Source organism: Carettochelys insculpta, chromosome 31 (assembly GCF_033958435.1).
Source record: "Carettochelys insculpta isolate YL-2023 chromosome 31, ASM3395843v1, whole genome shotgun sequence".
NCBI lineage: Eukaryota > Metazoa > Chordata > Testudines > Carettochelyidae > Carettochelys > Carettochelys insculpta.
The window spans coordinates 13,974,807-14,030,802 of NC_134167.1; the positions used below are offsets into that span (position 1 = coordinate 13,974,807).

The 55,996-nt window shown below is 63.3% G+C and overlaps 4 protein-coding genes and 1 long non-coding RNA gene across 8 annotated transcripts; 3 read left to right on the forward strand and 2 right to left on the reverse strand.

Moving 5' to 3' along the window:
* Positions 1 to 1,035: 1,035 nt before the first annotated feature.
* On the reverse strand, positions 1,036 to 9,502 carry PURB (purine rich element binding protein B). The gene has a single exon (XM_074981712.1). The coding sequence runs from the start codon at positions 9,500 to 9,502 to the stop codon at positions 8,558 to 8,560; it is 945 nt and encodes a 314-aa protein (XP_074837813.1). The 3' UTR covers positions 1,036 to 8,557.
* An 821-nt stretch (positions 9,503 to 10,323) lies between these two features.
* On the forward strand, positions 10,324 to 13,333 carry LOC142004386 (uncharacterized). Of its 3 annotated transcripts, none has more exons than XR_012642991.1 (3): positions 10,324 to 10,678; positions 11,642 to 12,159; positions 13,197 to 13,333. It is a non-coding gene; the product is annotated as an uncharacterized LOC142004386 (long non-coding RNA). The 3 variants fall into 3 exon arrangements; XR_012642990.1 differs by having other exon boundaries at positions 13,194 to 13,328; XR_012642989.1 differs by having other exon boundaries at positions 11,642 to 11,811; positions 13,194 to 13,325.
* On the reverse strand, positions 13,280 to 45,047 carry LOC142004378 (E3 ubiquitin-protein ligase MARCHF5-like). 2 transcript variants are annotated; one of them, XM_074982000.1, is made up of 6 exons: positions 44,379 to 45,047; positions 40,751 to 40,953; positions 40,511 to 40,641; positions 38,873 to 39,047; positions 38,470 to 38,639; positions 13,280 to 13,413 (listed from the first exon to the last, which is right to left on the reverse strand). In XM_074982000.1, exons 1-6 carry the CDS (start codon positions 44,390 to 44,392, stop codon positions 13,354 to 13,356), a joined length of 753 nt encoding a protein of 250 aa, XP_074838101.1. In that variant the 5' UTR covers positions 44,393 to 45,047; the 3' UTR covers positions 13,280 to 13,353. The 2 variants fall into 2 exon arrangements, with proteins under 2 accessions (XP_074838101.1, XP_074838100.1); XM_074981999.1 differs by lacking the exon at positions 13,280 to 13,413 and adding an exon at positions 36,668 to 38,231 and having other exon boundaries at positions 44,379 to 45,042.
* LOC142004381 (neuropeptide Y receptor type 4-2-like) lies at positions 22,975 to 30,080 on the forward strand. The gene is made up of 2 exons (XM_074982005.1): positions 22,975 to 23,094; positions 25,827 to 30,080. Exon 2 carries the CDS (start codon positions 25,872 to 25,874, stop codon positions 26,973 to 26,975), a length of 1,104 nt encoding a protein of 367 aa, XP_074838106.1. The 5' UTR covers positions 22,975 to 23,094; positions 25,827 to 25,871; the 3' UTR covers positions 26,976 to 30,080.
* A 562-nt stretch (positions 45,048 to 45,609) lies between the features above and the next one.
* On the forward strand, positions 45,610 to 55,437 carry ACTR1B (actin related protein 1B). Its single transcript, XM_074981992.1, has 11 exons — positions 45,610 to 45,760; positions 49,244 to 49,308; positions 50,076 to 50,151; positions 50,622 to 50,747; positions 51,304 to 51,428; positions 51,760 to 51,976; positions 52,220 to 52,312; positions 52,691 to 52,865; positions 53,696 to 53,757; positions 54,064 to 54,104; positions 54,417 to 55,437. The coding sequence occupies exons 1-11, from the start codon at positions 45,713 to 45,715 to the stop codon at positions 54,517 to 54,519; spliced, it is 1,131 nt and encodes a 376-aa protein (XP_074838093.1). The 5' UTR covers positions 45,610 to 45,712; the 3' UTR covers positions 54,520 to 55,437.
* The last annotated feature ends 559 nt before the right edge of the window (positions 55,438 to 55,996 follow it).

Below are 55,996 nucleotides of genomic sequence, written 5' to 3' on the forward strand. Positions count from 1 at the left end.
AGGCTTTCGCCAGGGGCCCTCACTGCAAAATTGAGCCGACATGAAGCCCGGGGAGGGCGAAGCCACAGCGGTCTGTGCTCAAGCCACCTTCTCACTGAACCAGAAGCAGCTTCTGGGGGGCACTGCCAGCTTTCCTGGGGAGCTTGGCAAATCCGGAGGGAGTTGGGACACATTGAAGGTCCCACTCAGTCCCCAGGACCAGCAGGCTGTCCGCTTCTCACCTTTGGCCACCTGGGGGCAAAGCTCTGCGTGGGGACCCAAAGCCTGGAGACTCCCCTGGCTTGTTCAAGGCGGGGGCAGATCCCCGCTCTGGAAGAGGGTTCTTAGCTGGAGAGAATTGTATCCATTGTACATTTCGCCAAACAAAGCTCCCTTGGAAGGATTCATCTGTCGCCCCCACTACGGCCCCAGCCAGGAACATCTGTTACGACTGCCTAAGTTACGGTAACCGAGCTCTGGCGCTACTGCAGGACACTGTCGACCAGGGCCTCTCCACCTGTTCGCCACCGTGGGCTGCAGCCACACAATACAAGCACGACTGGGATGGCCCTGAGCTCACACAGGCCCTGGCCGGATGCTGACCGAGACCTGGCGGGGAGAAACACTTCCAAGGGGAGAAACAGGTTCTTTCACCAAGCAGAGGATGGCAGAACAGTGCCCAGACTGGACACTACAGCCGGACAAATTCAGAGCGGAACAAAGGCAGAAGTTTTGACTTGCTCAGTGAGGGGGGATTAATAATTGGACCCAGCTCTCTAAGGTGTCACAGGACTGCTTGTTTGTGAAGTTACAGACTAGCACGCCCTCCAGCTACGGCGCTCAGGCCAAGGGTAACCGCGTGGCACTCCCAGGTCTGATGTGCTAGTCCGACAAGTTGTCACCTCTCTGGAAAAAAAAAATGGCTGGATTTTTCATAAGCTGCAAATGCCCCCAGTTTCCTCCAGGTCTCCGGCAACGGCCACCTTTCAACCCAGTACCCGCGGCAGCCGCAAAGCAGATTCTCTCCCCCAAATCACGCAGACGACAGCAGGTCCGTTTCATTCACTTTTCCGCATACTTTATTTGTTACAAACATACAATTTTTTAAATATAGACTGTAAAACTCCATTTGCAAAAATCTGCTACTGTAACGGAGCGCTCCCTAGCATGAGGCTTTTACATTGTTGGATTTCAATCAGTTTTGCTAGTTAGCTAGTGGTAAATCCAGGACCTGCCATTACTTCGTCACCAGCACGTAGCCCCTGGCTATTCCTGTTGCTCTTTCAAAGCAGCCTGCTAGCCTCTCAAAAGGAAATCAGAATCGAGCTTTAACCAACAGGCAGCAAGACAAAACCAGGCAGCTCGGACTCTGGTGTTGGAATAGTTTTCAGCGTTTGCTTGACAGGTGAGAAAGGAATAATTCTTATCGGTTTGCTGCACTTTCATGTTTCCGTTTGCTTGAACTGCGCCATGCAGCCATGTGTGTTTTGCCATTTAAAGTGCATCTTTTCTTTTTTTATTAAAAAAATAAACAAGAGGAATAAACTTTATTCTTTAATCAAGGTACTTAAAAGTGAACTTTTTTGGTCTCTCAGCAGATATTTCTGACATCAGTCCTATTTTCTACAAATTCGTTTCTAGCGGATATATATATTTATAGGGGCACTTTACAGAAGATCTACCTTTGCGTTTGCTATGAGCAGAGAACAGGTTTTATAAATACATACACATGTACACGACGGCTCTATGTATACAATATACAGACATGTGTATATTTACATATGGGTCAATTACATCCAATATGAGCATCTGTCACTTGTATGAAAACTCATGAACATTGTCTCAAATTAAGCTGGCTGCCCATTTGCAACAGGTGGACGTTCAGCCCAACAAACGGTCTCCCTCCGTCGCCGGCAGCGGCCTGCACCGCTGCAGCTGCTGTCTGGAGGCGGAAATACTGACCGGCGGCTGCAGAGAGACAAGAAAGCGATGGCTCAATGGACACAGGAAGCCATGTGCTGAGCTGAGGACGGAGGAGCTGCTGGCTGGCTGGGACTCCCACTGCCGCCCGCGCAAGCGGGTCGCAGGGCTGTATCTTGGGAGCATGGACACAAAGCTGATTTCTTCCTTGCCTCCTTAACTTTGCAGCCAGCGCCACTCCGGTCAGCCCAGCAGCGTGAACGAACACCGGCACATTTTGCAGCCATGCCGTCGGGGTGAGCCCAGCCGGTCCGGCACATTCTCAGGAGGGGCTCCCTGCCCAGCCTGACGCGGGACCCCGTTTACGCTGGGGCCACAGCCAAAAGTGACAGCAGCAGAACAGCCCGGCGTCCAGCCCAGAGCACCACACACTAGCACGCATCCTATTACCAACAAGCCAGGAGAGCAGGCTGATGTCTCACCAAAGTTAATTAGTGTCAAACTGATGACCCCTTCTCCCCCGCCCCCCACCCCCCACAAGCTGATATGGCACTGTTGTTCATGTTCCCTTATCACCCCAGACCGGCCGCCTGGACTCCATGATGCAGCTTTTTCTAAACCAGTGTGACCGCTGCTCGAATCCAGCTGTTCCAGTAAGGAAGGGCAGGGGATAGGGAGAAGCTTCACACACTAAGCTCTGTTCTTGCGACTCCTGCATACATTCGAAGGCGGCTTTGCCAGAACAGATGGGTTTTTCACCACAGCAGCACTGAGCAGGAAATTCAACATTTGGCCTTGGAAAGTCTTAAGAGGTTAGTAGGATGAGCCAGAGCTGCTGCAGGAAATTAAGCCCTCTCTGCAAATTTCAACTCCCTCTCTCTGCCTTGCCAGACGCACAGCAGCAGTAACTGAGGAACCACCCGCCTCGCAGCCTGCAGCAGCTTTGAAAAGGCAGAGCACCTACCGCTCCCCTGGGGGCTGCTTTACTTTTTGGATACAGTACGTAGGAGTTTAAGGCTAGATAGCAGCATATTAGGAGTTGCGCGTGGCAAGTGCTCCTTCCCTGGACCTGCCAATGCAATAGCCTGGTGAGAGTTTCGGTTTTTTTAAACAGACTTCAGCTCCCTCAAGCGCCAGGGTGAAAAAGGAGAAGGTGAAGGGGTGGGAGTAACTCCAAAGACGAGAGCGCCAAAACTGAAGTCCTCCTGGCATTACCAGAGAACCACAGCACACGAGTTTCTTTATCAATCAATGTGCCTCTGGTACCCAGCCTTTCCGCTGGCTCTACCTGGCAGTGGAAGGCAACTGAGCCATTAAAAGTGGGGCAGGTTGCGTACTGCAAAAGGGCGACAAACCACTCCGATCCCGTCAGCCAGAAACTGGTTTGCTCCTCTTTCACTCGCTCGGGCTGTGTCAGAACCGGTAAAGAATTTGGAGCTGTTCGTAAGAAAAGAAGGGGGAAGAGTTTCTCTTGTATTTTCGATTTGGGCAAGGGGATTCAATCAAAATTCCTCAAGAGATTCTGAGCAGGGAAGAAAGCAAGCTGGGTACTGTTCCACGTTCTGACTGAAACACGACGGCGTGGTATTAAGCCATTCGCACTGAACAGGTAAGAAAACCAAAGCTAAGTGCCAGTGGCAAAATAATTCCTACCACACGGGTAAGAGGTAGTAATTAGTGACCACATTCAGATGCTCTCACTCTAGCTTCTGCTACCAAACCTCTTTGGATTGCAAAACGTGCAAGCGGGCTGAGGTTTCAAGCACTCCAAGGCTGGCTGGCCAGACAGACTACCACACACAAAGCAAACCAGCATCCGTCACAGCACTTTTTTGGTATTTTCTCGCGTCGGCTGAAACCGGAAAGCGCAGGCGTGAGATCTGTCGCACCCTGACAAGACGGACTGGGCTTCTGTTCTTCTTTTACCGCAGCTATATCCTCCCCTCTCCCCCATCCGCCCCAAACTCACTAAACAAAACGGATCATTCCAGCAGTGTGCAGATTAAGATGACAAAAGAGGGTCTTGGATAAGTTTCAAGCACATCGTTCGGTACTGTGCCTTTGCTAACACAGAATTCTCCTAGACATTCCAGAGTACGTGGGCATCTATCTATGATGAGAGGATCTGGAATCAGAGTTATCAGAACATTAGCTGGGAAAGAGGGCGGAAGGGACAGCATGGTTTACCTGGCGGAATGAGCAACACTAACTCTTGAACTGGTATACACACACCATACAGAAACTGCCACATCTGTTTCGATATGCACCTGACTAAAGAAATGAGCACCTGAATGCAGAAGAAAGACGAAACAGAGTGCAGTAAGTTGAGGCTCTGCAGTCTACAACTTAGATTACCTACGCTGTAAGTTTGCAGAAATAGTCCGAAACCGCTCTGTACTTTTAAAGCCTCATTTACCGGGAGGGGGACAACCTGTAATACTGTCCCTTTCAAAATACTAAATGTGTCTGTAGCAAACTGCATGTGGTAAAACACTAAGATTGTTCACCTGCTTTAGAAGAGGCATATCAGGATAACCTTTACTACCTAGAACTCACAACAATTTTGCAGCCAAAAAAGTGCCATTTTTATATAAGGAAACCTCTACATTCTTTTCTCCTCCACCCCCGATTAGAAGCAAGGCCACATTGTCTTTCAATGAATATCTGCTGAGAGATTAATTGTGCACCAGATAAAGTACCACACTAATTCAGTTAAAACTTGTTAGAAGACGGCCTGTGCATATACCATGCACGGAACAGTTTTCCGCCAAAAAATTGAAAACACAAAAAATTCAAGAAACTGCCACTCTCTCAAGAGCAAAGTAGTTTGTGAGTTATCAGTCACTTATCAGCAATTATGGTGTAGATCGCATTCTACACTCATTTCCGATGGGAAGAGATCCCATTTTAGCAAGTCTTCGGCTATGAATCTCGGAAGTGTGCAGTCGGCGACGGGCCGCTCAATATGAGGGGATTTATCCTAACCAGCCTCTTGTGCCCCTTACCCCGAACACTTCAAAAGCAGACAGAACTGCGTGGGTTTTGGGAGGGAAAATGAAGCATCAGCTCAAACCTCTTCCTTAACAAGACCTGGGTACATGACAAAAGGACTCCTGGATAACCGACAGTACCTCCTGCTCCCAAAGGCAGCCCTGGCTGCAGCAGCAGGAATCCTTTCGCAGCAGACAGCTCTGGAACAGATCGCTGGCCCGGAGCTGGCAGCGGGCTGAAGCCACGGGCGGCTATACCTGTATGCCTCGAGTATTTACATTTGAAAGGTTGGAGCGATACAAGATTTACACGTCGTTCTGTACAGCAGATGCTCTGACGCAGTTGCATTCCGGAACGGCTATTCCAGGGGCAACAGAAATCTGGAAGTTCCAAACGATCAAGAAATCTCCTTTCCGGGGGCGGGGGGGAGGTGTTCTCCCTTTCTTCCTAAACCATTCAAGTCCGTGGGGATTTTTTCTTAAAAGAAGCGCCCCATCCCTTCTGGGTGCAGACAGCACCCTCCCAGACCAAGCGGTAACACCAAGAATGGGTTGCGCTTTCCCCCATTTGGTCTTTTACCTCCAGGGGACTTGCTTGGGGATCAGAGTTAACTACGTTTGATTGTCTCTCAAATAGGGCCTGCCTGGAGCAGGTGGATACACTGCTCAGATTCACACGTGCCAATCGCATGCCGCCAGATTCCACAGGAGTATGATGGTTCTGAATGGCCAAACAATTGAGATGTTACAAATTCGTGTCAGAGCCACGCAATGTCAGGTAGACAGCGTGTCTTTTAAGAAGTCGTGGACTGGGAGGGCTTTTTCGAGCCCCAGAAGAAATCAATCCACTTAATGTACAATCCAATAGGCGTTTGAGAGATTCTCTTTGCATTTCACAAGAAATATTTAGAGTTAGGCCCAAGTACAATAGAAAACTAAAAATCTCTGCAGAAATTCTGCAGCTCTGAGGCAAATTCCCTTCCTGCCTCACCGACCCTGAGTTCCAGATTCCAGTTGCCCCCACCCCCAACAACAGGGAATGCTTCCCTCAGCGAACCATTACGCTCAGCGCGGCCTAGTGCCACTACAACTGGGCTTCACCTTCCTGCAGCAGGAAGACCGGCCATGACCCCGCGGTAGGAAGAGAGAATCCGTAACAGCAGTTAAGACTTATCAACCCACCTTGCATGACAGTGAAGCTGAGTACAGGCAGGTTAACAGTTTTGAATGTAAAATTTTGTCTGGGAACATGCTGCATTTTTACCATACCTAAAATGTTTGCTGGAAGGCCAAAATGAGCTGTACAGGAGTTTTGTACAGAGATACATTACTCAACTGGTCTGGTGACTACAGGATGTTTCTGGTTGCCAAAGCTGGTGTCTTATATGGCAGTGTTCTTGGCATACATGGTATATGCTGCCGTCCACTTCCACATACTTCCTAGACAGCTAATAATAGCTTATGTAGCCACTGGCAAGGGGCAGCCGCGGCCCTGTAGCTACCACGCAAGTAAAAAGGTAAGGCTAGGTACTGCCATTCAGCCAAAAGAGAAAACCCTCCAGAAAAGGAGAGATACTGCACCTTTGCAAAAAGTGAACTGGCTCACTGCTGCTGAGCAACAAAACAAGTTGTTGGTCTACACAGAAATTGTACATTGTTTTAAAATGAGTGGAAAAAGAACATTACTATATACCAAATGTCTGCAGCCTTCAATTTTCATTACTGCCTCCGATTGCTAATTAGTTAGGCAGAGTTTTCCACACCCCTAAGTGCTGTGACATCTCAGCCCTTCTGTCGGCTAAAAACAGTGAAAATTTGTTCTCCGCAGCAAAGAACTGAACATATTTGAACAAAATTACATAGGTAAATACAGCAGGACATTATTGAAAACAGCTGCCTTCGAGTACAAAATACAGTACAAGTATACGGATGTAATTAAAACATCAAGAAAAAACTATTGCTCCCGGTACAGTTTAGGAAACCCCGGTTCTTTGCAACGGAGAAGAATGTTAAAAAAAATCTCTAAAAAATCAGTGTTAAAAAGACCTACCATGGACAACTGGAGAGAAGAATTAGTTTTTAAAAGGGACGACAATACATGTCTGTGGCTGAAACAAGCTTGTGGTTAATGTTCTGATAACTGATATTTTTTATAGCTGTCTGAAAAGCTATTGAAAAAAAAATCCGACCCAATCTCCCCCCACAACCACAACTGCATGGAAAAAAATGCCTTTTTGCAGGTTCCTTATTTTCCAATAAATACAAAACAAAGATAGTACAGGTAGAATAATACCAAAGTAAGGTAATAAGGGTATGCAATAAATTAAAAAGGCAGCTCAAATAAAGGACAGGCATGCACAGTTTAAAAAAAAAAAAGAAAAAATGAAAGACTCCATGATAAGATGCCACCCAGGTAATACCTGAAACTTTGGAACGAACAGAAAACTTTCCATTCAGTTCCAAGTTACTAGTATACAAGGAGGTGTCTAGAAATACCTTTCTGGAGGGGGAAGGTTGACTCAATTAGCTAAAAAAATAATTTTAAGAGTGAAAAATCTTTAACACACAGAAGAGGTTCTCCCTGGAAAGAGCCCCAACTTAATTCTGGAATGACAGCTGGACGAACTGGCAGTAGCCACTCTATGGTGAAATTTCAAGGTGGTAAAAAAATGCTGCTAGGGTATATTTATAGTCACAGAGCTCGTTTCTTTTCTTTCTGCTCCTTGTCAGCGATAGATGTGAAGCTCCCACTGGTTGTGTGCTGCTCTGGACAATCCATCCGTGCATTTTCGCCAACTCCGCTGTTAACACAATGTGAGGTACTGAGGAAACAGAGTTCTCTTCTTAAAAATTCTTGTGAAAGAAGAAGTGATGGACTTCTGGACCTGAGGTTCTCGGTGTTTAGATTCATAGTCGAACGTGTCCACTGATTTCTACTGAAAATGAATGAAGCCTTCAGTTCGCTCATGTCTCACTTTGTGCCAGTCATTCCTTTGCAGACTAGACTAGACTTGTAGCCACTTGTTGCTGTTCTCAACCAAGTTATGGTTTAAAGATTTCAAAACCCAGCAAAGGGGCTGGATTCACTCACTCACTGGGCCGCCCCGCGGGAGCCGCACTGAGTCGGCTCTCACTGCTTCCTACTACTAGAGCCATTGCTTTTTGGAAAGAAGGGGAAGAACTTTAGCGAGCAGCAGCCAATCCACTCAGCTTGCCTTGTGCTTTATGCCTGTTCGCCTTTAACCTACCTCTTTGCAACCCCCGGGGTTTAAACCCAAACCCAAACCCAAACCAGAGAGTGTCCTCGAATCTTGGGAACCTGCCGCCAGCTCTAAGTGGCTCGTTTCCCGCTCAGGCGCCGGAGCTTGGCCCTCTGCACCCCACAAACCAACTCTGCCAAGGAAAGGCCGGAAGGGAGGGTGGTCCAGAAGCAGGCGCGCCCCAGGCTGCCGGGGGGTGCCGCTCCCCACCCTCTCCCGCTGCAACCCGGGCAGCCTCTCCCTTCTCTCCAAGCGCTCGGCGGGGGCGGCCGGGCTGCTGGTGTCCGTGGCGGGGCTGGTGGCGGGGGAGAGAGGCGGGACCATCGAGGAAGGGGGCCGGGGTGCGGTCGGTGTCTGCGGTGAAGCTGGATCCCCCCCCCCCTCTCCTCCCCGCCCGGTGGGGGAGGCTCAGTCGTCGTCCACGTCGTCGCCGTCGGAGTCGTCGCCGGCCCCGCTGCCGCTGCCCGGGCCGGGCGGGCCGGCGCGGCGCTCGTAGAGCTTGTCCCGCTGGCGCTCCTGGATGTCGCGCATCTCGTCGGCGTAGCGGCAGAAGGCGCCGCCGAACTTGGCCCAGGCCTTGTAGGGGACGGTGATGGCGTTGCGGTAGGACGGCTTCACCTCGCTGACGCGCAGGAAGACCCCGTACTTGTTGCAGCCCACGTCGAAGAAGAACCGCTTGGAGTCCACCGTGATGGAGGTGCCCTCGGGCAGCTCCCCGCCCAGCCCGCCCGGCCCGCCGCCGCCGCCGCCGCCGCCGCCCGCCTCCTCCTCCTCGCCGCCGTAGTCGTCGATGAGCTTGGCCAGCGCGTCGCGGAACTCGATGAGGCCCTGGGCCGGCAGCGCGATGGTCTGGCCGCTCTGCAGGCCGGGCGCCCCGCCGGGGAAGCCGGGCCCCGGGCCGCGGCTGAGCGTCTGGCGGATGCGCAGGAAGCGCCCGCGCTGGTTCTCCTTCAGGTCCAGGTAGTACTTGCGGTTCTCCCGCACCAGGAACTCGCTCTTCAGCGCCCGGCGCGGGCCGGGCTCCTCGGCGCCGCCCGCCGCCAGCTGCTCGGGGCTGCTGGGCCCCAGCTGCGCGTAGTGCTCGATGAAGTCGCCCAGGTAGTCGCGGAACTCGGCGGCCACGGCCATGGAGAGCGTGAGGCGGCTCTTGGCGCCGCCCGCGCCCACCTCGGCGATCTTGAGGAAGCGGCCCTTGGCGTTCTGCTTCACGTCCAGGTAGAAGCGCTTGTTCTGGATGTCCAGCCGCTTGGAGGCCAGTTCCTGCGTCTCCTGCTCCGGGCCCGGCCCGCGCGGGCCGCCGCCGCCGCCGCCGCTCCCCCCGCCGCGCTCGCTGCCGCTGTCCCCGTCCGCCATCTTCTCCCCGCCGCCGCCGTCCCGTCCCGTCCCGTCCGCCCGTGCGTGCCTGCGTGCGCGCGCACCGCCGCTTCCGGCGCCGGCCGGCCTGCCTGCCTGCGGGCGCGCGCACGGCGCCGGAAGCCGCTCCCTGCCGCGGCCGGGCGGGCGGCCGGGCGGGCACGCGCCAGGCCCCGCCCCCGCCCGGGTGACGTCTTCGCGCTCGCGCTCCGCCCCCTCGCTTAGCTCGCAGCCTGGCCACGCCCCAACGGCGGGCAGCCCCTCCCCACCACGGCCCCCTCCCCCGCCTCAGCCGCAGCTCCTGCCCCTCCCCACCACAGCCCCCCCCACACCACAGCCCCCTACCCCCAGCCTTCCCCTGCCTCAGCCCCTCCCCACACCACAGCCCCCTCCCCACTGCTGTTCCTCCCTCACCACAGCCCCCCAGCCCTCCCCACACCACAGCCCCCTACCCCCAGCCTTCCCCTGCCTCAGCCCCTCCCCACACCACAGCCCCCTCCCCACTGCTGTTCCTCCCTCACCACAGCCCCCCAGCCCTCCCCACACCACAGCCCCCTCCCCACTGCTGTTCCTCCCCCACCACAGCCCCCCCAGCCCTCCCCACACCACAGCCCCCTCCCCAGTACAGCCCCCTACCCCCAGCCTTCCCCTGCCTCAGCCCCTCCCCACCACAGCCCCCTACCCCCAGCCTTCCCCTGCCTCAGCCCCTCCCCCACCACAGCCCCCTCCCCCCAGCCTTCCCCTGCCCCAGGTCCTCCCCCCCACAGCCCCCTCCCCCCAGCCTCCCCCCTGCCCTGCCCTGCCCCTCCCCCACCACAGCCCCCCTTCCCCATAGCTCTTGCCCCTCACTCTATTCAGCCCCCCTGCTGGCACCGCTCCTGCCGAGGCAATAGCCTCACCTCCCTTTCCCTGCCCTCTCCTCCTTAGGGGCACAGCGAAGGGCAGTGACTGGCCCCAACCCAGCAAACATCTGCAGCGCGTCTAGACAGAGCCCAGCCGACCCAGGGCAGCTCAGCTCAGCTCATCTCCCGGCAGCCCCTTGGGGCTATCAGCAGTGGCATCCTGTCCCCTCGCAGAGCGGGGGGCCTGAGACCAGGCGCAGGGACGCAGCTGGTCCTGCTTGCAGTCCGCAGAGCCGGGCATTCGGCCACTCGAGCCCCAGGTGGGCAGTGCCAGGTAAAGAGAGGGGCTTTCGAGCCTCCAGCCATTCCTGATGGGGGAAGACGGCTCCATGCGCTGCCATTCCTCCCCCTGCGGGCTGGAGCCCTGTTGCCGCAAGCTCTGTCCCCGCAGCTCCCATTGGTGGGAATCACAGCCAATGGGAGCGGAGGGGGCGGGGTCCGCAGGCAAGCAAGCCTCTCAGAGCCACCTGTTCCCCCACCTCCACCAAAGGAGCGCTCCCTCAGGTGAGTGCCCCACACCCCAACCCCTGGCCTTGAGCTCTGTCTTGCACCCTAATTACTGCAGCCCCTGCGCCCCCTCCTGCACTCTAAACCAGTGGTATCCAAACAAAATGTCCCCCAGGCAGGCGGCCCCCCAACCCGGTGCCCCTCCCTGGCACCGGTGCCCCAAGCTGTGCCGTGCAAGCTGCCCCACCCTGAGCCGAGCTGAGCTGTGCCTAGCCACCAAGTGGTGGGGCGTGAACATGAAGGGACAGAAGGCGCTCCACGTGTGTGGCTCTGAGCCCCTTTGCCACACCACGGTGTCCAGTTTGCCACAGGTGGCAAACAGACAGTGCGTTGGACACCTCGGCTCTAAATTCTGTGGCCCCAGCCTGGAGCCCCCTCCAACAGCCCCAATACCTCATCCCCAGCACTCCAACTCTGCCGCAGCCTCTCCCGGCTCCCACACGTTGCAGCCCTCACCAAGAGGCCCTACAAGATCTAATAGCCCCCAGAGGAGTTATTCCGACCCCGTCGATGGGCCCTGAAACAAAACAGCTGGCTTGCCAGCAGCCTCTGGCCTCGCCGGGGGAAGTCATGCAGGCGGCAGGGACCCCTCGCTGCACACAGTCCATGAGAGGTGTTACCTCTGGCCAGAAGTTGTCTAATTCCTTCATAGGCCCGGTGAGCAGTGATTTAGGCTTTGTCTACACTACAACATAAGGTCGGTTTTGAGGCACTTAGTTCTATTTTACAGTGTGACCGTCTTCACTGCAAATACCAGTAGGTCGATTTTAAGGGGCGCCACCGTCGACTTCCTCACCCCGCCCTCCCAGGCAGCGGAACGTCAAGTTCGACTTTAAAAGGTCGAATGAATGCTAGTGGGGAAACAGCTTTCCTTTCAATGGATTTTATTGGACTCCAGAAGTATCCCACAATGCCCCACAGGTGTCTGTTCTGGGCGCTTTCATCTCCATGGCTCTCCAGGTGCGCAGGAAGTAGGTAACAGGAAGCCCAGGAGTTTGAATTCATTTTCTTTCTGGCCAGTGTGAACAGCAGAGCTCAGGAGTGATCACATCAAGCCATCGTGAGTTCTCAGGGTCCTACTTCTGATCGGAGTTGTCAGGGTTGCAAAAGAGCCCCAGGGTGTGCCCATCAGGAGATCCGGGATCTCATTTCTGTGTGGGGTGACGACTCTGTGCTGAGCAGACTGTGAACCAGCAAGAGGAATGCTGACATTTATGGGAAGGTTTTCCAGGGCACGATGGAGAAAAGGTACCCCAGGGATGCTAAACATGCCGGGTCAAAATCAAGGCGCTCAGGCAGGTGTATCAGAATATGAAGGAAGCCCACGGGTGATCTGGGACAGCTCCCAAAACGTGCCAATTTTACAAACAGCTCAGTGCAATTCTTGGGAGGGCCCCAACCACCCGCCCCAAGGGTCCTCAAGAGACTGTGCTCAGCTCTCCGGTGAGAGCCGAAAGGGTAGGAGGAGGTGGACTCCACCAGTCACCAGATACCCAGCCAGGAGCTCTGCCTCCCCCTGGAGCCTGTCCCCTCATCGGCACCTGATGCTCAGGAGTCCAGCAGGGCTCGAGGGGGCTCTTCTGGGGAGTGTGGTTTCTAAACTGGTATGAGCGGGTTGCGGGTTAGGTGAGGTGGATCTATGCCCCTTGGAACAGCTCGTTAATAATTCTGGGGATGGAGCACAAGACGAGCGTGTTTTTCTTTTTCACTCCCTGTCATTCGTAGAAGGCTGACGTCTCTTTTGGCAATCCAGAAGCAGCACTGGCAGTTTCATGAACATTTGTCCCCTTAGCGTTATCGCACTGGTCCCTGGCCATTTACATTTTCCAGGACTGCCCTGCCACAGCACATGGCTGGCCGTCTCTCTGTCTCCCCCTTCCGTGTAGGTGGGAGATTCTCCTGGCCCTCTACCCTCCCGCCACGCTGCTGGGGGGCTGCCCACCCACCCACAACCACATGGCTGTGACGATTTATTTTATGAAGAGCCACTGAGAAAGGTTTTTTTCCTGGGCTTTACATTTTACAGAGTTTTGTTTCAAACCCCCCCGCACCGCACCCTTAGCCGCCAGAATCTTACCATGTCCGCAATGAAATGGTCTGGAGAACGAGTAGCTTCTGTTCTGCAGGGTTGATTCACTGTCATCCTTAAGAAGCCAAAAGTGGCCTTGAAAGAACAAAGTTACAGTGATCGTTAAAAAGAGATCCATTCGTGGTTTGGGTCAGTGGGTTGTGTCACGTTCAAAAATTGTATCTACATTTTGACCTTGACTGTCTCCAACAAGCAGCGTGGGTGCGGAAGACGAGGCGGCTGTGATGTGTCACAGGGAAAGGTCCAAACACCACCTCCTCCTGCAGCAGGCACAGAGGGAGCGAGCCCAAGCCGCTGCTGACAGTTGGACCCAGCAACGGTGGTGAAGCATGCTCCAGTACAGGAACAAGGACTCAGCAGAGCTCCTGATGGCTGTCGAGGAGCAAACCGACATCCCGTGGTCCATGCTGCAACTGCAGAGGGACACCCACCACAAGACTCACAGTTATGCGGCCTCCTCACCCTGTTGCCCAAACTCCCCTCAGTGTCACCTGACCCTCCCTCGCTGGGGGCCCCAAACGTGGGTGGGGGGAAGGCAAGGATGGTCTCATGGTCCACCCCCAGGATCTCTCCACTCTGCAAAAGATTCACGTTCCACCGCACGTGGATTCTTTTTCTTACCCCTTAGCTCCCACCCCCTAAATAAAAAGAATGTTGTGAGAAGCACTGTGTCGCTATTCGTTCCCATGGGGCGGGGTGCAGCTGGAGGTGCTTTCATAAAGATCGAGCACACATCATTGCGGAGGGTGGGGGCGGTATCACAATTGTTAAATGCAGCAGATTCAGGTGGCTGTGTGCTCATTCATAAAGCTAGCTTTCAAAGCCTCCCTGCTTACCGTTGCTACTGTACGTAGATTTGTGACGTTACTGGATTTTTAAATTGAATATGGAAGCCCTTTATGCTACCATTTGTCATGGGCTTCAGGGGTCCCCAAGCACTGTCCCCCATCTGCAGCCAGGAGTGACTTTCTCTCAGCAGGTAGAACAGGGCGTTTATTAGTCGACAGAGACACAGCTCAGTGCAGAGGTGTCAGGACGGCTGGCAGAGACAGTCATTCCAACCCATCCTGGGGAGAGGAGCCCGAGGGGGGCCCCTCTGGGGTGTAGCTTCCCCCTAGCACAGTCTGGCTGCCTTCCAACTCCCCCACCCCAGCTTCCAGCTGCTACCTCTGATTCAGAACCCAGCTGGGTTCCTCCTCCCTCTGCGTTCAGGGACAGAGGTGTTACCTGCCAGCTTAGCTTACAGCCCCAGGGGGGTTATCTCAAGCTGTTGTGAGCTGCTCAGCCTTTCACACACAGAGCCAGCCTGAGACTCTCTCTCTCTCTCTCTCTCTCTCACACACACACACACCATTGTATATAGCGGCACCAAATTGTGTGCTAGGTGGGCCAAGTGATGTATCTAATGAAAGCTGGTAAAGCCCTGAATGTCTATGCCACTCTCATATCTGCTCCATCTTCATAGGCAACGTTATAGATATTGGCTATATAGGTGTATTAGAAATGTTTTAGTGCTGAGTTTCACAATAGGCAGTGGGATCACCTCCCCCAGCCAGGATGATGGACTAAACAAAGGCTCAGATGTCGAATAGACATCTCAGGAACTGGGGACTGTCACCTGAAATGCAGCCAATGGCAAAAATCCCACAGCGGCCCACATGGTCAGGTGACCTGGGCTGAGCAATGGAACTGAAATCAGACACCCAGATCCATTGTAAATGGACTGGAATGTGCGAGCATAACCAGAAACCAATGGCAGTTTGCTACAGAGGCTCACCTGGGTCAGGTGACTCTGATCCTCCAAAGCCGGATGGGAAGAAAAAAAGGACTTTTCCCCTCCCCATGGAAAACTACCAGTTGGCCTTGGGAGTGACCATCCAGATTCTTGAATCCAGAGTTCCAACGTTCCAGCATGCCTGTGTTCCAGTCTTCAGTTCTCCAATCTCCATGAACTAAGCTAGTATAAACTGGCATCACACCCCTGATGGGGTGTGTTTTGACAGACTTTCAAGAAATATGCATATAACATCGCTGGCCTGCATCGATAAATTTAATTGATGCATTTAATGTATCTCTTTAATCACTTTCTCTCTCACCCTGTTCTCTCTTTGTTCATAAACCTTTAGAATTTAGATTCTAAAGGATTGGCCCAGTGTGATGTTTTCGATAAGATCCAAGTATATATTGACCTGGGTCTGTGGCTGGACTCTTTGGGCCTCAGGAAGAATCTGTGCAGAATTGGTGAAATCGGTTTAATAACCTCTCACCTGAGTAGGGGACTGTTGAACTGGGCATTTTGAGATAGCTGGGAAATCTGTGGGTTTGCTGGTGTGGTTTCTGGCTAGCCAGTGGGGCTGGCAGAAGTACTTTTGTGGCTGGTTTGATTTGTCTTAGTGAGAAGGAAATCAGGCTGCAAGTGGCCCAGATTTAAGAAATTTTATCCTGGACTGATTTCCTTAGCTGTGCCCAGAAACCCCGTCATATTACAGGATCGCTGAATCCCCTTGTATCTGGTTGTGCATAAAACGCTTCCCAGAGCATCTGCCTCTGCCACCCAGACTGGCATGACTTTTTCCCCCCTTTGATTTGCCAGTGTTATGGAGAATACAGCATGCTGAAACCACAGGTGGGGCGGGACGTTGGCTTTGCAAAGGTACAAATGGGTCAAAAGGCACCTGAATTTGGCTTTTAAACAACCAAAGGCACATTCCACCTTCATTGTTCACTTGCTCAGCCTGTAGCTGAAGTGCTGCTTGCTGTGGTCCAGGGTGCCTATGTATGGCTTCATAAGACCAGGGAGCAGCAGGTAAGCCGGTTCGCCCAGTATCTCTATGGGCATCTCCACGTTGCCAATCTTGATTTTGTGGAAGAAAAGTCCCATCCCGGAGCTTTCCATACAGACCTGAATTTCTAAAGATGCACATGTCATGAACCTTTCCCGACCATCCCACGTAGAGGTCGGTGAAATGACCTTTGTGGTCTACCAGCGCCTGCAACACCGCGGAGAAGTACCCCTTGTGGTGTATGTACTCTGAGGCCAGGTGGTCCAGGGCCAGGACGGGGATGTGCGTTCCAGCTATTGCCCCACCCCAGTTAGGGAACTCCATGGCAGCAAAACCGTCCACTATGTCCTGCACATTCCCCAGAGTCACAGTCTTTTGCAGCAGACAGGCCCTGATGGCCTTGGCTACCTGGATCACCGTGGCCCGCACTGGAGCTCTGCCCACCCTGAATTGATTTCCCACTCTCGGGTGTTGCAAACTTCCACAGAGCAATTGCTGCTCGTTTGTGACCTGTCAAAGCAAGTCTCATTCCGGCAGCACTTCAGGACAGGGGACAGCCAGTCACCAAGTTCCCCGAAAGCTTTCGTCACATGCAGAAGGTCCATAGCCACTGCTGGTCATCCCAGACCTCCAAACCCATGCAGTCCCACCAGCGTGTGGTGGTCTCACATCTCCAGAACTGGCCCATCACTCCATGCAATGCATCCAGCTGTCCTCCGCTTCTTCAGTATCATCTGAATCATCCATCTCCACCTCATCTGCCCACTGGCTTTGTCTTACGAAATACCGCACAACGCTTCGGGAGATGGACATCACAAACCGCTCAGCGGCTCTAAGCTGTTCAGGATCCATGCTAGCAACTGGCAGTGGTGCGAGCCGGAGGCAGGCTTTGGGAAGATGGCCTGGAAAATGGTATGCAGTTCCTTGGGCTGTTCGATTTCCAAATCAGGGCGGGGCGGGGGGGAATGGGATGATGACATCAGACACCCTGCAGGAACACGCCAGCCACTGAGCTAAAGGCAGGAGGTAGAGCTCACCCCTGGAGCTTGCCTATGGGGCCCAAACTAGCAAGCAGCCTCTAAGCAGCCCCTATCATCTCAAGCCCTTGCTGTGTTGCAAGTCACCGCAGGCCTGACGTTCACAGCTTCTGAATTGCTCTGAGCATAGGAGACATGGACGCTGGTACCAGAGGGCAGGGTAAGTCCCTGTAACCCAGGCCCTGCCCCACCTGTGTTTCCCCTCCCTCCTCCTCTACCCTGAAGTTCGTGATGGCTCAGCTCCGCCCAGGAGCCTGGAGTACTGGCCCACTAGCAGCTGGATGGAGGGAAGGCTGAGGTGGTGCAGGGGCCAGCCCAGGGTTGCGGGGTTGCTGAGGTGGAACAGGGGCTCAGGGCTCCAGCAGGATAACCTTCCCAAAGGGGGCTCACCCACCACCACAGAGCCTAGAGTCAGGCTGCCACATGTACACCCAGAGCCAAACTAGGGGCAGCAGCCAAGAGGGAGTTTTCCAGATCACAGGAGTGCCCAGAAACCGGAGGTAGGGCCCTAACTAGCTATGCAGATCACAGCCTCCAAGCCGCTTCCAGGGAAAGCTCCCAGGAACGCCAGGACTCCCTCCTGCACGCCTCAGATCTCTGTGCCGTTGTCTGCCGTCTTGCTGGGCCGGGTACAAAACGTGCCAAGGCAAATGACAGATTTGGAAGGGAGACACATTCTGCCGGAGCAGCTGACGGAAGCAGCTGTCCAGGGATGGTTTGATTGTGCTGCAGAGAAATCCTGACGCATGCAGGCAGCACACGCTTTACCAGTAGCTCGCCGACACCACAGTCCTGCTGGGCCTCTTCCCTGCTCCTCCGGGCTAACTACGGGGATCACCCTTGAGCCTCTCACCTGGACCATTCATTTGCAATTCAGCTGCTCACCGGGACCAGGCAGAATCTTTCCGACTTATGTGGCTCAGGAGAGGATCTCAGCGCTTTCCAGAGGCTGCATGGTGCTACGACCCCTGGGTCTCGAAAGACGGGCATTGAGTTGCCAGCTTTCCAATGCCATCAGATATCGCCCCAGCCATGCCGAGTGTGCGCAGAGGAGATGGGCACCCTCCTCCAGGGAGCTGTGCTGGGTGCAACAGGCATGGTGCTGTCAGAGCGTAGCCCGTAGTGCCCTGCTGTAGAGCAATGTGTATTCGAGGATGTGTTCCCTGTGCATTGTGGGATGATGCGTGGTGGGAGGCGGACCTGCCTGGACCTGCCACTGAGCCAGGCCGCTCCTCCGGCCACCCCACCGCCCTGGGCTGCCTTCAGCACTGCAAGCAGGAAGAATTTGGTTGCGGAGCCTGCCTGCCATGCCACCGAGCGGGTGATTTGTCAGCAGCTGCTTGGAAGGAGGCGATGCCTGCACCGTGGAGTGCAAGGGTTGAGGCCATGGAAGAAAAGCTGCAGGAGCAGCATGCGAACGTGATGTCCTGTAGCCGGGGACAAGGAGGTTGCCATTGACACTTGGAAACAGGCCACCCCCCAAACTCTACTGCCCAGAGCCAACTGGTTTGGCTTGGGAAAAACAACCACTGAGGCTGGAGTCAGGCAGCATGTGAGGATTTCGTCTGATTTCAAACAACCACTTGAATTTGCCAAGTTTGTGTTATAGTCACATCCTGTTCCCCAAAGTGCTTGCAGCCTCCCTGCCGATGTTATAAGCACCCACTCTACTTCACTGTGGAGGGCCAGGGTGAGCAAACTGGGGGTTGTAAGGGAAGCGCAGCAGGATTTATAATTGGAGATACACATCTCCTACAACTGGAATGGACCTTAGGAGGTCATCTAGTCCAGCCCGCTGCCCTCTTAGCAGGGCCAAGCACCACACCTGACATCTATTTGCCCCAATCCCTAAATGGCCTCCTCAAGGATTGAGCTCACAACCCTGGGTTTAGCAGACCCATGCTCAAACCACTGAGCTACCCACCCCCCGATATTGGCTGTTATGTGTCAGGCTCATCCGGCTCATTCAAATGCCAAAAGCTGTTACTGTTTTTATGCGCTTGTAGTCACATTCCAAGGCCGATTCATCACGTTTTTCCATTCCGCACACTGATTTCCTTCCATGCGCCGAAAGGGTTTTTGAACATACGGGTGTGAACATAACCAAAATTCCCATCCGTTCAGCCTGGCTCGTTGCAGGGACGAAAAGCAGGACCTGGCGTGAAACATTTGCTCATCCCGGTCTCGGTAATTAACAAAACCATTGACTAATACCCAGGGAGGAATGCCTCAGTCGGACCCCTCTAGTGAGGCCTGTCCAGTGGATAAGAACTCCTTGAGTACGGCATCTCAGCCAGTTGTGTATCTGTCTCCTAGTAACGTCCTTCCTAGCTGAGCTGCAGGGTGGGAGGGATGTGTGTAGTCGGCCATGTGACAGGACGGTGGTGCTCTTGTGGAATGGGTTGCCAGCAGCAGAAAAAAAACATCCCAAAGGCTATCCTGGAATCGGAACGGTGCTCGGACGTCCAATCTGCTCCCTTCGATATTAATCGCTCTGGCCATGCGCGTGGGCTCTCTTAGGACAGCAGTGCAGACCCTGCAGTGAGCCGACACTGCAGACCTCCGAGAGCTCCCAAGAGCCACAAATCCAGCGAGGTACGAAGGCGCTGGAGCCAGGTTTATCGTTATTGACGTCTGGTCTCCAGCTCCCTCATGAGTCTCCAATATGACTCACCAGTTTACACTGGTACATGCACACGCCGTGACAACGGACGAGACTCAGTTGACGGCAAGGGGGCTCCGTCATCCCCTAGGTGGCGCGACACAGCCCGTTACACACACTTTTATACACAGGTATAAACAGCTTACATATCCAGGTACAACCCCCTCATTGTGATACATTGACACCCCTTAGTGTAACGAGATCTACCCATTAACTTGGGGGATAATGGCAGTACCATCAAAACAACACTATCCATCCTGCTGTCTTTACGACCTGTTCCTGAACGTGGGTCGGAACGTACCTGGTGCCAAGCTGCTATCTATGGGGAGGGGATGGGGCGTGCGTGGTACCAAGCAGGAGGTGTTTATGTGTATCACTAAGTGCCTGGCTCTGGGTGTTTTCAGGTCCTGTGACTTATCAGCTCTGTCTCTTGCTGCATTCCTGTGGGCAGAATCTACCTAGCCCAGGTTTTGCTTTAACCTACTGTTGTTCAGGCTTGAGGCCTTTAGCTTTGCTGTAGGTTAAAGCATTGACTGTGATCCTTGGCCTTTAGCCTTACACCAAGCCTCTCATTACTACACCAGGGCTGGAAGGGACCTCAGGAGGTCACCGACTCCAAGCCCCTGCTTAAAGCAGAACCAATGCCAGCTGCATCATTCCAGCCAGGGCCTGGTCAAGCCTGGCCTTAAAAACCTCGAGGGATGGAGATTCCACCACCTCTCTAGGCAACGCATCCCAGTGCTTCACCACCCACCTGGGGAAAGAGTTTGTCCTAATATCCAACCGACACCTCCCCCCTGTAACTTCAGCCCATTGCTCCTTGTTCTGCCATGTCAACACTGAGAACAGCCTCTCTCCATCCTCTTTGGAACCTCCTTAAGGCTGCTATCAAATCCCCCCTCACTCTTCTCTTCTGCAGACTAAATAAGCCTAGTTCCCTCAGCCTCTTCTCCTAGGTCATGTGCTCCAGCTCCTTCCTCATTTTTGTCCCCCTCTGCTGGATTCTCTCCATTGCTTTTGTCCACATCCGTTTTGTAATCGGGGATCCAGAGCTGGATGCAACACTCCAGATGTGGCCTCTCCAGCATCAAAGGGGAATAATCACGTCCCTAGATCTGCTGGAAATGCTTCTCCCAACGCACCCCAATATGCCGTTAGCCTTCTGGCTACAAGACCACACTGCTGGCTCATATCCAGCCTCTCATCCGCTGTAATTCCCAGCTCCTTTTCTGCTGCACGGCTACTTAGCCAGTTGGTCCCCGGTCTTTAACAGTGCTTGGGATTCTTCAGTCCCAGGTGCAGGACTCTGCACTTCTCCTTGTTGAACTGCATCACATTACTTGGCCCAAACCTCCAATTTACCTAGGTCACTCTGGACCCATCCCTACCCTCCGACGTATCTACCTGTCCCCCTAGCTTAGTGTCATCTGTAAACTCGGTGAGAGTGCAATCCATCCCCTCATCCAGCTCATTGAGAAAGATGTTCAACAAAACCAGCCCCAGGACCGACCCTTAGAGTATTCGATACAGGCCGCCAATCTGATCGCCAGGTATTTTCAGAGACAAAGACCAAACGCTCTACGCTTACATCAGCCAACGCCGTCGGCACCCTGAGATGCATTAGATCCGGCCCCATGGATCTGTGTCTGGCCAGCATTTTTAAATAACCCTCACCCCGTTCTTTCCCCACGGAGGTCTGTCCACCTCCTTCCCATACTGCACTTCAGCTGTTCCTACATCATCTGTCAGCAGGTTACCTCCCTCATCTAGTAACGGCCCCACACCCTCCCCAGTCACCCTCCTATTGTTAACATACCCGTAGAAACCCTTCTTGTTTCCTTTCAGATACTTTGCTAGATGTCCCTCCAACTGTGCTTTGGCCATCATGATTACACCCCTGTACGCTTCAGCAATAGATTTACACTCTTCCCTAGTTGTCTGTCCCAGTTTCCACTTCTTGTAAGCTTCCCTTGTGTGGTCAAGTGCCCCAAAGATTTCATGGTTAAGCCCAGCTGGCCACTTACCATATTTGCTTTTCCTACTGCACTTGGGGGCGGTTTGTTCCTGGGCCTTCCATAAACCTTCTTTAAGACGCGGCCAGCTCTCGGGGGCTCCGTTGCCCCTCATGTTAGCAACCCAGGGGCGCCTGCCCGCCAGTTTCCTGAGGGAGTCGAAGTCAGCTCTTCTGAAATCCAGAGTCTATTCTGGTGCTGTCCTTTCATCCTGCGGTCAGGGTCACAGGTCAGGATCACCACTACCCAGGTTGCCACCTCCATCTATGTCCCCCACCAATTCCTCCCTGTTTGTAGGTCAAGCTGTGCACGGCCCCTGCTCGGTTCCTTCAGCACCTGGTCCAGGAAGTTATCCCCAATGTTCTCTGAACACTTCCTGGATGGTCCGTTGCTGCTGTACTGATCTCCCAGCAGATGTCCGGGTGAGTGAAGTCCCCCAGGAGAACCAGATCCTGGGATCCGGAAGAGTCTGTTAGTTGTCTGACGAAAGCCGCGTCTACCTCAGCCTCCCGCCCTGGCGGCTAGAGCAGACCCCACCACGGCATCGCCTCATTGCTCTCGCCTCTGAACTTAACCCAGACTCTCACCTGGCTGGTCTCCCGTTTCACACTGCAGGTCTGAGCAGCCACTCTGCTCCCTTCCGTCCAGAGCTGCTCCCCCACCTGAACTGTTTATACCCGTCACAGAGCGTGGGGTTCCCCAGCCCTGCCCCCCAGCTGCAGGCAGAGGGAGAACAGGTTTATCAGGTGACAGGAGTCAGAGCCCCAGGCAAAGGCTCACCAGAGCAGTAGCCAGAAAGGGGAGCTGAGCTGGGCTGGGCGCGGAACGGGGACAGGTGCCAGGGCTGGGGTAACGGGGTGTAGGTGGGGGGGGGCACAGGCTCGAGTAACAGGGTGTAGGTGGGGGAGGGGCACAAGTCAGGGTCATGGGGGTGTCGGTGGGGGAGGGGCACAGGTTGGGGTCACGGGGTGTAGGTGGGGCAGGGGCACAGGTTGGGGTCATGGGGTGTAGGTGGGGGGCACAGATTGGGGTAACAGGGGTGTAGGTGGGGGAGGGGCACAGGATGGGGTCACAGGGGGTGTAGGTGGGGCAGGGGCACAAGTTGGGGTCATGGGGTGTAGGTGGGGGGGCACAGATTGGGGTAACGGGTGTAGGTGGAGGAGGGGCACAGGTCAGGGTCATGGGGGTGTCGGTGGGGGAGGGGCACAGGTTGGGGTCATGGGGGTGTCGGTGGGGGAGGGGCACAGGTTGGGGTCACAGGGGGTGTAGGTGGGGCAGGGGCACAGGTCAGGGTCATGGGGGTGTCGGTGGGGGAGGGGCACAGGTTGGGGTCACAGGGGGTGTAGGTGGGGCAGGGGCACAGGATGGGGTCACAGGGGGCTTCAGGTCGGGTGTGGGGACGGCGGGGGGTTCCCACTGCTGGGGCGCCCGACTGGTGGCACCCCGCCCCCCCCCGACGCACCCCCGAACCTGGGCGGGGTCCGGGGCGTCTCTGCGCCGCCTCCAGAGGGGCCGGCCCCCGCCGCCCGCAGCCCGCAGCGGGGCCAGACGCTGCGGCAGCCGCCGAGCCGAGCCGAGCCGAGCCGGAGCCCCCAGCCAGGTGAGGGGGCGGGTCCGTGCGGGGCGGGGCGGGGCGGGCTGGGCTGGGGAGAGCCGAGCCAGCCCCAGGCACTGGCCGGGGGGGGTGTGGGGCAGCGCTGCGGCTGCGGGCAGAGCTCGGCACCCGTCCCCGGAGGGATCCCCGCAACCCCCATATGCACGAATCCGCACCCCCCCCCGTGCACGGATCCCTACACCCCCCGCGAGCACAGATCCCCATGACCCCTCCATGCACAGATCCCCACAACCCCCACATGCACGAATCCGCACCCCCCCCCCGTGCACGGATCCCCACAACCCCCCGTGCACGGATCCCCACAACCCCCTCCATGCACAGATCCCCACAACCCCCCCATGCACGAATCCGCACCCCCCCCGTGCACGGATCCCCACAACCCCCTCCATGCACAGATCCCCACAACCCCCATATGCACGAATCCGCACCCCCCCCCGTGCACGGATCCCTACACCCCCCGCGAGCACAGATCCCCATGACCCCCTCCATGCACAGATCCCCACAACCCCCACATGCACGAATCCGCACCCCCCCGTGCACGGATCCCCACAACCCCCTCCATGCACAGATCCCCACAACCCCCATATGCACGAATCCGCACCCCCCCCCGTGCACGGATCCCTACACCCCCCGCGAGCACAGATCCCCATGACCCCCTCCATGCACAGATCCCCATGACCCCCTCCATGCACAGATCCCCACAACCCCCACATGCACGAATCCGCACCCCCCCCCGTGCACGGATCCCCACAACCCCCACATGCACGAATCCGCACAGCCCCCCCAAGCATGGATCCCCACAACACCCCGGTGCAGGGATCCCCACGATCCCCACCCCGAGCACGGATCCGCATATGCCCCCCCTACATGGATCCCCACAACACCCCCCTCCATGCATGGGTTGGCACAACACCCCCGCGCACAGACCCGTACAACCCCCCCCGTGCATGGATCCCCACAACCCTGGGGTACGTGGTGGGACGGGACGGGACAGGCAGGGCCCTGGGGTACGTGGTGGATGGGCTGGGGCAGGCAGGGCCCTGGGGTACGAGGTGGATGGGCTGGGGCAGGCAGGGCCCTGGGGTACGTGGTGGATGGGCTGGGGCAGGCAGGGCTCTGGGGTACGAGGTGGATGGGCTGGGGCAGGCAGGGCCCTGGGGTACGAGGTGGATGGGCTGGGGCAGGCAGGGCCCTGGGGTACGTGGTGGATGGGCTGGGGCAGGCAGGGCCCTGGGGTACGTAGTAGATGGGCTGGGGCAGGCAGGGTCCTGGGGTACGTGGTGGGACAGGACGGGACAGGCGGGGCCCTGGGGTACGTGGTGGGACGGGACGGGACAGGCAGGGCCGTGGGGTAGGTGGTGGGACGGGACGGGACAGGCAGGGCCCTGGGGTAGGTGGTGGGATGGGACGGGACAGGCAGGGCCCTGGGGTAGGTGGTGGGATGGGACGGGACAGGCGGGGCCCTGGGGTACGTGGTGGGACGGGACGGGACAGGCGGGGCCCTGGGGTACGTGGTGGGACGGGACGGGACAGGCAGGGCCCTGGGGTACGTGGTGGTTTGGGCCAGGACAGGCAGGGCCCTGGGGTACATGGGTGTGAGGGAGGCACTGGGTGATTCAGGGTCATGGGGGTAGTAGGTGGGAATGGATTGGAACAAGGGGGCAGTAGGGGTTGGGTGGGGTGGGGCCGAGGGGCGCCAGGTGGGGCAGGGCTGTGGGGCAGTAGGTGAGCAGGGTTGGGGCCGTGGGGCAGAAGGCGGGGCAGGGGTGGGGCCATGGGGCAGTAGGCGGGTGGGGCTGGAGCTGTGGGGCAGTAGGCGCATGGGGATGGAGCTGTGGGGCAGTAGCTGGGGTGGGACTAGTGCTGTGGGGCAGTAGGCGGGTGGGGGTGGGGCAGGGACTGTGGGGTAGTAGGTGGGTGGGGATGGGGCTGTGGGGCAGTAGGCGGGTGGGGCGGGGACTGTGGGACAGTAGCTGGGGTGGGACTAGTGTCGTGGGGCAGTAGGCGGGTGGGGCTATGGCCGTGGGGCAGTAGGCAGGCAGGGGTGTGGCCATGGGGCAGTAAATGGTTGTGGCTGGGGCTGTGGGGCAGTAGGTGGACGGGGATGGGGCCGTGGGGCAGTAGGCGGGGTGGGGCTGGGGCCATGGAGCAGTAGGCGGGCCGGGGTGGGGCTGGGGCCATAGGGCAGTAGGTGGGGTGGGGCTGGGGCCGTGGGGCAGTAGGCGGGCCGGGGCGGGGCTGGAGCCATAGGGCAGTAGGTGGGGTGGGGCTGGGGCTGTGGGGCAGTAGGCGGGCCGGGGCGGGGCTGGAGCCATAGGGCAGTAGGTGGGGTGGGGCTGGGGCTGTGGGGCAGTAGGCGGGCCGGGGCGGGGCTGGAGCCATAGGGCAGTAGGTGGGGTGGGGCTGGGGCCGTGGGGCAGTAGGCGGGGTGGGGCTGGGGCCATGGGGCAGTAGGTGGGCCGGGGCGGGGCTGGAGCCATAGGGCAGTAGGTGGGGTGGGGCTGGGGCTGTGGGGCAGTAGGCGGGCCGGGGCGGGGCTGGAGCCATAGGGCAGTAGGTGGGGTGGGGCTGGGGCCGTGGGGCAGTAGGCGGGCGGGGGCGGGGCTGGGGCCGTGGGGCAGTAGGCGGGGCGGGGCTGGGGCCGTGGGGCAGTAGGCGGGCGGGGGGGGTGCGGGCAGGTGCCGGGCGCCCCCCAGCTCCGCTTCCGTCTGGCGCAGGCCAGAGCTGCCAGCCGCGGGGCGTCCCCTGCCCGGGCGCGGAGGATGGACGAGCTGCTGCAGCTGCTTTCCCCGAACGCCTCCCAGCGGCTCCCCCTGCCCTGGGCGCCCGAGGGGCCCTGCGGCGCCTCCGTGGGGAGCAGCACGCTGCTCATCCTGGCCTACAGCGCCCTGCTGGCCGTGGGGCTGGTGGGCAACCTCTGCCTGGTGTGTGCCATCGCCCGCCGCCGCGACACCCGGAACGTCACCAGCATCTTCATCGCCAACCTGGCCTGCTCCGACCTGCTGGTGAGCCTGCTGTGCCTGCCTGTCACCGTCATCTACACGCTGATGGGCCGCTGGGTGCTGGGCGAGCTGCTGTGCAAGGCCAGCCCCTTCGCCCAGTGCCTCTCCGTCACTGTCTCCATCCTCTCCCTGGCCTGGATCGCCCTGGAGCGGCACCGGCTCATCCTGCACCCCACCGGCTGGCGCCCGGGCGCCGGCCACGCCTACCTGGCCGTGGCCCTCACCTGGCTGGTGGCGGGCCTTGTCTCCCTGCCCTTCCTGGCCTTCAGCGTGCTGACGGACGAGCCCTTCCGCAACCTCAGCCTGCCCCCGGACGCCCTGGCCGGCCACGTGGTGTGCCTGGAGCGCTGGCCCTCGGACAGCCACCGCCTGGCCTACACCACCGGCCTGCTGCTCTTCCAGTACTGCCTGCCTCTGCTGCTCATCCTGGCCTGCTACTGCCGCATTTTCCTGCGCCTGCGCCGCCGGCGGGACGTGCTGGAGCGGCCCAAGGACACAGCCCGGGCCGCCAGCCACCGCCGGGTCAGCGTCATGCTGGCTTGCCTGGTGGGGGCCTTCGCCGCCTGCTGGCTGCCCCTGACTGTCTTTAACACCCTCTACGACTGGGCGCACGAGCGGATCTCCGTCTGCTACCACGACCTCATCTTCTCCCTCTGCCACCTGGCCGCCATGGCCTCCACTTGCGTCAACCCCCTCCTCTACGGCTTTCTCAACAGCGCCTTCCAGCGGGAGCTCAAAGCCCTGCTGACCCGCTGCAGCTGCCCCGGCCGGAAGCACGCGGACGAGACCTTCCCGCTGGCCACCGTCAGCACCGAGATCTCCAAGGCCTCGCTGCGCAGCGGGGGGGACGCCACCCATGCCTGACGGGGCCGCTGGCCCTGGGCCCTTGTGCCGGAGCCTGGCCCGGGGAAGGGGGGTTATTGCTCTTCCATGTGCCTGTCTACTGCTCGGAGGCTGGGGAGCCAGAGAAACCCACCGGAGCCCGGCCCTGGCAGGGCCTGGGCTGTGGCCCGTGCTCAGCGGTCAGCCCTTCAGCCTGGAAGCAGACCCCTCACCGATGCCTTGTGTGATGGGGTTCAGGGGGCCCCATGCGCTGCACCCCGGCCGCAGGCAGGAGTGACTCTTGTGATGGGGTTCAGGGGGCCCCATGTGCTGCACCCCGGCCACAGGCAGCAGTGACTCTTGTGATGGGATTCAGGGGTCCCCATGCGCTGCACCCCAGCCGCAGGCAGGAGTGACTCTCACTCAGCAGGTAGAACAGGAAGTTTATGAGGCGACAGAGACCCAGTTTCTCACAGAAGCGTCAGTGCAGCAGTCAGAGACAGTCATTCCAACCCGTCCTGGGGAGAGGAGCCCGAGGGGGGCCCCTCTGGGGTGTAGCTTCCCCCCTCGCCCCGCTGGCTCCTTCCAGCTCCCTCTCCCCTCCAGCTTCCAGCCCCCTCCTATTCAAACCCAGCTCGGCTCCTCCCGCCTCTTTGTTCAGGGCAGAGGTGTTACCTGCCAGCTAAGTTATAGCCCCAGGGTCATCCTTAGCCACTGGGAGCTGCTCTGCCTGTCTCACACATCCAGCCTGAGTCTCACACATGCACCCCCCCCACTCCATCACACCTTGCTCTTAGATCTGCGCTTCTGGGGACAAGGCCGAAAGCCGGCCGGCGCGCTGAAAGAACATCCTGAACCCGGCCATTGCAGCCCAGGCTGCGCCGCACACGGCCTCAGCTGAGTCGTGCCAGGGACTCGCCATTTTCCCACCTCGGTGGAGCCTGAGCGCCTGCCGGGCACCCTGCCAAAACCCTGTGGCCAGTCTGCAGGATATCACCAAAGGCAGGGGCTCTCCCGGCCTTCTGCTGAGCCTGAAACGCCAGCCTGCCTCAGACTGTCCGCCCAGAAAGACGGCGGCGTGTGGGGCTGCAGACAGACCTACCTGGGCTGGAATTTTCAAGGGGACCGGGTGGGATAAAATTCCATCTTTTTCTTAAAGCAAAATCATCTTCTCGGGGACCCTGGTAACACCCGGGGTTGTTAAGCCGGGGAAGGAGCTGCAGGAGTCCCTGGACTTTTCACCGCTGGGTTTTTGCACCGTTCTCTCAGTCACACGCCTTTACCCCGGGACTGCCAAGAATATTCATCCCCCTCACTGTCCACGAGGAAGCTCACGGTGTCACGTCCGCTGCCATGGCCAGCTCCTCCTGGAACATTCGTGTCTGTGCGTGTCTCATTCTGAGTTGGCTTTCGGTGCTTTATCCAGCCCCTGGGGCTGGGGGAACTTGGATTTAGCTGCCAGTTTCCTTTCACTGTCCAAGAGGAGCTGAATTCACCTCTCCTTAGAGCACGCGCCTGTCTCTGGAGGCGACGATGAACACGGGCCCATGGCTGGTGGGGGATTTGGGCAACAGTCGGCGTTTCTAACCAGCGCATAAATACTGAAATGCCCGGGGTGGTGGCTTTACGCCCAGCGAGAGACACTTTATAATAGCGGAGAATAAAGGGACTCGAGCCAGCTCTGGGCCTGCTCCCTGCTGCCATGGAAGGCTGGTTGGGAGGCTGATTGGCACGGGCTGGTTCTGGGGTCCAGCTCCCACAGAGAGTGGAGCCGTGGCGAGGGGGCCGGGGGAGCCATGGAGGGCTGCAGCTGGCCGGGAGGAAGGTTGAGATTGGGCTGGGAGGGAAGAGGAGCTGGGTCGGGGAGGCAGACCAAGACCCAAGGCAGATAGCTCCAGGAAGGCGCGTTGCCTAAGGTGAGGTGACTGGCCCTTGGGGGGCAGTGGGGGTGGGAGGGTTTTCCCCCCCTGCTTTGGTGTCCTGTGTTTCCTATTGTCCTGCAGTGACACCAGGCGAGTGCCTCAGCTTCTAACTAACTCACTCCTCTTTATTCATCCTCTCCACACCGCTCACGATTTTATCGCCCTCCATCCTGTCCCCCTCGGCCTCCTCTTCTCGAAACTGAAAACTCCCCAGCTTTTTAGCCTCTCCTCAGACGGGACCTGGTCCAAGCCCCTAATCCCTCTAGTTGCCCTTTTCTGAACCTTTGCCAGCGCCAGGAGACCTTTCTGCAGGCGAGGAGCCCACACCCATGTGCGATATTCCAGATGTGGGCGTCATGGATTTAGAAAGGGGCAGTAACAAAGTTCTGTCTCCTTCTCTATCCCTTTTTTAATAATCCCCAACCCCCCGGGGGGTTTGTTGCCTGCAGCTGCGCACCACATGGGTGTTTTCAGAGGATGAGCCGTGATAACCCCAGGATCGCTCTCCTGCTTAGCTGTAGCTAAATTAGCCCCCATTGTATTGGATGTACACTTGGGGTTATTTTTCCCAAGGAGCATTTTTTTCCACTTATCCCCATTAAATTTCATTGGCCGGAAGTGTCTGTCCAGCTCCTGGGGGAGGATCCCCCCAGGGGACCCCAGGCGTGGAGCCCCAGCTCAGCCCGGCCAGCCATGGTCCTCTCCAGCCCCCAGCCAAGTCACGCAAACCAGCCGGGCGCCCGCTGCTCTGTGTCGGGGACAGAGGTGATACCTGCCAATTTAGGGTACAGCCCCAGGGGTCGGCCCCAGCCTGCGTGAGCTGCTCAGCCTGTTGCTCAGGCTGCCCCGTCGCATCACAGCTGTATTTCCCAGCATGTTTTTGGCCACTAGCAACAGGAAACGGTGACCCCGGCAGCATCGAAACGAGCCAAAAAATCTATTTAGTTGCCCCAGGCCTATGGCTGGTGGTACCTGCCAGGCTGAGTTGTTTCGAGTAGGGCTTTCCCGTACCCGAGCCCAGGTGAAGCCTATAAAACCTTTCTGACGGGGTGACTTTGGAAGCGAACACAGCTGTTTAGCCAAGCCCTGGTCCTGCGCCGATGTTCCCTGGCCCTCTCTCAGGCACACTCGGGGCGCGGCTGTCTGAACGCCTGGATGGTTAAAAGACCGTGGCCCGCGTTTGCGAAAAAGCACCACCCTCTCCAGAAACTCCTGCGGGGGGTCGGACGTCAGCCCTGCCAGCAGTGGCCCTACCCCCGCCCCGCCTACTGCCCCATGGCCCCCCCTGCCTGCCTACTGCCCCACAGCCCCAGCCCCACCCGGGCTACTGCCCCATGGCCCCCCCCGCCTACTGCCCCACAGCCCCCGCACCCACCTACTGCCTCACAGCCCCAGCCCCAATGCCACCCAGGCTACTGCCCCATGACCCCCCACCTACTGCCCCACAGCCCCACCCCCACCCACCAACTGCCCCAAAGCCCCAGCCCCACCAGGGCTACTGCCCCATGGCCGCCCCCGTCTGCCTACTGCCCCACATCCCCAGCGCCACCCCGGCTACTGCCCCACAGCCCCATCCCTGCCCACCTACTGCCCCACACCCCCACCCCCACCCGCCTACTGGCCCCCAGCCCCAGCCCCATGGCCCCAGCCCCACCCACCTACTGCCCCACAGCCCCAACCCCACCCCGGCTACTGCCTCATGGCCCCATCCCTGCCTACCTCCTGCCCCACAGCCCCAGCCCCGCCTGCCTTCTGCCCCACAGCCCCGCCCCCATTCATGACCAAATGCCCCCCCTGCCCACCCTCTATCTCAGGGGGGCTGTTTGGTGAGTGGCATGGGCTCAGCTTTCCCCCGGGCTATGGGGCTTTGAGCGGGCGGGAGAGCAGCCCGCCCAGGGGTCGAGCCCCACAAAAGCACACAAGCTGTGGCCTCTCATGCCCCCCCGCCCACCTGCTCTGCCCCACTGCTCGCCACGCTCTGGCTACGACTGGGTGCCAGCTGCCCTCTCTGCTCTCAGGCTAGGGGGAAGCTGGGCCTGTGTACCACCTGCAGGGGGGCGTGTTTGGCTGCAGGGGCGGGGTTAGGGGCTCACCCTCCCATCTCTGCCCCCCCCAGGGGCTAAGGAAGGCGGTAGCTGGAAGCTGGGGGGAGCAGCTGGGCTGTGGGCTCCCCAGTGGCTGCCCCTCAGCTGAGCCAGGGCAAGCAGAAATGGGGGGCCATTGCCGCTCCATCCCCGGGCCTGCAGGAGCTGCCTGGGCAATGGGGGGCCATGAGTCTGTGCACCCCATGGAGAGGCAGGTCTGCCCCACACCCCATTGCAGAGCCAGCTCCCAGCTCACTCCTGCCGCTCCGTGGGGTCGAGGCCAATCTGCAATGGTGCCTGCACAGCTTTCACCGCAGCCGGGGTTCTGGCTCCCCAGCCAGGTCACAGCCGGTGCAGGAAATCAGGCGGCCACTGCCCCAGCCAGGGACAGTTGCTGGAGGGCAGCCTGGCCTAGGAGTTGGAGCACAAGGGAGGCGAGTCAGGGCACCCCAGCTCTGTCACTGACTCGCTGGCTGCCTTGCCCACACCGCTTAGCTGCTCTGTGCCTCAGTTTCCCTGGCTGGCCAATGGCGGTAGCAGCAGCCAGCCGTGGGGAAGTGAGAGGTGGCGGCTGACCCCCTGCCCTGTGGGGCCTGGGCTGTGCCACTGCCACACACACAGAGACTGCAGGGGGGGCAGCTACCTGGGGCCAGCCCCTGACCCCCCCACCGCCAGGCCTTGGCCACATCTCTGCCCCTCTGGGGCCTCATGTTGCATAGGCCACATGGGAGTGAAGCCCTGGGATGTGGCGGCGGAAGGGGATGCTCACGGGGGGGTGCAGCCCTGTCTCTGTGCACAGCTGGGGAGCAACCCAGCCTCGCGGGGACCTCTGGGAGCCTGGACCGAGTGGGGGGAGGCCCGAGGTTGCTGGGAGCCAGGTGGCAGGAGGGGTCCTGGGCTCTGTCTGGGCTGTGCTCCCTGAGCCTGTGGTGGCAGGGGGAGGACAGGCTGGGGGTCCCCCCAGGGAGCAAGGGAGCTGATGGTCCCCCGGAGCTGCCTAGGCCCAGCACACTGGGGGGGGGGGCCACACTGGGGGAACCCTGCCCCAGCTCCTGCCTCGCTGGGAGATGGAACCAGCCATGGTCCCACCCCAGCCCCAAGCCTCCTGTCTCCATAGCGAGGGTCACCAGGGAAACGGTGCTGTCTCTATAGCGACCGACCGCACACCCTGCTCTGCCTTGCTGAGGGCCAGCTGGCAATAGGAGCTGGGGGGGTGGCTCCTGGCACCCCAAGCAAGGCAGCCCAGCGCCTGCGGTGGCTCTGCCGGGAAGCTGCCATATGGCCTTGCCCCAGGGCTGAGGGGTGTCCCCCACAGCCGGGATGGCCCGAGCCGGGATGCTCCCAGCCCACCAGCAGGCCCCTCACCCTCCTCTGCTGCTGATAACCCCTGGGATACATGCCTGCCAGCTTAGGTCACAGCCCCAGGGGTCCACCCCAGCCAGTGGGAGCTGCTCAGCCTGTGGCTCACCCCCCCCAACACCCCAGTGCAGCACAGCAGCCACATGGGCTTCAAAAAGAGGAGATCTAAAACCATCAGAGACAAGGGGAACCAGCCCCAGCACCCAGATCCTGCAGCCGCCTTGCAACCCCAGCAGGAAGTCCCCCAGGGAAATCCAAGAACCCCCCAGCCCAGAACCCATACCCCCTCCTGCACCCCAGCCCCCAGCCCAGAGCCTGTACCCCCTCCTGCACCCCCGACCCCCGGCCCGCAGACTGTACCCCTTCCCGCATCCCAGCCCCTAGCCCCAAGCCTGTACCCCCTCCTGCACCCCCGACCCCCAGCCCGCAGAGTGTACCCCTTCCCGCATCCCAGCCCCTAGCCCCAAGCCTGTACCCCCTCCTGCACCCCGACCCCCGGCCCGCAGACTGTACCCCTTCCCGCATCCCAGCCCCTAGCCCCAAGCCTGTACCCCCTCCTGCACCCCGACCCCCGGCCCGGAACCCGTACCTCCTCCTGCACCCTGACCCCCGGCCCAGAACCTGTACCCCCTCCTGCACCCTGACCCCCAGCCCGGAGCCCATACCCCCTCCTGTACCCCAGCCCCTGGCCCAGAACCTGTACCCCCTCCTGCACCCCAGCCCCTGGCCCGGAACCCATACCCCCTCCTGCACCCCGACCCCCGGCCTGCAGCCTGTACCCCCTCCCGCATCCCAGCCCCTGGCCCCAAGCCCATACCCCCTCCTGCACCCCAACCCTCAGCCCAGAGCCTGTACCCCTCCCGCACCCTGACCCAGAGCCCATACACCCCCCACCACACCCCAACCCCTGGCTCGGAGCCCTCACCCCCTCCCGCACCCCAACCCCCAGCCCAGAGCCCATACCCCCTCCTGCCACACCCTGACCCCCAACCCAGAGCTCTCACATCCCAGAGTCAGGCTGAATGTGTGTGCGATGGTCAGAGCAGCTCCCAGCGGCTGGGCTGACCCCTGGGCCTGTGAGCTAAGCTGGCAGGTAACACCTCTGACCTGAACACAGAGCAGGGAGGAGCCCAGCTGGTTTGAGTCAGAGGTGGCAGTTAGAAGCTGGAGGGGAGTTGGAAGGAGCCAGCCTGTGCTGGGAGGAGGCTACACCCCAGAGGGGCCCCCCTCGGGCTCCTCTCCCCAGGATGGGTTGGAATGACTGTCTCTGCTGCACTGACCCCTCTGCGCTGAGCTGGGCCTCTGTCGACGGATAAACTCCCTGTTCTACCTGCTGAGTGAGAGTCACTCCTGCCTGCAGACCGGGGGCAGAGCCTGGGGACCCCGGAACCTCACCCCACTGGTGGCAGAAGTGGGATACCCTGCACCCACGGATGAGCTCCCAGCAGCGACTGACTGGGCGCAGTAGAAGGAAGGAGCCTCACGACAGCCAGGGGGGCCAGGGGCAGAACAAAGCGATTTCTGGGAACCGTGCGGCGCTGCAGCTTCGGCCGGTGAGTCGGCACCCGGGGGACGGCGGGGAGATGGATTATACCCGACTCCTGAAGGCAGAGCTAGCGGGGCTGTGCACAGAGAGGGGCCTGCCCGTGGGGAAGGCGACCAAGGCCCAGCTGATTGCCCGGCTGGAAGAGAATGACCGGTCCAGGGGGCCAGATCCTGTCCCAGCAGGAAGCAGCCGGTCACCCCCTGGGAGTGTTTCGGACTCTCAGGCGGGAGTGGGGGCTGGATGCTGCCAGCCAGCCACGGTGCCCACCCGGCCGCGCCCCACTAGCGGCCATCCACCCCGGGCAGGGTCCCCCGCAACAGAGCTGCAGCAGCCGGAGATCCGGGCGGGATTAGCGGAGCTGGAAGACCAGGAGCGACAGCCTCAGCAAGGAGACACACAGAGGGAGCACGAGCCGACCATGGCGGAGATGAAACGCGAAGAGGCCCCGGCTGCGCTGAGCGGGGAGGGGGCCAGGAGGCCCGGCCCCGGCAGGCGCTTTCCGTGGCTCTTGCTGGGCCCGTGTGAGGACGTGAGGGCCATGGACACGTTCCTCGCCTCCTTCGAGCGAGTCTGCGAGTTGCACGAGGTCCCCCCGGAGGAACGGCTCCTGCGGCTCACCCCCTTGCTGGGCCACAAGGCCGCAGCGGTGCTCAGCCAGCTGAAGGGGCTGCAGGCCGGGGACTATGAACGGGTCAAACAGGCCCTGCTGCAAAGGTTCGGGCTGACCCCCAGGGAGTACAGGGAGAAGTTCCAGGAGGCGCGGAAGAGGCCGGGGCAGACCTATGCAGACCTGGCCTCCTGCCTGAAGCAATACTACTGCGGGTGGGTGTTCGGGGAGGGAGCCCGGACCCTGCAAGACCTGGAGAAGTTTGTAGTCCTGGAACGGTTCTCCAAAAGTACCAGCGCAGGCTGCTGTACCCGGCCCATGATGTGCTGCTGGCAGGACACCAGGGGACCCACCGCACCAGGAGGAGGTTGCTACTGAACTTTTTCTGGCTGGGAGTCTTTGCTGCTGTACATCGGTATTGTCGGTCCTGCGACCCCTGCCACAGGGTGGGGAAGACCCGGGACAAGGGGACAGTCGCCCTGAAGCCACAGTCCACCATAGAGGAACTTTTCCCGAAGGTTACGGACACAGTGGGACCCTTCAGTGAGGCGACGCGTTCTGGGAAGAAATACATCCTGGTGGTGGTAGATTTTGCCACGCAATACCCAGAAGCTGTGGCCCTGACCTCTATCGATGCTGACGCCGTGGCGGATGCACTGCTGTCCGTTTTCACCAGAGTGGGGTTCCCCAAGGAGGTCCTCACAGATCAGGGGTCCAACTTCACGTCAGCCCTGCTGCAAAGCTTGTGGGACAAGTGTGGGGTCTGGCACACCTGGGCCACAGCTGACCACCCCAGACCAATGGGCTGGTGGAGATGTTCAATGGGACCCTGAAGCAGATGCTGAGAACCTTCATGAATCGGCACCCCCAAGACTGGGACACGCACCCCACTGGCTGTTTGCATACAGGGAGGTGCCCCAGGAATCCACAGGGATCTCCCCCTTTGAGCTGGCGGACGGAAAGAGGGTGCAGGGACCCCGGACTTGCTGAGAGAGGACGGGGAGGGGACGGCCTCTCCCAAAGGGGAGCCGGTGGTGGAGTGTGTATTGACCTTCCAGGAAAATCTCACCTCTCACCCCCTGCCCAAAGCCTGCGCCCCCTCCTGCCCCTCAAGTCAGAAGAGTGAAGACCAGCAGAGACCAGTTGGCTCAGTCTGACCCCCTGGGTATCCCAGACCACCAACACCTCATCCCCCTGCCGTCCCCTCCGCCGCAGGGCAGGCGACACCTCCCCCCGGTTCCTTGCGTCTGACCGGCTGCAATGGGGGTACTGCTGTGGGAACCCCCATGCCCAGCACCAGTGGTGGCCCCCACTTGCTTCACAGGACAGAGATTAACCCCACCCCCCAGCCACATTGGTGGGAGCTGCCGGACCCCCACGGCAGAAGGGAACCAGGGAGGATTTACCCACTAGACCGCACTCCCTCTTCCACTGACCCAGCGGCCTGCCTGTGCTGGGAGTGACTCAGCGTCCTCCCTGGGTTTGGAGTGGCCCTGTGTTAGCATCAGCTCCGCTCTGGGGGTTCTGCCAGGCACAGCGCCCTGGGCTCCCCCACCCCACCAGCAGCCAGGGGAGCGGGCCCTGCAGAGCGCTGGGCACGGGGGCCAGGGCCTGAGGCTGCCGGTGGCATCACACAAGCTCCCCCGGCTGGTGTACGGTGGGCGTGGGCTGTTGCTGGCAGGGTGGGGGGTATGGCTGTGGCGAGCACAGCTGCCAGAGACGGGGCTCGGCTCCCCCAGAGGAGGCCAGGTGTGGTATGAGGACCACCCTCACTGCGGGGATTCCCCAGGGCTGGTGCTGCCTTGGGAAAGCAGCAGGAAAGTGCTCGCCCAAGAGGGGGCTCAGGCAGCTGGCTCGCGGGGCGGGGGGAGATGCGGCCATGCCCAGGTACCCAAGCTCCAGGGCAGCTCCTTCCCAAGGGGCCTCTGCTCTCGGGGGCCCAGGTGAGCTCCCAGGGGGTGCTGGCCCCATGCACTGAGTTTCCCGAGCCCTGCTACAGCCATAGCAACAGGCCAAGGCCAAGCAGGGCTCCTGGCCAGGGCCGGTCGGTGCCGGAGGCGCCCGCGGCTCCCAGACCGCGCCAGGGCCGGTCGGTGCCGGAGGCGCCCGCGGCTCCCAGCCCGCGCCAGCCGAGCCGGAGGTCGGGCCTGGGGGAAAGGGGCAATTCTCTCTAATACGTTTTCGTCGAGCGATTACAGCAGTGACTCTCGCAGGAATTCTGTCTGCGTCAATATTTCTGGGTAATTCTCGTCATCCCTCCACACCCGCACGCCGAGTGCGCAGAGGCTGCCTCAGCTCTGCTGTGGGCAGGCGGCACTGAGAGTTCGGGGGGCTCAGCCCCACATACCGATGGGGGCTCAGTCCCAGCCCCAGGCGGCACAGAGGGTGGCTCAAGTGAGCCCTGCGGGGGGGGCAGCTGGGGCATTTACTTCTCCGCAGGCGCTGGGGCATTTCCCCACGTGCCCTCTGCCGGCACCTGGCATTACCACGCCATCGCCGGAGCAGCTGGTGCCGGTTCCCCGGCTCGGCCAGGAATGGGTTAACGTCCGGTCATTGACAGCCCCAGGAGTGGTGGTGTGCGCCTTGGTTTCCCCACTGCCTGGGGGTGGGGGGGGGACAAGGCAGGCTCGGCCGCAGGGCTGAGTGGCACCCGGCGGCGCCCGCCACTGGCAAATCCCACCCCGGATACACAGCATTTTGGGCATCCTCCCCTGGGTCTTCCCAGCTGGGACATGGGGTGTTGGGGGGCAGTTAAACTGGGGCTGTGGGAAGCCAGGGGCGAAGGGCGCCTGGGGCTCATGCTGGAGGAAGAGGGGGACTCTCAGGGTCACCCAGAGGCTGCTCCGGAGGTGGGGCCATAAGCCCGGATACAATGCGACTCGCACGTTGGGGCGCCCTGCCCGGCACCGACGGGCGGCCGTGTGCTTCTCAGAAGCACAACAGCTGGGGGTTCAGCTCAGGGCTGGGGATGAGATCTCTGTCCAGGGTGCAGGATGAGGGCGCAGGGCTGGCGGTCTGGGTCACTGGGTCTGGCCCGGATGCGGCCTGGGGTGCTGGGACTGGCGGAGATATGGGGAGAGGGCTAGGGCTGCAAGGTGTGGGGCGAGGGCTGTGGGCGCAGGGCTAAGGGATGAAGATTGCAGCTGGGGGTGCGGGCGCAGGGCTGGGGAGAGGCTGAGGATGACAGGTTCTGGGCACAGGCTCCCTGCAGGAGAGGACACCCCCAGCCCCCTCCCACTGATCCCCACAGGCACGGCAGCCCCGGAAGGCTCTGCTGCCAGCAAGGGCAGGCCTGGGATAAGGCCAGGTCCCTGGACAGGAGCCGCTGCAGCAAGGTGGCTCTGGCCGGACGCTGGCCCCTGCGCAGGGTTTAGCGGGCTGCTGGGCGGGCACCTGGGGGGCTGTTGGCCCAGTGCTGGATGCAGCCCCTGGCTCCCCCATGCCAAGCTCCAGGGTGAGCCCCTGGCGACGTGGGGACCAGTTCGGGCAGCAGGAGGTCGCTCCCCTGCCGGGAACCAGCTCCCCCTTGCATTGCGAGGGGCTATTTATCGGAGGCGGCCCAGGCCCAGAGATGGAGGGCAGAGGAGTCCCTGGCTCGGACCCCAGGGCCCAGCCCCAGAGCTGGGGGGCACCCAGCTAGTTCAGCCAGGCCTCGGGGGCGCTGGCCGGCTCTGGGGGCTCCCAGCAGTCGAGCACGCGCCGGTTGGAGCGGAGCAGGTACTGCTGCTGGCGGAAGTAGATTTTCAGCAACCCCTTGATGGCCACGAAGGTGACGCCGCCCTGCGGAGGAGGCAGTGATGAAGCCGGGCGCTGGGCCCATGAGCCCCAGGGAGGGGGGTACCAGGCCTGGGTTCCCCAGAGCTCTGGGACACCCCGCAGGGGGCCGTTCCCGTGGCAGGGGGGCCTGGGAGCTCGGACACCTGCGCTTAGTTCCCGGGCAGCCCAGCAGCTCCGTCTGCAGCCCCGGGGATATGGCACTGCCCCCCCCATGGCTGGCACAGCCCCGCCCCAGACTCACCAGGATGGTGCGCTGCAGGCTGGAGCCCGTCCGCCGGAAGAGGAGCCTGCCCACCAGGCTGGCGACGGAGGGGAACACCAGGGCCCCGCACAGCATGCGCGAGAGAGACGGGGGATCGCTCGGGGGGCAGGACTCAGCCAGCGGCCCCGGGGGCACCGGGCAGCTGATCCCTGGAGACATGGGAAAGAGGGGGAAACTGAGGCACAGCAGGGTTACTGCGACTGGGCTGGGCTGGGCTGGGGCTCAGACCCGAACCGCCCCGTCCCTGCCAGGCCTCAGCCCCACGGCTCTGCCCGCTCCCGCGTGGCCCCGCTCGGAGCGCTGGCAGCCGGGCCCACTCCCTGCCAGCCAGGCCCACCCCCTGCCAGCCAGGCCCACCCCCTGCCAGCCGGCGCGCCCGTACCTGGCACCAGGGCCTGCAGCTTGCTGGAGTACTTCTGCCAGAGGTGCAGGACGTATTCCTCCCAGCGGACGAGGCGGCCCAGCACCAGCAGCACGGGGATGGTGGGCAGCCCCAGCAGCAGGAAGAGGGGGTCTGCCCGCTCCATCACACCCAGCCCCTTCTTGTGGCCGACCACCTGCCACCGAGGGAGTACACGGCTCAGAGCCCAGGGGATACCGGGCCTCTGGGCCAGCGGCGCAGGGCGATTCAGAGCTACTGGCAGTGCCAGCTTCCTCCTGGCACCCCCCCGCCCACACCAGCTCTATCTCCCCAGCCTGGCACCCTCCTGCCCACACCAGCTGTACAACCCCAGCCTGGCACCCCCCGCCTACACCAGCTCTATCTCCCCAGCCTGGCACCCTCCTGCCCACACCAGCTGTACAACCCCAGCCTGGCACCCCCCGCCTACACCAGCTTCACAGCCAGCCTGGCACCCTCCTGCCCACACCAGCTTCACAGCCAGCCTGGCACCCTCCTGCCCACAAAAGCTGTACAACCCCAGCCTGGCACCCTCCTGCCCACACCAGCTGTACAACCCCAGCCTGGCAACCCCCCCTCCCACACCAGCTGTACAACCCCAGCCTGGCACCCCCCGCCTACACCAGCTTCACAGCCAGCCTGGCACCCTCCTGCCCACACCAGCTGTCCAGCCAACATGGCAACCCCTTGGCCCACACCAGCTCTATTGCCCCAGCCTGGTAACCCCCAGCCCACACCAGCTTCACAGCCAGCCTGGCACCCTCCTGCCCACACCAGCTGTCCAGCCAACATGGCAATCCCCCACCCACACCAGCTGTCCAGCCAGCCTGGCAACCCCTTGGCCCACACCAGCTCTATCGCCCCAGCCTGGCAACCCCCTGTGATGGAGTCGGGGGAGTCCATGTGTGAGTCAGGCTGGATGTGGGAGACAAGCAGAGCAGCTCCCAGTGGCTAAGGATGACCCTGGGGCTACAACTGGCAGGTAACACCTCTGCCCTGAACAAAGAGCAGGGAGGAGCCGAGCTGGTTTTGAATGGGGGGCGGGGCAGCAGTTAGAGGCTGGGGGAAGAGAGAGCTGGAAGGCAGCCAGCCTGAGGAGGGGGAAGCTACACCCCAGAGGGGCCCCCCTCGGGGTCTTCTCCCCAGGACGGGTTGGAAGGACTGTCTCTGGCGGCTGCACTGACGCTCCTGTGAGAAACTGGGCATCTGTTGCCTAATAAACCTCCTGTTGTACCTGCTGAGTGAGAGTCACTCCTGCCAGCGGATGGGGTGCAGTGCAGGGGGACCCCAAACCCCAACACACTCCCCCCGCCCACACCAGCTGTACAGCCAGCCTGGCACCCTCCCACCCACACCAGCTGCACAGCCAGCCTGGCACCCTCCCACCCACACCAGCTGCACAGCCAGCCTGGCAACACCCCCTGCCGCCCACACCAGCTCTATCGCCCCAGCCCAGCACCACCCCACCCACACCAGCTGCACAGCCAGCCTTGCACCACCCCTGCCCACACCAGCTGCACAGCCAGCCAGACACCCAGCTCCATCTGCTGGTAGAGTCACTCCTGCACATCCCAGAGCCTTGCAGCTCAGCTCAGGCCCCCGTCAGAGGCGCCCCGGTACCTGCATGACGGTGATGGCCCCGTAGGTGACAGCTGACCAGTACACGGTTCCCACCACGATGCCAGCCATGGCGAAGGGGCTGGCTCTGGACAGGGCCCGGTCCACCTTGTGGAGGAAATACACCAGGGGCCCTGCAGGGAGATCAGACCCTCAGGCCACGTGCGTTCCCCGAGGAGACACCAGACGGGCCCCAGGGGCTGCCGGGGACCCACGCCCACCCCAGCGCCCGTCCCCACTCACCCAGCGTGGGGAAGGCGACGTGGTACGCGGTGCCGCACTGCGGACAGCTGACGCGGCTGGTGCTGTTGCCTTTCTGCTTCTCGTCCAGCCAGCGCTGCAGGCAGCCCTGGTGGGCCCATTTGGTGGAGCCTTTGCAACGGCAGGGGCAGATCCACTCGGCCGCCCGGTCCTCCTGCTCCGTGCAGAAGCAGAGCCAGCAGTGCCTGCCGGGAGCCAGAGCGCAGCAGGGAGTGGGGACGTGCCGGCGACTCCCCCACGGAGCGTCACGCCCGCTCGCCTCCCCCGGCGACTCCCCCACGGAGCGTCACGCCCGCTCGCCCCCCCCGGAGCACCACGCCCGCTCGCCTCCCCCCGGCGACTCCCCCACGGAGCGTCACGCCCGCTCGCCTCCCCCGGCGACACCCCCACGGAGCGTCACGCCCGCTCGCCTCCCCCGGCGACTCCCCCACGCAGCGTCACGCCCGCTCGCCTCCCCCCGGCGACTCCCCCACGGAGCGCCACGCCCGCTCGCCTCCCCCCGGCGACTCCCCCACGGAGTGCCACGCCCGCTCGCCTCCCCCCGGCGACTCCCCCACGGAGCGCCACGCCCGCTCGCCTCCCCCCAGCGACTCCCCCACGGAGCGTCACGCCCGCTCGCCTCCCCCCGGCGACTCCCCCACGGAGCGCCACGCCCGCTCGCCTCCCCCCGGCGACTCCCCCACGGAGCGTCACGCCCGCTCAACTCCCCCCGGCGACTCCCCCACGGAGCATCACGCCCGCTCCCCTCCCCCGGCGACTCCCCCACGGAGCGTCACGCCCGCTCGCCTCCCCCCGGCGACTCCCCCACGGAGCGTCACGCCCGCTCAACTCCCCCCGGCGACTCCCCCACGGAGCGTCACGCCCGCTCGCCTCCCCCCGGCGACTCCCCCACGGAGCGTCACGCCCGCTCAACTCCCCCCGGCGACTCCCCCACGGAGCATCACGCCCGCTCGCCTCCCCCGGCGACTCCCCCACGGAGCGTCACGCCCGCTCGCCTCCCCCGGCGACTCCCCCACGGAGCGCCACGCCCGCTCGCCTCCCCCCGGCGACTCCCCCACGGAGCGTCACGCCCGCTCGCCTCCCCCGGCGACTCCCCCACGGAGCGCCACGCCCGCTCGCCTCCCCCCGGCGACTCCCCCACGGAGCGTCACGCCCGCTCGCCTCCCCCGGCGACTCCCCCACGGAGCGTCACGCCCGCTCGCCTCCCCCGGCGACTCCCCCACGGAGCGCCACGCCCGCTCGCCTCCCCCCGGCGACTCCCCCACGGAGCGCCACGCCCGCTCGCCTCCCCCCGGCGACTCCCCCACGGAGCGCCACGCCCGCTCGCCTCCCCCGGCGACTCCCCCACGGAGCGCCACGCCCGCTCGCCTCCCCCGGCGACTCCCCCACGGAGCGCCACGCCCGCTCGCCTCCCCCGGCGACTCCCCCACGGAGCGTCACGCCCGCTCGCCTCCCCCGGCGACTCCCCCACGGAGCGCCACGCCCGCTCGCCTCCCCCGGCGACTCCCCCACGGAGCGCCACGCCCGCTCGCCTCCCCCGGCGACTCCCCCACGGAGCGCCACGCCCGCTCGCCTCCCCCGGCGACTCCCCCACGGAGCACCACGCCCGCTCGCCTCCCCCCGGCGACTCCCCCACGGAGCGTCACGCCCGCTCGCCTCCCCCCGGCGACTCCCCCACGGAGCGCCACGCCCGCTCGCCTCCCCCCGGCGACTCCCCCACGGAGCGTCACGCCCGCTCGCCCCCCCCGGAGCACCACGCCCGCTCGCCTCCCCCCGGCGACTCCCCCACGGAGCGCCACGCCCGCTCGCCTCCCCCGGCGACTCCCCCACGGAGCACCACGCCCGCTCGCCTCCCCCCGGCGACTCCCCCACGGAGCGCCACGCCCGCTCGCCTCCCCCCGGCGACTCCCCCACGGAGCGCCACGCCCGCTCGCCTCCCCCCGGCGACTCCCCCACGGAGCGCCACGCCCGCTCGCCTCCCCCCGGCGACTCCCCCACGGAGCGCCACGCCCGCTCGCCTCCCCCGGCGACTCCCCCACGGAGCGCCACGCCCGCTCGCCTCCCCCCGGCGACTCCCCCACGGAGCGCCACGCCCGCTCGCCTCCCCCGGCGACTCCCCCACGGAGCGCCACGCCCGCTCGCCTCCCCCCGGCGACTCCCCCACGGAGCGTCACGCCCGCTCGCCTCCCCCCGGCGACTCCCCCACGGAGCACCACGCCCGCTCGCCTCCCCCGGCGACTCCCCCCCGGAGCACCACGCCCGCTCGCCTCCCCCCGGCGACTCCCCCACGGAGCGCCACGCCCGCTCGCCTCCCCCCGGCGACTCCCCCACGGAGCGCCACGCCCGCTCGCCTCCCCCGGCGACTCCCCCACGGAGCGCCACGCCCGCTCGCCTCCCCCGGCGACTCCCCCACGGAGCACCACGCCCGCTCGCCTCCCCCCGGCGACTCCCCCACGGAGCGTCACGCCCGCTCGCCTCCCCCCGGCGACTCCCCCACGGAGCGCCACGCCCGCTCGCCTCCCCCCGGCGACTCCCCCACGGAGCGCCACGCCCGCTCGCCTCCCCCGGCGACTCCCCCACGGAGCGTCACGCCCGCTCGCCTCCCCCCGGCGACTCCCCCACGGAGCGTCACGCCCGCTCGCCTCCCCCCGGCGACTCCCCCACGGAGCGTCACGCCCGCTCGCCTCCCCCGGCGACTCCCCCACGGAGCGCCACGCCCGCTCGCCTCCCCCGGCGACTCCCCCACGCAGCGCCACGCCCGCTCGCCTCCCCCGGCGACTCCCCCACGCAGCGCCACGCCCGCTCGCCTCCCCCGGCGACTCCCCCACGCAGCGCCACGCCCGCTCGCCTCCCCCGGCGACTCCCCCACGGAGCGCCACGCCCGCTCAACTCCCCCCGGCGACTCCCCCACGGAGCGCCACGCCCGCTCGCCTCCCCCCGGCGACTCCCCCACGGAGCGCCACGCCCGCTCGCCTCCCCCCGGCGACTCCCCCACGGAGCGTCACGCCCGCTCGCCTCCCCCCGGCGACTCCCCCACGGAGCGTCACGCCCGCTCGCCTCCCCCGGCGACTCCCCCACGGAGCGTCACGCCCGCTCCCTCCCCCGGCGACTCCCCCACGGAGCGTCACGCCCGCTCGCCTCCCCCGGCCACTCCCCCACGGAGCGTCACGCCCGCTCCCTCCCCCGGCGACTCCCCCACGGAGCGTCACGCCCGCTCCCTCCCCCTGGCGACTCCCCCACGGAGCGCCACGCCCGCTCGCCTCCCCCGGCGACTCCCCCACGGAGCGCCACGGCTCCCCCAGCGACACCCTACAGAGCATCAGGGGTCTCGGCTCTCCTGGCCACGCCCCACGGAGTGCAACACACCTCGGGTGATTCTGTGGGGCACCCGCAGCCTCTGCCCCCCCCACCCCAGAATAGGAGAACCCCTAGAGGACCCAGCCCCCCCCGCCCCATGTCCAGCCCCAGCTCGGCATCTCCAGCCTCCCCCAGCCCTGGCACAGCCCCTTCCTGGGCCCCCCCCAGTGCCGGGCGGGGACTCCCGGGGACTCTGCCGGCCTGGGGAGGGGGTTCGGGCCCGGCTGCAGCGGGGAGACCCCCCAGCGCTCACCTCTCCTCGGCCATACCGGGACGCGGGACCCGCCGCCGGCTGCTGCGCTGCGCTGCGCGGCTCCTTCCGCTCCCGGCCGGGCCCGGCCCCGGGGCGGCGCCGCCCGGAGCTCACCCCGCACGCCCTGGGGCCCGGTCAGGGCTCGCCGGCGCGGGGGGGAAGGCACCTGCGGCTCTGGGGGGAAACTGAGGCACGAGGCGGGCCGGAGCTTGGTGGGCCCGTCAGCAGGCGAGGGGGCCCCCGGCGGCGCCCCGCGACCAGCGCCAGGCAGTAACCACTAGGCGGCCCTGCCCTGGGCGGAGTAGCTCACGGGGCAAGCCTGGCCTGTTGGCACCGTGGCAAAAACAGCCTGGGACTGGCCGGGGAGCCCCGTCTTCCGGGGTGACAAACCGGGCGCCCGGCCCCCCCACGCCCCACCCAACCCTCAGCCCCCGGCCCCCTCCCCGGCGGCACTAGGGACACCCCCCTGGGCTCAGATCGCTTCCCGCTGCGCCCCTCGGGTACACCCCAACCCGGCCCGGCCCCCTTGGGTGCACAACCGGGGCGGGGCGGGGCGGGGAGGGGAGGGGGCTGCAGTGGGGCAGGGGCGGGGCTGGCAGTGAGGTAGGGTTGCAGTGGGGAGTGGGGCAGTGGCGGGGCGGGGCTGCAGTGGGGCGCGGGGCGGGGCTGCCAGTGGGGCAGGGCTGCAGGGGGGCGCGGGGCGGGGGCGGGGGCGGGGCGGGGCGGGGCTGCAGGGGGCGCGGGGCGGGGCTGCCAGCGGGGCGGGGCTGCAGGGGGCGCGGGGCGGGGCTGCCAGTGGGGCGGGGCTGCAGGGGGCGCGGGGCCGGGCTCGCTGTGCAAGCCATGGGGAGCCCAGCAGGACCCCGGTGCAGCGCAACAGCCCCCACGTGACCCCGTGCAGCGCAGAGTCCGGGCCGGCCCTGGGCGTAGTGCACATGCGCACACGCCTCCCCCGCCTGCCCCCAGGGGCGCGGCAGGGAGCCGCGCACGGGCCCTTTAAGAGCAGAGCCATGACATCACCCTGCCGACGCCGGGCCGACAGGCTTGTTGCGGAAGACCCGCCCCCGCCGCCGCGTCCCATTGGCTGGCTGTCAAACCAGCCACCCCGCCTCCCCCGCGGACCCTTCGGCTTCCGGCTGTCACTCGGGCCCCAGGGAGGCGCCGATTGGCTGCGCCTAGCCCCGCCCCGTGCGCGGCTCCCGAGGGCCGGTTCGGGTGCGCAGGGCGGGTGGTTGCGGGGCAGCCGCGTCGCGTGAGACTGAGCCCAGCCCGGAGCAGCGCCCCGCCCCCCGCCGCGCCGGCCCCGCCCCGCCCCCCCCCCCGCCCGCCGCGCCATGGAGTCCTACGACATCATCGCCAACCAGCCGGTGGTCATCGACAACGTGAGCGCGGGGGGCGCTGGGGGGTCTGGGAGGCTGGTGGGGGGCAGTGGGGGGCGCTGGGGGGTCTGGGAGGCTGGTGGGGGGGCAGTGGGGGGCCCTGGGCGGCTGGTGGGGGCAGTGAGGGGCGCTGGGGGGTCTGGGACGCTGGTGGGGGGGCAGTGGGGGGCCCTGGGCGGCTGGTGGGGGCAGTGAGGGGCGCTGGGGGGTCTGGGAGGCTGGTGGGGGGCAGTGGGGGGCGCTGGGGGGTCTGGGAGGCTGGTGGGGGGGCAGTGGGGGGCCCTGGGCGGCTGGTGGGGGCAGTGAGGGGCGCTGGGGGGTCTGGGAGGCTGGTGGGGGGCAGTGGGGGGCCCTGGGCGGCTGGTGGGGGGCAGTGGGGGGCGCTGGGGGGTCTGGGAGGCTAGTGGGGGGCGCTGGGGGGTCTGGGAGGCTGGTGGGGGGGCAGTGGGGCACGCTGGGGGGTCTGGGAGGCTGGCGGGGGTGCTGGGGAGCAGCACGGGGGCCCTGGGGGGCTGGTGGGGGGCGCTGGGGTGTCTGGCAGGCTGGGGGGGAGCTGGGGGGGCAGCGCAGGGGCCCTGGGGGCTGGTGGGGGCTAGGGGCATTGGGGTGCAGCGGGGTGCACACTGGGACTCGCACTGCCACCGGCTGCTCCCTGTGTGCTGCAGGCTGCCGGGCCGGGCCGGGCGCTGCGGGTGTGGGGACCCCCTGGCGGTGCTGGGCGCGCAGGGTGGGCTGCCCCCTGGAGCTCCGAGCACGTTGCTGCTGCCTGGGTCCCGCGCTCGGCTGGGGGGGTTCCCTCGCGCCCAGCAGCTGCTGGCGGCGCTTGTACCCAGAGCGGAGAGTGGCCAGTGGCTCCATGCTGTGGGCACCACCCAGGCCCATGCCCGCTGCCTTCCCCAGCTCTCCAGGAGCCCCTGAGCCACAGCCGGGGAGCCCGGGCCCTACACGTTCCTCCAAGCTGCCCCCCCCGCGCATTCAGCCTCTGCTTGGAGGGTGGCAGCGTAATGCCCCACCGGCCTGTCAGGCCTCTGGGACATTTGTCCTGCTGCTGAATGGGTAACTCCTCCGCCCCCTTCACTTCCTCCTGTCTGGTTCAGCACCGTCCCCGCTGGCTGGAGGGGCTGTGCATTCCCACACCACCTCTTCCACAGGAGAGTCCCTGGCCCGTGTCTCACGCTCGGCATGGGGCCAGTGAAATCCAGCCTGGCTTTCCAAGCAGCCGTCCCTGCTGTCTCCCCACCTGTGGTCCTGGAGACCCGGTGGCTTCGGAGCAGCTTTCGCTTGATGTCTTTCTTAGTAGAGCCAAGGGCTCTGGGTGACGTGTGTAGAGCCCCAGCCAGCTAGGCCCTAATCGAGCGTCTAACCCTGTGGCCAGTAAAGTCCTCGGACGGCCCCGTGTCATCTGGTGGGGAGATTCCTGGGCCCCCGTGTGCCTGGTTTCCCCTGGCACACAACAACAGGGCGTGAAGTGTGGTTTACATTCCCTGGACGTGTGGTTCTGTGCACAGAAGGGGTCAGACCACAGCGTTTTCCCAGTGCCTGCCCGTTCGGGCATAGGGCGTGGCTGGAAGCCTCCTTGCTTGCTTGCTGGGAATCCTTGGCAGTGGGGCCAGGAGAAGCCGGTGAGCTGGAGATGGCAGTTGGAGCCGTTCCTGGGAGCTGGGCAGGGCAGATCTGGCCTCTGGTGACGGGGCCTCTCCCTGCTGGCTGCTGTGTTTACAGTGGCGTCTTGCAGCTGCCCTGCTGAGATGCAGCCTTCGGTGGGACCTGCCTGCAGCGTTGGGTGCTCGCCTCGGCCAGGCGGGGCTGGGCTTACTTCCTCCTTCAGAAAATGCAAGCGCTCTGGGTCAGCCAGTGAAATGAATAGGCAGCAGGTTGGAGCGTGCGTACGGAAGCATGGCACCAGGACGGTGTGATGGCCGAGCCTAGAACTGGGCTCAGAAGGAACAAGAGACGTTCCTGGGTGCTGAGATGGATGGGGACAGGGCCCCTAGGTACCCGGCTGCCAGAGGCTGGGACTGGATCACCTGGTCATTGTCATGTTCTGTGCATTCCCTCCGGGGCGCCTGGTGGCGGCCGAGGTCAACAGACCGGAGGCTGCGCTCCACAGACCTGTGGTGGGCCCAGTCCGGCTGTTCTCATGGCCTTGGGACTCAGAAGGTTTAACTCCTGATTCCACGTGACTGTGGCTGTGCTGGGTCCCCGTTTGGTGCCTCAGTTGCCCAACCAGGACAGTGCCAATAGTGAGCCGGACCCGCCTGCGGGGGAAGGCTGGCACTGCAGAGGGAGAGGGAAAGCTGCTGGGCCCATCCGGGCTCATGGTTCTTCTGGCTGTGACTGCCATGGGAGCCAGGCCCGGCCTGGGCACAGTGTGTGGGAGGGAATGGGCGGCCCAGCCTGGGGTCAGACCGGGGCTTGGCCTGGTTTGGCTGGGGACAGACATGCAACAACTGAGTCTGTGTGTGTGTCTGTTTAGCTTCTGGAGCGCTGGGACTCATGGGATGCAGCTGCATCCTCCTCCCCACCTTGCTGGGAGTCTGCCTGGCTCCACTCACTCCTTCCCATGACAGCAGGGTGCAAGGCACCTGATCCTTGAAGGCACAAGGTGTGGGGCAGAACGGAGACCCCCAGGCAGGCCTCTGCTTGCCCCTCCCAGGGCTGCCGTCTGCTGTGCCCCTTGTGCAGGCGTGGACAGGCCGGGCAGTACCTCTGCTGTCATAACCTCCCTGGGCTACAGAGGGTCGGGGGCCTCCCCCGCGGCCAGGGCTCACCTCGTGGCCCCAGCCGCAGTCTGGGCTCCCATCAGAGTCCCTGACTTGTGCCCCGATGGGACTCCCAGGGGCGCAGAGCTGTGGCGAGTGGGCATGGGGCTTAGCACGCTGCCATTTCCGGCCCTCACCCCCACTCTTCTGCTACTCACGGGCTCCGGCTCCGCCAGCCGGGGCCGTCTGGTTCTCCCAGAGCCCCGAGGTGCCTCGTGCAAAGGAGCTGCTGGACTCTGGCCCGCCCAGCCTGGGGGTGACTTGCCAGCTGACAGGAGCCCAGCCAGGCCTCCAAGTGAAAGTGACTAAGAGCAGGGGAGAAACTGACCAGCCCCTTTTCCTCCTTTCCCAAACCTGTTGGAGGGCAAAACATCCTTAGCTTAGGCTCAGCTATAACGAGCGGAGGGGCGGCTGCCACCCGCCCCCCACATCCTCACGGCAGCTGCCCCGCTCCCGCATCCCTGCAGCACCTCCGTCCCACCCCCAGCACCACTGTGGCAGCTGCCAGTCCCTGCGGCGGCTGGGCACCTCAGATCTCTGGCATGTGCCTCCTCGCGCGCCTCTCCCGATTGTACCGAGGGCCCCGAGACCAGGGGACTTGCTTGCCAGGAACTCCCACGCAGCAGCCAGGCGCTCTCCCTCTGGGCCGGCCCTGCCCCGGGCGCCCCCATTCTCACGGCCGTGGGCTGCGCTGGGTGCTGTTAACGGCTCTGTGTGTTCCCAGGGCTCCGGGGTTGTCAAGGCGGGCTTTGCTGGTGACCAGATCCCCAAGTACTGCTTCCCGAACTAGTGAGTATCTGCGCCGAGCCAGGGGCAGCGCCAGGCGGGGTCGCCCTGCAGACCCCAGCGGGAGCAGCAGCCAGCCCTAGGGGCTGGGGGTGGGGCGGCCTAGCCTTGCTGGGGAGAACTGAGTGGGGCTGTGTGAGGGCGGGGGTGTCAGGAGTGGCTCCCATGTCCTGGCATGTTGCCCCCACCAAGCCCTGTGCAGGGGTTGCGGCTGCAGTGGGAGGGGCCGGGGTGGGGCCCTTCCCGCCAGCCCCAGCACTGAGCTGCCACAGCAAGGAAAGGAGGGTCTTCCCTCCCCACCCCAGTGTCTGCAGCAGAACTGCCCTGGGACGCCTGAGACCTGAGCCCCTGCCCTGGCTTGAGCCCCCCACAGTCATGGGCACTTTCCTGCACCCCACAGCCCACACCCTGGCCCAGAGCCCTCACCCCCAGCCTGCAGCCATCACCTCCTCCTGCACCCCGGCCCAGATCCCGCACCCTGACCCCCAGCCCTTCCCCAAACCTGGGGTCCCCTCCTACTCCCCAAAGTCCTCATCCCAGCCCCACCGCAGAGTTCTCCCGGGGATGCCAAGCCAGCTCAGCTGCACCCTCTGCCCCCGCCCATAACGGCTGGCACCCCCCTCGGCTTGGGCTGTCTGACTCGCACCAGCTGATCTGCCCCCTCAGGGCGCCAGCCAGGCCCCTCTGCCCCCCGGGGCGGGGTGGAGGAGGGTCTGTTAGCTGGGAGCCGTGTGCGCTGCAGCTCCACTAACTGCTTCTCTCTCTCCCAGTGTGGGGCGGCCCAAGCACGTCCGGGTCATGGCAGGGGCGCTGGAGGGGGATCTCTTCATCGGCCCCAAGGCAGAGGTAACCGCTACCCCCGGCCTCTGGGGCTCCCCCCCCAGCTTGTGGCGCAGGCCGGGGCCAGTTCTCCAGCTGTAGGAGGTCCAAAGACTCCCAGCACCCCACAGGAGCCAGGTGCATTCTGGGAGCTGTGCAGACAATGGGGCTGGCCGTCCCGTGTGCCCCATTGGGCTGGCCTTGCAGAACCAGGCCCCGGCCGAGCGGCCGTCCCTTGCAGCCTGCGCTCGGGGAGCTGACGTGGCTTTGCCTCCCAGGACACCCACACCAAAGTGGGGCAGGGCCTGTGCTCCTTAGCAGCCTCAGACCAGCGCTGCAGGGACTGGGGTGGTGGCTGGCCCTAGGTTGGCACTGGGGGGGCAGGCGAGGGGCTCAGGGCTGGCACTGGGGGGCGCTGGGCTGCCAGGGAGGGGTCTCAGCCTTGGCTCCCTGCTCCAGAGGTGCCCTGACCTGGTTCCCCTCCCCCTGCGCTGCAGGAGCACCGGGGCCTGCTGTCCATCCGGTACCCCATGGAGCACGGCATCGTCCGGGACTGGAACGACATGGAGCGCATCTGGCAGTACGTGTATTCCAAGGACCAGCTGCAGACCTTCTCCGAAGAGGTACCGGGCTGTGGGGGCCTCTTGGCGCCTCGCTGCCAGCCCAGGCCCAGGGCCTGCCGATGAACACCGCTACCGCAGCTGGCTGGGCTGAGGCGAGAGGAGGCCTGGCCTGCCGGGGGCTGTCCCCGCGACCCCGGCTGGAGGGTGGGGGGCTATCGGCTGCCCAGCGTGATCCCCTCAAGCTGAACTCCTTGCCTCAGAGCGAGCGCGGCCGGGGGGCACCAGGCCCAGCTTCCCCTTCCTGCCTGGGCTTCCCCCTCGTCTCTGTCCTGCAGTCGACAGCCGGGGCAAGCTGGTGCCTGGGGGCGCTTGGACACCTGGCTGAAACCCCCCAGCTCCGGTTGCCCAGGCACCGAGCGAGCGTGGGCAGGTGAATTCAGCTGGATTTGAGCTGGCTCCAGCCGCTGGCTGGCCTGGGCTCGCTTCTGCCAGCTGCACCTGGTCCCAGGAGCACCGGCATACAGGCCTGTCCATGAGGGGCTGCCCTTGGCAGCAGGCCCTGCCTGCGGCCTGGGGGTTGGCTGCCCGGCTGTGCTAACTGGGTGCCTCCCTGCAGCACCCCGTTCTCCTGACGGAAGCCCCCCTCAACCCCTGCAAGAACCGCGAGAAGGCAGCTGAGGTTTTCTTCGAGACCTTCAACGTCCCAGCCCTCTTCATCTCCATGCAGGCTGTGCTGAGCCTGTGAGTACCGGCCTCTGCCCTCCCAGTGCGGGGGGAGCCCTGGCAGACACTTGGGCATTGCAGGACCTGTGCCGCTCCAGGGGGCTCAGAATCAGCCCTGGACGGCCACGAGTGGGCCAGAATCTGCAGCGTCCTTTGCCCAGCGTCCTGGGCCGAGGCCCTGCCCTGGCCGGGCGCCGCGTCGCTGTTAAACACTTGTGCCGTCACTCCCCAGAGGTGGCAGCCTCTCGGGGGTGAGCGGGTGCTGTCTCGGGCTGATGGGACACGATCCAGCATGCAGGGAGCCCCTCGCGCGGGCGGGCCGAGCTCACAGGGTTTCCCTCTGCTCCAGCTACGCCACAGGCCGCACGACGGGGGTCGTGCTGGACTCGGGGGACGGCGTGACGCATGCGGTGCCCATCTACGAGGGCTTTGCCATGCCGCACTCCATCATGCGGGTGGACCTGGCCGGGCGGGACGTCTCGCGTTACCTCCGCCTGCTGCTGCGCAAGGAGGGCTCCGACTTCCACACCTCGGCCGAGTTCGAGGTGGTGAAGATGATAAAGGAGGTAGGGGCGGGCGAGGTGCACTCCAGCAGGGGGCCCGTCCGGCGTCTGGCGCGGCTGGGCACGCCGAGGGGAAGAGCCCAGCTTTGCGGCCAAGGCGGCTCTGCCCTGCCCGGCTCTACCCGTGCTGGAAGTTCTGCCAGTTCACCCTCGCTCCTGGGACCTGGGGGAGGGCTGGCTGCCCAGAGGGGGTGGGGGGCACAGGGATACGGTCTGGCTGGGCACTGACCCGCTCTCCCTGCGCAGCGGGCCTGCTACCTGTCCATTAACCCCCAGAAGGACGAGGCGCTGGAGACGGAGAAGGTGCATTACACTCTGCCAGACGGGAGCACCCTGGAGGTGAGTGCCAAGGAGGCAGAAGTCAAGCTCTCCGTGCTGGGCTGCTGTGGGCGCTCCCCTGGCCCCAGCAGGGTTTGTTGGTTCCTTGCCAGCCGGTCTGGGCTAGTGCAGGGGGCGCTGGGTGTCAAGTGGCTCCAGCACCCCAACCCCTCGCCGTGGGGCTGGCTGGGGGTGACCTGCTCCTGGGATCCTGGGACAGCTGGGGGATGGCTTCCCCCGCGGCAGAGCTTTGGGAGCTGGTGAGGCCCCTGGAGTTGCACTTCTGCCCCTCAGCCCATGTCCTGGGGCTCCCTGTGCAGTGAACACCCAGAGATTTGGGCATACCCCCCACCCGCCCCCTCCTGTCTGCGGCACAGGGCCAACGCTGCTCTCTGGCAGGTGGGCCCGGCCCGCTTCCGCGCCCCCGAGCTGCTCTTCCAGCCGGACCTGGTGGGGGACGAGAGCGAAGGGATCCATGAGGTGCTGGCCTTCGCCATCCAGAAGTCCGACATGGACCTGCGGCGGACGCTGTTCGCCAACATCGTGCTGTCCGGAGGCTCCACGCTCTTCAAAGGTGCGGCCTGAACAACAGGCCTTGCTCTGCTGCCAGCAGCCCCTCTGCAGAGGGCCAGCCGCCGAGCTGGGCTCTCCCTGCCTGCCGCAGGCAGCACAGCACAGCACTGGGCCTAGCACCTCCTCACCCCTCTGTGAGGGGCCAGCAGCCGAGCTGGGCTCTCCCTGCCTGCTGCAGACAGTGCAGTGCTGGGGCCTGGCACCTCCTCACACCTCTGTGCAGGGCCAGCAGCTGAGCTGGGCTCTCCCTGCCTGCCACAGACAGCGCAGCCCTGGGGCCTGGCGCCTCCACGCACCTTGGCCATCACTCCTCCAAGGCAGGGAAGCCAGTAGCACTGCGCCTGGCGCTGAGACACTGGCAGGGAAGGTCCAGGGAGTAGGCGGGAAGGCCTGATGGTCCCTCAGCCCCCAGGGGAAACTGAGTCACACGCTCCCTCGGCTCAGGGCCCAGCTCTGCCATGAGAGGTTCTCTCACTTCAGCGTGGGCACTCCCTGTGCTGGCTACGCCCTTCCTGGCACTTGGTGGGGTGGGTAAGTGGCAGGCTCCTGCCCCAGGACTCTGCCCGGAGGGTGCTGCTGGCTGGGTGTGGAGCTGGGCTCTCTGCAAGGAAAGCAGGAGGCCCAGCCGGGCCCTCAAGGCAGCCTGTGCCAGGCAGCATGGTCAGTGCCCTTCCCAGGCGGGCACACGGCTCAGCCCCCAGGGCTGGGAGCCTCAGGCCGGGCCCAAGACTGGGTGATGCCCTGTGGGGGCAGCCAGGCATCACACTCTCCACCCTGCAGCTGCCAGGGTTGTTCTCCAGCACCGGCGTTAACGCCCACGTTCCTTTTCAGGGTTTGGGGACCGACTGCTCAGCGAGGTGAAGAAACTCGCCCCCAAGGACGTCAAAATTAAGGTGAGGTTGGGCACTCGCCCCCGGCTCGACGCCAGCTGCTGGCCCAGCCCTGCTGCTGGTCCTGCCCACCAGGCTGGCTCCCAGGTGTGCAGGGCCCCCACCCCTACCTGCTCCGCTGAGAGCTGGCCACAGCCTGGCACCCTCCTGTCTCCTGGGTGCCGCTCCCCCCTCCTCCCCCGGCTGCCGGCTTGCCTGAGCCACTGCCCCACAACATGGCCCCCTCCCATGGGGTGCCCCGTCAGCTGGGGGCTGAGTCCCCTTGCGGGGGTGGCTGCTGGCTGGACTGACCCCCCTGCCTCCTTCCAGATCTCGGCCCCGCAGGAGCGACTGTACTCCACCTGGATTGGGTGAGTGGCACCCGCGGGCAGCTCTCGGGCTGCGCCAGGGCCCCAGGAAGCTGGGTGGTTGGGGGTGGCCCAGGGGGCATTGGCAGAGCACCCACTGCACACGCCTGGCCGGGGAGGGGAGGGGAAAGGAAGGGGCAACCTCCAGCTAGGCCTGGCCAGCTGCTATGGGAGGTGCCCTGGCATGGGTGGGCACCTTCTGCAGGGCTGGAGACCAGGACAAGCCCTGACGGTGGGGGGGGAGCCCTGTCCCAGGCAGGGCTGGGGGGGCGGCGCGCGCCTCCAGCCCCCTGTGACTCTGCCTCTCCCCCCCAGCGGCTCCATCCTGGCCTCGCTGGACACCTTCAAGAAGATGTGGGTGTCCAAGAAGGAGTACGAGGAAGACGGGGCCTGGGCCGTCCACCGCAAGACCTTCTAGGGGGCGGGGGGCCGGGGCGGGGGCGTCCTTGCGTTACTGCTTTCCAAGCCAGGGCTGCCAGCGCCGGCCCCCCTCACTGCAGCAGCGGCGGGTGGGGCAGCCCCGGAGCCCTCCGAGCCGCTCGGCCGCGCGCGCGGCCCCCAGCCGGGCTTTGATCCCTCCCGCCCCCCACGCCCCTGGGGCTGGGCAGCCCCTCCCTGAGCAGGGCCCAGCCTGCGGGGGCTGGAGAGCCCTGCAGAGGGCAGCGTGCCCGTGGGAGCGGCTTTGGGCTGAGCGGGCTGCAGCCTGTCTCCGGCCCCTGCTGCGCTGGAGGGGTGAGAACCCCCTCTAAGGCCTGGAGCAAAGCCCAGCTGCACGGGGTGCTCAGCGCAGCGGCCCCTGCTCGGGGCTGGGGCCCATACCGGCTGCAAGGGGGCCCGGAGCTCTGCAGGCCCCTCTGCTGCTGTGGGGCAGAGCCCCTCTTCCTGCCAGGGACTCTGGCTGCCACCCACAGCCCCCCTCCCAGTGCAGTGGCACAGTCACTCGGCCCCCGGAGTGTGCTGCTCCGGCCGGGCAAGCAACAGGTTGGGGGTGCCAGCCCAGCGCCTGCACTGACCCCCTCCCCCCGCACAGCCTGGCTCTGGGGGGCCGGCCTGGCCGAGGAGCAACCTTAGAGTGGAGAGGGATGGAGCTGGGGGGAGCAACTCCGGCAGCTGCCCCCCAGCAAAGTCAGGGGCCACAGGGCAGCGGGGGGGGGGCTGAGCTCAGCTCTGGAGCCCCCCTGCATGCACGCAGCCCCCCACAGCCGGGCCTGGACCTTGGCCATCCCCGTTTGCTCCTTGCAGCACAGCTGCCGGCCCCTGCCTGGCTGCAATGTACAAAACAGCAGCTGCCTGTATTTCTTTTTTGTAAATTCATTATAGTAATAACTATGACGTAGCCCTGCGTGTCCTGGTGTCTGGCCTGGCGCCCCCTTCCTGGCCTGGCGGGTTTGGTTCCAGGTCCCTCAAGCTCTGGGTGAGAGGAGGCTGCTGCAGAGCTATATTTCTCCTACTGCCCCCAGGCTTTGCCAGCTGGGCCTGTCCCGTGTCTGCTGGGGGGACAGGTAGGACCCACTGGCTGCTTCACCAACCCAAAGAGGAGCAAAGGCTGGTGCTGGTCACCCTGCCCTGCTGGAGGAGACCCAGGCCTGGGGGTTTGTGCATGCCATAACCCAGCTGTATTGGGGTTCAGGGGTCCCCAAGCACTGCCCCGAGCTGCAGGCAGGAGTGACTGTCACACAGCAGGTAGAACAGAGTTGGAGGCGACAGACACAGCTCAGCACAGAGGGGTCAGTGCAGCAGTCAGAGACAGTCATTGCAACCCATGCTGGGGAGAGAAGCCCGAGGGGGGCCGCTCTGGGGTGCAGCTTCCCCCCAGTCCAGGCTGACTCCTTCCAGCTCCCTCCCCGCCGACCTCTTCTAACTGCCGCCTCCGACTCAAACCCCGCTCAGTTCCT

Bases quoted from the DNA above. Each gene is read 5' to 3' on its own strand.
- PURB (XM_074981712.1), bottom strand. From the start codon at position 9,502: ATGGCGGACGGGGACAGCGGCAGCGAGCGCGGCGGGGGGAGCGGCGGC.
- LOC142004381 (XM_074982005.1), top strand. From the start codon at position 25,872: ATGGACGAGCTGCTGCAGCTGCTTTCCCCGAACGCCTCCCAGCGGCTC.
- LOC142004378 (XM_074981999.1), bottom strand. The intron at 39,048-40,510 runs GTACCGGGGCGC...CCTCGGTGGCAG, and splicing joins GGGCCATCACCGTCATGCAG to GTGGTCGGCCACAAGAAGGG. The intron at 38,232-38,469 runs GTGAGTCTGGGG...CCTCCTCCGCAG, and splicing joins GCCTGCAGCGCACCATCCTG to GGCGGCGTCACCTTCGTGGC.
- ACTR1B (XM_074981992.1), top strand. From the start codon at position 45,713: ATGGAGTCCTACGACATCATCGCCAACCAGCCGGTGGTCATCGACAAC. The intron at 51,977-52,219 runs GTAGGGGCGGGC...CTCCCTGCGCAG, and splicing joins TGGTGAAGATGATAAAGGAG to CGGGCCTGCTACCTGTCCAT. The intron at 52,313-52,690 runs GTGAGTGCCAAG...GCTCTCTGGCAG, and splicing joins CAGACGGGAGCACCCTGGAG to GTGGGCCCGGCCCGCTTCCG.